General features: G+C 41.8%; 2 protein-coding genes across 2 annotated transcripts in view; one reads left to right on the top strand and one right to left on the bottom strand.

Moving 5' to 3' along the window:
• The window catches only part of commd7 (COMM domain containing 7), a 10,898-nt gene extending 5,579 nt beyond the window's left edge, over window positions 1-5,319 (bottom strand). The window contains exons 1-6 of the mRNA XM_079239327.1: window positions 5,180-5,319; window positions 3,647-3,700; window positions 3,407-3,509; window positions 1,495-1,551; window positions 1,325-1,362; window positions 94-184 (exon numbers count right to left, since the gene is read on the bottom strand). Of these exons, the coding sequence (XP_079095453.1) occupies window positions 94-184; window positions 1,325-1,362; window positions 1,495-1,551; window positions 3,407-3,509; window positions 3,647-3,700; window positions 5,180-5,266 (430 nt within the window). The 5' untranslated portion in view covers window positions 5,267-5,319. The remainder of the gene's footprint in view (window positions 1-93; window positions 185-1,324; window positions 1,363-1,494; window positions 1,552-3,406; window positions 3,510-3,646; window positions 3,701-5,179) is intronic.
• Window positions 5,320-13,301: 7,982 nt separating this feature from the next.
• dnmt3bb.1 (DNA (cytosine-5-)-methyltransferase 3 beta, duplicate b.1) lies at window positions 13,302-56,348 on the top strand. Its single transcript, XM_079239904.1, has 22 exons — window positions 13,302-13,405; window positions 28,390-28,498; window positions 30,730-30,880; window positions 32,262-32,347; window positions 32,427-32,558; window positions 35,236-35,379; window positions 43,629-43,787; window positions 43,879-43,986; window positions 44,875-45,016; window positions 45,108-45,230; window positions 45,325-45,369; window positions 45,461-45,540; window positions 46,632-46,744; window positions 46,849-47,032; window positions 48,882-48,966; window positions 49,041-49,186; window positions 51,267-51,357; window positions 51,788-51,936; window positions 53,944-54,029; window positions 54,112-54,181; window positions 54,436-54,554; window positions 55,970-56,348. Exons 1-22 carry the CDS (start codon window positions 13,398-13,400, stop codon window positions 56,109-56,111), a joined length of 2,472 nt encoding a protein of 823 aa, XP_079096030.1. The 5' UTR covers window positions 13,302-13,397; the 3' UTR covers window positions 56,112-56,348.
• Window positions 56,349-72,089: the final 15,741 nt, after the last annotated feature.

Raw genomic sequence — 72,089 nt, 5'->3', positions numbered from 1 at the left:
CCAAACAGACAACAGAGGACAACAGCTACACTAATGGACTGAAGATTCTTCCTCTAACGTTAACATATGATGTCTGGTTCTGGTTTGTCTCACCTCCAAACTTCCATTCCATGTCAACCAACTGGTTTACCATCAGAGTCCGTCCAAGAGCAAGTCTGGTCAGCCCCGGGTAGTGCTCCCCCCACTGCAGAACACAGATAAAAACCACGTCAAGTGTTTCCGAAAGTGTTATTCATCGCACAATAAAATGCTTTCCGAGCGAAGATGTTAAAATGCGCCAAAATTCTCCAAGTTACAGCCTCAAATGGGAGCAAACAGTCAAGTTTGGCCTCAAATGGGAGCAAACAGTCAAGTTTGGCCTCAAATGGGAGCAAAAAGTCAAGTTTGGCCTCAAATGGGAGCAAACAGTCAAGTTTGGCCTCAAATGGGAGCAAACAGTCAAGTTTGGCCTCAAATGGGAGCAAACAGTCAAGTTTGGCCTCAAATAGGAGCAAACAGTCAAGTTTGGCCTCAAATTGGAGCAAACAGTCAAGTTTGGCCTCAAATTGGAGCAAACAGTCAAGTTTGGCCTCAAATGGGAGCAAACAGTCAAGTTTGGCCTCAAATGGGAGCAAACAGTCAAGTTTGGCCTCAAATGGGAGCAAACAGTCAAGTTTGGCCTCAAATGGGAGCAAACAGTCAAGTTTGGCCTCAAATGGGAGCAAACAGTCAAGTTTGGCCTCAAATAGGAGCAAACAGTCAAGTTTGGCCTCAAATGGGAGCAAACAGTCAAGTTTGGCCTCAAATGGGAGCAAACAGTCAAGTTTGGCCTCAAATGGGAGCAAACAGTCAAGTTTGGCCTCAAATGGGAGCAAAAAGTCAAGTTTGACCTCAAATGGGAGCCAAATGTCAAGTTTGGCCTCAAATGGGAGCAAACAGTCAAGTTTGCCCTCAAATAGGAGCAAACAGTCAAGTTTGGCCTCAAATGGGAGCCAAATGTCAAGTTTGGCCTCAAATGGGAGCCAAATGTCAAGTTTGGCCTCAAATGGGAGCCAAATGTCAAGTTTGGCCTCAAATGGGAGCAAACAGTCAAGTTTAGCCTCAAATGGGAGCAAAAAGTCACAGTTGGCCTCAGATGGGCGCAAAATGTCACGTTTGGCCTCAAATGGGAGCAAACAGTCAAGTTTAGCCTCAAATGGGAGCAAACAGTCAAGTTTAGCCTCAAATGGGAGCAAACAGTTACATTTGGCCTCAAATGGGAGCAAACAACAAGCAAGAGCCTTTTCTAAGGCTTAGTGTTTTAACCAGAAATCCAGCATGTGAAAATGAATTTAAAAAAAGTTACCTGCTGTGAGAAGTGAGCTGCTTTGTCTTCATTTAATCCTGATCAATCAACAGATAAGACAGTTTCAGGTCATGAATGAGAACAGGAGCAGAAAAGCTGTGATCAGATGATGATAGGAGGACAACATTGATCAATGCCTGCTGCTGGTGATGGAGGATTCGGGCGCTTACCTAATGTCACCAGGTCTTCTAGGATCTGCTTGCTGCTCAGGTTTTTCTTCAGGGCTCCTGCAGAGGAAAACAGGCGAATCACTGTAACGCAGGAGGAAACTTACAGTAGATGTAAATAATGAAACCACAATAAATCATGTTTTTTTTCCCCCAGTTTTAATGCGACCGGTAAAAACCCGAGTCGTCCAGCTGAAATGATTTCCCTCCTCCTGACAAACTGGCTCCACATCGACCACACAGTGACGGCGTCTCGTTTATTTTCTTCTGGTGACGTCATCCGTTTGTCCACCTGGATGCATGTTTGGAGTCGCAAACTGTTGCCATCGTTCTAACAGACGGTTGGAGGAAAAGTGAATCTGCTGTTTGGAACAGGTCAGAGTTTCCGGCACCGTGACTGAAGCCCCACTTTCAGCCCCGAAGAAGCCTTAAAGTGGAACTATTCTGTGCATTTCAGGCTAATTTATTTTTATTTCTGAGACCAGAAGGGCTGGGATTGATCAGCCTGTGGGCAAAACGAGTGGACTGAGACTCTTCCGCATTAAGCCCCGCCTCCCGCCACTGCGCTACATCGGGAGCGCGCACCACACCTGCTTTCACCGTCATTGTAACGTCTCATAAACAGAAGGATTAGGCTCATATAAACTCAATAAAAAAACAAAATATAATGTCAACACATAGCATACAGCCCTACATGTTGGAACCTGAATCAGACCCTGAAAACGAAGTGGAAAACAGCAACCCACAGCAACGAATGCAGCAGGATGTCTCTCTTTGGTAAACTCACCAGCCATCGTTGGAAATAACTTTATCCCACGTTTTCCACCCACCTGATGTATTTGTACATGCCCTTGTTAACCAGTAGAAGGTAACCAATCACCGAACCTTATCCCCCGGGACGTCACAAAGATTTCCAAGTACAAAAAACTCTATAAAACGACACGTTTTTCGTTGCCATGGAAACCGAATGGAGAGAGTGCTGGAACTCAAACTCAAACATGCGTTTAGGTGATAAAAAACAGTGCCGTTCACATGTCTGATGAGGATTCAACACTGTAACACTGTAGAAGGCTCAGAAAACTCCAAATACCATCATAGGAACCCTTTAAGGATGAAAAATTAAACCCCAAAGCTCATCAGAGGCTCTAATTTCTGAAGGTGGTGCATGAAGCTGTTGGTGACCCTCTCCAGGACCTCCACCGAGGCGGCGCCTGTGTGCTCGGTTTGTTCTGCAGAGGCTGGTTGGACGCCAGTTCCCATGGCGAGGTCAGCAGACACATCCTGGACTGTACACGCTTGAACTGCCGCCATCAGGAGAGCGCGTCAGGTCCCCGACGTGCAGAACGCTACAGAAAGCTGAATGCAGCTTTTACCCACTGCCTGCCTGGACCCTGAACGCATCACTATAAACACCTCAGCAAATATCTACACGCGGACACCTGCACAATGAAAACAAATCCAAATGTTGCCTGACAGATTTTATGTTATTTTAGTTGATTAGATTTTACATTATTTATTCTGGAATAGATCTTCTGTGTGTATTCTGCTTTTTCAGACACAATCTCAGTGGCAGCTGCTGCACTTCCATCATCCAGCAAAGATTAAACCTTTCTGATAGTGATGTTTGCTCTCATGTTCACCTGCAATGATTGATGTATTTAATGAATCTGGATCCACATTTTTCTTTAGCGTCTGTGAGTTTAGGCATCTGTGTTTTGTTTTTATAACTTATTTCTGTCTTTGCGTGTCTGAAACTGCAGTGATAAATGAATCCGATGGAGAGAAAGTGGGGAAATTAACAACAGCGTTCCCACCAACTCATCCAAATCCATAAAACTGGTGAAAATGAGAATTTTGTCTTTGCTTAAATCTAAAAGAATAAAATGCTGAACGGTTGTGTGTCTCTTTCACCCACCCTGAGGCACCAGCAGGACGCTCTTCATCAGGTTTCTCAGTGGTCCGGCACTCATCCCATGTTCCCCTGCAAACTCGGTGAGCTGCTGCATGAATCTCTCAGACTAAACAAACAAACAAACAAACACACACACAAACACACACACACACAGACACACACACACACACACAGATAACAGAAGGCTGTTATCAAGGCCAGGTTTGGTAACATTAAAATGTTTTCACATGAGCTCACACTCACCTCTTTAGGCTCCAGGAGAAACTGGAACAGAATTTCAATCAGACGGGAAAATTGCTTAAGAAAAGAAGAAGATGCGTCATGTTTGGGTTTGAGGGAGGAAAAAGTTTCACCGGCCAGAACTGAAGTTCAACACATGAGTTATTAATATTCATTTATCTGGGGGATAAAGTCAGGATGTCTCAGGTTACAGCAGGATTCATAGTTTTCATCTCACTCTCTAATGATAAGAACTCTGTTAGTTTGATCTTCTTTCACTCAGACAGCAGCTGCTCCCACAGTTGGATTAAAAAATAACTTATAAAATGGCTCCAAAACCCAGAAAACCATGACTGTCAATTATCCCCATCTAAGCAGAAAAGAGCTAGTTTTACCTAGATACACTTTACACACATATACTTTCATTCATAGATAGATAGATAGATAGATAGATAGATATTTCTTTATTTCAGACAAAATAACACAATTTAATCAACAGGTTAAAAAGTAGCAATTATTATAGCATCCGAAAAGGAGCACGATGGAGCAACGCTTCTGTATTCCTGCCCCCCTTTACAATTAACTTTTCTTCCTTGCAGTTGTTTAAATAATCTCTTAAATAGTCAGGTTTCTTTTTTTAATGGAAAAGAAATAACTAAATGGAAATATATATATATATATATATATATATATATATATATATATATATAGACATATATATATATATATATATATATATATATATATGTATATATAGACATGTCCACTACATACATTCACTAATATTAGATGTTTAGATTTATGTACCTATTTATCCTATTGGTTTACATACATTTATTTATATTGTCTAATTAACATTTCTTTGACTTTTTTCTGAAAATGATTAATGTTTGGACATTGTTTGAGTTCTTCCTGAAGATTATTCCATAATTTTACACCATATACTGTAAGGCACATGCTTTTCATCGTTGTTCTTACACTTAAAACCTTCAGATTTAATTTCCTCTCAGATTATATCCCCCTTCACAATTCTTTAAACAATTACAGCTGGAGATCACTTCTGTTTTATGAACTAAATGAATCCCTTTTGCACCAGGGTCCATTTCTTTTAAATGACTGAATCTAATGCTAATAGTGCTGATAAAAAATTTAAAAATGAAGCTCAAAACTGTAAATATTAATTCTAGAGAATATTCTATCTAGATATTTACAAATGTAGGAGTCCAATAACTCAATGCATTCTGTGAAGACTCAGCTGCAGTTTTGCAGAAAACTCGATGTGGTTTTAATGGATCAGAAGCGATGAAGCAGCAGAAAATGATCACAAAACACGTCAATGAGCTGCTGGGTTTAGCGTTCCAGTTGGGAGAGAAGACATTAACCTCACAATACAACAAAGCGTTTAAAGCTGCAGTCCCTTTTTTTTTTTTTTAACACATTCAGACAGACAGACAGACATTCTGACAGACTGACTGACTGACTGAAGGTGGACATTCAGAATAACAGACAGTGTTTTGGTCAAGATGTCTTTTCAGAGCCTAAATGTCACGTTTTTACCTGGTCGTTAAATTTGTTCAGATTCTGAAAGTCGGTGCTGACAGAGTCCGGTAATCCGTCTTTAATGAAGTGAAGCTGCATTTTCATTCATTTATATTTTAAAGTTACTTTATGAAGCACAGCAAGTGGAGAAACACAGCAAAGCACAGCTGAGTCCACTTCCGGGTTCTTCTTCTGTTTTTATTGGCGGGCCGAATTCGCTGATGCGCATGCGTACCTGGAGTCATCTACGGTCCTCCGCTGCCTAGCAACTACATATGCCACGTTTATCCCATTCTTCCACAGAAAGACACAAAAATATTTTTAAAATTACAGAAAATTGTGCCTGTAATTTAAATTAGATTTATTTTCATTTTCCTTCGTGTCTAAATGACCAACATGAGGAGGAGGCGGTTTAGACGAGCTCTCCTCTGGCTGACAGCTCATCCTGTCAAGCTGACAACTTCAGTGGAAAATAGTCCTTGTTAGACACATATACAGCCGTCCTCATATGTATTCATACCGTCCCATTAAAGGAGAAAAACTGCTGCCTGGAAAATTAGCAGAAACTGACTAAAGTAATAATAAATAAAAGCTTCACAAAAAAAAAAAAAAAAAAATCATTCAATTCAATTCAACTTTAAATCACGGCAATGTCATCTCAAGACGCTTTACACACAGGAAAAAAAAAACATAATGAAAACCAATTCATAATAGCCTATATAAGGAAACCAACAGATTGGGTTGGAGGTTCCAACTCAATGTCCCATCCTGAGCAAGCACACTGGTGACAGTGGGAAGGAAAAAACTCCCTTTTAACAGGAAGGAAACCTCCGGCAGAACCCGGCTCAAGGACAGGCAGCCATCTGCTTCTGCTGTGTGGGGGGAAGAGGACAGAAAGACAACAGACAACAAGACATTATGACATTATTTTCTACTTCTGGTTCAACAAAAAGATTTTTTAAAAAGCAAACCAACATGATAAAATATGTTTCCACTACAGTCAGGTGTTTTCTGTTCCCACCAATCAGACTTCTGCACCTGTTGACAGGTATTTTGTCCCACTGTTCAACAGAAAAATGCTCTAATTTGTCCAGGACCCACTTGTTTTTTTTCATTAACTCAATTGACAGTGTCTTATATCACTGGATTATAATTTAGCACATTTTTAATTATTGTTCCTTATTTAGGTCCCCAGTTATCTGAGTGACTGTAATAAATTCAGCCTTTTCTTTATTTTGTGGTTATTGGACACAATGCTGCTGTCCTCCCAGCTTGTCTGCTGGGACAAATATGTGTGTATATACTTAAAAATAAATAAATAAATGGTGGTGTGGTACCTACACCGGCGCTCTGTTGCTCATTCTTTTCCATCAGACAAAGAATTCTGGGATAGGAGAGGGCGCTGAGGATACATCTCTTGTATCCTTTGTTTTAAACTAATCTGGAGCCAAACGAAGTGTGAACTGGGAGAGTGGACTGGAAGGAGTCTTTGAACTGGGACAGCACTTGGCGCACCACTATGACATATGCAGCCGCACTTGGAAATGTGCAGAATCTGAAATGAGAAACACCCGTATATAAAGAGAGAGGGTCAGGAGGAACAAGAGAAAGAAACAAACAAAGAAATTACATTTTGATGAAAATAAATCAACAAAAGGTCAAATAAAATTACTTTGATATAATCAAATAAAATGACAAAAGGGAAACGTTTAAAACCAAGAGGCCCAGAGTTGTAGGTTAGGGTTAAAGATCTTAGTTGTGCTAACTAATAATCCCAGATGTTAAGGATAGCATTACTGATTTTATGGCTCTAAGAGTTTTCTTTATTTTTTTCTCCTTTTTCATTTTAAAGCAGCTGCTGCTAGATATTGTCCTCTTCTAATCCTCTGATGTCTTTCCACATCGACTGATTCTAAATGCTTCTCTATTTAAGACACTTTTCCCCTCACATGAACAGAGAAACAGAGGAGCATTGGTGTATGTAAAGACCAGTATCATGTTTAAATGTTGTAAAAGTGGGGCTAGTAGGATCCAAAGAGCGGACAGAGAGAGGTTTATTGGTTCTCCACAGATCCCTGTGAATTCTTCCACCGGAACTTCAGAGACTAGTAGACTGGCGAGCAGCAGGAGGCAGGCAGGCAAGCAGGGGAGCAAGCGAACGGGCGGGCGGGCAGGCAGGCAAAAGTGGCAGACTGGCAGGTAGCGTCTATGAACTGGCAGGCTTTCACTGGCAGGAGGAAGACAGGACAGGTTACAAATCGAAGGTTTGCACAAGCAACGTAAGCAGAGGCCGAGAGCTGTTTTACCGCAGGGCAATCAACAATCTGGCGCTGGATAGCAGGCAGAGCTGGTCTTAAATAGGTTGATGTAGATTGCTGGAATGTGGATCAGGTGTGCCTCCAGTTCTCAGCTGAACACGCCCACCAGGGAACAGGAATCACCACATTAAATGTAAGAGACCAGATCTCGCTGCAGGACGGTCAACGATCTGAAGAGAAGGACCAAACCAAACCATGTCATGGACCCCAAAATCTGCTGTGTTTCCACCCTTGTGTTCCTTTTTCCTGTTTCCCTTGTGGATTTAGCTGTCTTCCCCTGGTACAGAAGGTGTATCACGTGATTAGTCGGTACAGCTGAAAGTAGAAACAAATTTTTAATATATCTTCATCTTTGTGCCATTTATCCGGGGTCGGGTCGTGGGGGCAGCAGCCTAAGCAGGGAAGCCCAGACTTCCCTCTCCCCAGCCACATTTCCCAACTCTGCGGGGGGGGGGATCCCGAGGCGAGATATAATCCCTCCAGCGTGTCCTGGGTCTTCCCCAGGGTCTCCTCCCAGAGGGACGTGCCTGGAACACCTCATCATCTGGTCAGGATGCCTCCTGAGGCATCCTGACCAGATGCCCGAGCCACCTCAACTGGTTCCTCTCGATGCGGAGGAGCAGCGGCTCTACTCTGTTCTCCTCCCGGATGACCGAGCTCCTCACCCAATCTCTAAGGGAGAGCCCGGAAACCCTGCGGAGGAAACTCATTTCAGCCGCCTGTATACGAGATCTCGTTCTTTCGGTCACGACCCACAGCTCATGACCATAGGTGAGGGTAGGAACGTAGATCGACTGGTAAATGGAGAGCTTCGCCTTCTGGCTCAGCTCCTTCTTCACCACGACAGACCGGCGCAGAGTCCGCATTACTGCAGATGCCGCACCGATCTGTCTGTCGATCTCGCTTTCCATCCTTCCCTCACTCGTGAACAAGACCCCGAGATATTTAAACTCCTCCACTTGAGGCAGGACCTCATTCCCGACCCGGAGAGGGCAATCCACCCTATTCCGGCAGAGGACCATGGTCTCAGATTTGGAGGTGCTGATTCACATCCCAGCCACTTCACACTCGGCCGCGAATCGCTCAAGCGAGAGCTGGAGATCACGACCAGATGAAGCCAACAGGACCACGTCATCTGCAAAAAGCAGGGACGCAATCCTGAGGCCACCAAGTTGGATCCCCTCATCACCTTGGCTGCGCCTAGAAATTCTGTCCATATAAGTTATGAACAGAATCGGTGATAAAGGGCAGCCATGGCGAAGTCCAACCCTCACCTGAAAAGAATCCGACTTACTACCCGCAATGCGGACCAAGCTCTGACACCTGTCGTACAGGGACCAGACAGCTCGCACAAGGGGGTCTGGTACCCCTTACTCCTGGAGTACCCCCCACAGGAGCCCCCGGGGGACACGGTTGAATGCCTTCTCCAGGTCCACAAAGCACATGTAGACTGGTTGGGCAAACTCCCATGCCCCCTCCAGGACCCCAAAGAGGGTAAAGAGCTGGTCCACTGTTCCGCGACCAGGACGAAAACCACACTGCTCCTCCTCAATCCGGGATTCGACTATCCGGCGGACCCTCCTCTCCAGGACCCCTGAATAGACCTTCCCAGGGAGGCTGAGGAGTGTGATACCCCTGTAATTGGAACACACCCTCTGGTCCCCCTTCTTAAAAAGGGGGATCACCACCCCAGTCTGCCAATCCAGCGGTACTGCCCCCGATGTCCACGCAATGCTGCAGAGGCGTCTCAGCCAGGACAGCCCCACAGCATCCAGAGCCTTAAGGAACTCTGGGCGGATCTCATCCACCCCCGGGGCCTTGCCGCCAAGGAGCTTTTTGACCACCTCAGCGACTTCAGCCCCAGAGATAGGAGGGTCCACCCCTGAGTCCACCAGCTCCGCTTCCTCATCGGAAGACATGTTGGTAGGATTGAGGAGGTCTTCGAAGTATTCCTTCCACCGACCCGCAACGTCCCAAGTTGAGGTCAGCAGCTCCCCACCTCCACTGTACACAGTGTTGATGGAGCACTGCTTCCCCCTCCTGAGCCGCCGGATGGTGGACCAGAATCTCCTCGAAGCCATCCGGAAGTCTTTTTCCATGGCCTCGCCAAACTCCTCCCATGCCCGAGTTTTTGCCTCGGCAACAGCCTAAGCCGCCCGCCACTTAGCCCGTCGGTACCCATCAGCTGCCTCCAGAGTCCCACAGGCCAAGAAGGCCTGATAGGACTCCATCTTCAGCTTGACGGCATTCCTCACTGCTGGTGTCCACCAACGAGTCCTGGGATTACCGCCACGACAGGCACCAACGACCTTACAGCCACAGCTCCGGCTAGCCGCCTCAGCAATAGAGGCACGGAACACAGCCCATTCGCACTCAGTGTCCCCCGCCTCACTCGGGACATGGTTGAAGCTCTGCTGAAGGTGGGAGTTGAAGCTCGCTCTGACAGGGGACTCAGCCAGACGTTCCCAGCAGACCCTCACAACACGTTTGGGCCTGCCAGCTCTGACCGGCTTCCTCCCCCACCATCTGAGCCAACTCACCACCAGGTGAAGTGATCAGTTGAAGCTCCGCCCCCCTCTTCACCATCATCAGTGTCCAAGGCATGTGGCCGCAGGTCCGACAATATGACTATAAAATTGATCATCGAACTACGGCCCAGGGAATCCTGATGCCAGGTGTACATATGGACACTCTTATGTTGGAACATGGTGTTCGTTATGGACAATCCATGACGAGCACAGAAGTCCAATAAAAAAACACCATTTGGGTTCAGAGGGGGGGGACCATGCCTCCCAAACACTCCCCTCCAGGTCTCACTGTCATTGTCCACGTGAGCATTGAAGTCCCCCAGCAGAACAATGGAGTCCCCAGAAGGAGCACCCTCCAGCACTCCCTCCAAGGACTCCAGAAAGGGTGTGTACTCTGAACTGCTGTTCGGCGCATAAGCACAGACAACAGTCAGGACCCGTCCCCCCACCCGGAGGCGGAGGGAAACTACCCTTTCATCCACCGGGGTAAACCCCAACGTGCAGGCACCAAGCTGGGGGCTGATGAGAATGCCCACACCTGCTCGGCACCTCCCACCATGAGCAACTCCAGAGTGGAAGAAAGTCCAGCCCCTTTCGAGGGTACTGGTTCCAGAGCCCAAGCCATGCGTCGAGGTGAGTCCAACTATATTATTTACAAAAATACCCTCCTCATTCATGAATAAAATATGCAATAAAAAAGCTTGTAAATAGGTGCCCACTACAGGGCCACTATGCATGAAAGGGTTAAAAACATAAAAAGTTCTACATTTAGACTTATTCAGCTTCTTATCAGACTAATTTAACAGTGTAGTACCATTACACTTTTCCTCTGTGAAATATGTTTTTCCGAGCATTTCTAGAAATAATCTTTAAAAACTCAAAATACTGACCAGCCGTACACTTAGTTTGCAGCATCTGACCTTAAGTAGTACTACTGTAGTAAATGACTGTTAGTAGTACTACTGTAGTAAATGACTGTTAGTAGTACTACTGTAGTAAATGACTGTTAGTAGTACTACTGTAGTAAATGACTGTTAAGTAGTACTACTGTAGTAAATGACTGTTAGTAGTATTACTGTAGTAAATGACTGTTAAGTAGTACTACTGTAGTAAATGACTGTTAGTAGTATTACTGTAGTAAATGTCTTTTAAGTAGTACTGCTGTCATCACTCAGCTCTGCTCCAGTTTGTAACATTACAGCCATAGTTTTTTCTCCTCCTTTCCTTCTCATCCAAACCACGTCCACTTCAATGTAAACCACAGTCTATGGTCTAAACCGGCCTTAACAATACATTTCCTTTTATTTTATTTTTTTATGAAAATCAACAAGTATAATGTGGTGAAGTCGTAGGAAGGTATACTGATTGCTGAAACTGCGTACCGCTGCATACCGGCCCACTTAAAGCACTGATTATCACATAATTTCTGCTCTTTGGTTTCAGGGAGGAAGAGTTATGAAATGACTAAAGAGATACTGGCACATAGAGCTGGTGAGAGACAGGCTCATAGACATATATGCTTATATCTATATTATGTCTACTCAGGCTAAAGTTAATGCAGCTGATGGATAACTGCACCAGTGTAGTATCAGTAATCTTAGCGGAGCTGCTGGGTGACGTAGCTACATGTATAGAGATGTTTGTAACTGTAAAAGCAGCATCACAGGGAGTATAGAAGTTTAGAGGTAGGTATACTCCATATACCCCCATGTACCTTGGATAACACCACTGGACGTCTCCCAGTGCATCATGGGACACTTCAAATCAGCCTCGGCCTAAAGCAGCAGGACTGAAGGAATGGATCAGGGTCCTAACGCTAGACTTAACCTTAAGATTTAAGCCTGATCCTAAAGGTAAAGAGTGTGTCTGCTACCTGAGACCATACTGGGAGCTGGATCAACAGACAGCGTCCGATAACTGCTGGTTCTGCCTCCCGTCCTGCTTTTAGAACCTCTGGGAACCAGCAGAAAACCTGCAGCCTGAGATTGAAGATCTCTGCAGAGAAACTCTGGAACTGCATGGAAGATTCCAGAAACTACCCAGTTCAGGCTGAAATCCACACATGCAGGTTAAAGCTCCATCATATGTGAAGAGGATCCAGAAACACGCCGTCTTCTCTGGACCAAAGCTCATTTAAAATGTTCTGAGTGGAAACCTGGATGAAGACGTGGAATAGTTTGTGGACAGCATGGACGGTGTGTCCTGCAGACTAAAGAGGAGAGGGAGCATCCAGCTTGTTATCAGCCTGCATCTCTGATGGGATGGGGTTGCATTAGTGCCGATGGCGTGGGCAGCTTCCACATCTGGGAAGCTCCATCAATGCTGAAACATCTGCTCCCATCCAGACAACGTCTCTTTCAGGGAAGACCTTCCACCATGCTGGACCACATCCTGATGGTGGAACAGGAGAACTGGTCCAGCAGGACCATGCTGAACCACATCCTGATGGTGGAACAGGAGAACTGGTCCAGCAGGACCATGCTGAACCACATCCTGATGGTGGAACAGGAGAACTGGTCCAGCAGGACCATGCTGAACCACATCCTGATGGTGGAACAGGAGAACTGGTCCAGGAGGACCATGCTGAACCACATCCTGATGGTGGAACAGGAGAACTGGTCCAGACCTTCCACCAGTACAAAACATCTGGAGCATCATGTAGAGCAGCTGGAAAACTGCATCAGGACCAGAATGGGAAAAACTCCAGCTGCTCTCCTCACCTCCCAGATGTTTCCAGACAGATGTTAGAGGAGATGCTGAACATCCTGGAACTACTTTTTCTAGACGTGTTTCTGCATCGGATTCACATTCAGCTCTTCTTGTCTCTTATATTGGGAATAAAATATGTGTTTTTTTACTTTTCTTCACATTTTCCACACCGTTGTAACTTTCTGGAGTTGATTTTGTAAAGTTTTTGGAGGAAAAGTTCCTCTGAAGCTCCTCTGTTATTTGATATTTGATGAATTTCACCTCGAGGAAAAGCGAAAGCGGTTTTCATGAATTATGAAGCAAAGTTGAGTAACTCCAGAGGAAGGTGCGCGCCGCTGTGTGTGTGTGTGTGTGTGTGTGTGTGTGTGTGTGTGTGTGTGTGAAATGAAGTAGGCTATAGTTCCCCTTCACACTTGAAGAGGCAGAAAGTGGGAGTGGACTAGTTGACGTTTAAACAGACTTGATCCCTGGGAGCCATCATTCTGCTCCAGGTCCGGGTCCGACACAGCGACGTCTCCTTCCCTGGGGTCGTGCGTGCGGCGTGACACGCGCAGTGGGCTCCTGCAGCATGCTTCCACAGTAAACCAGTCCTTTCCCAGCACCAGACCAGATTACCACTCAGGGAGCTTCAAGAGGTTTTCCGAGCAGAGCAGCACGTGCACGTTTCCCCGCTGCGCGCGAATGGTTACGTAAGTACAGCACCGGGAACGCACCGTGCGTTTTCTCCGGTTTATCGTCACAGCAACACGAACCAACACTTTGTTCCCATAGAAGGGTATCTGTCCGCGAGCCTGTGCGCGTGTCCTCCTTATTTCTGAGCTGTGTTTCCATTTTGCCCACGTGCACGTGGAAAGTCGCCAGACTTTGCTCCATGTGCGCCTTGCTGGTGGAAGTGGCTCTGAACGTGTTCAGCTGTTTAAATCCAACCCTGCAGATAGAAACACATGTAAGGAGAGGAAACGCTGCCTTTATGTAGGATTTTATTTATTTGTTTTTGTTTATTTGTTTGTTTTGGCTCATTTTCCGGCAGTGACGTTCACACCTCCTCCTCAGGTTCTTTTCATTTGTTGCTTCTGAGGTGACTCTAAAGCTGTTAAAGTCCTGTGAACCAACACCTTTCCAACCGGTAGAGAGAGTGGAAGGCGTGTTGTGCAACTGCACGTGCAGGCTGTGTGTGTGCGTAACGTGCACGTGTGTGCGTGGACTCCGTGGAAGTTGTTTAGCAGGAAATTAAATGTGGTGTTCCTGCGGAGTTGGGATTTTCTGTGTAATGAAAGAAGACACTTTCCTGGTTTTAGACAAATAAAACATTTAATGGCTGAACTGGTTGGATTTTCTCCAACTCCTTCCTATTGATTATTATCTGGTGTTAATAGATAAGCAGAGGCAGATTTGTCTTGTGATAGTATGTTATTTCATGAGTCTGTGCCAAGAATTAAACGGAGAAATGCTTGGAAAGTGGGAGGAGAGAGATGGATGTTGACGGAGTTCTGCAGGTGATGCATGAGAAGAGTTTCACCAGTTGCACAAGCAAACAGACCAGGCAGAAAATGCTGCTTTCAGGTCCAACTTTCACCCTTTTCCTTCATTAACGTCCCGTATTCTGACCCAGCAAGCTGTTGCAAACATTCCTCAGAGGTTTTGCTCCACATGAAACATCCCACAGTTGCTGCACATCATGAGAATTCAGAGTGAATCTTTAGGAACATCAAACTTCCATTATGACTCACATGACTGCAGCGTGATTAGAAAGTTATTATTGAAGCATCTTATTTTCCATCTGTAACAACGTCACACCACCCTGGACTGGTCTCCAGTCCATCACAGCGCCAGCAGAGAGATAAACAAGTTTGCTTCTGGGAGAAGTTACTGTCCAGTTGGTCTTTGGACTGATGGAGGAACATGGAGAACATGGAGACATGCTTACAGGGAAAACATGCAAACTTCATACAGAGGTTGGGGTTCAAACCATCGACACGGTGCTAACCGTCACACCACCGGGCTTTATACCTGTCCATGTAAAAACAACCTACCAGCAAACAGTAAACAGCCAGTAATAAGCTAGTTATTACATTTCTGAAATATTTTATACCAGGCTAATTATGTCATTACTGATGCAGTTATTAGGAAGTTATTTGTCTCTGTCACATTTAAAATGGTCAAAATGAACACATTATGGATTTCTACAAGAATGGATCCATGTTTTCATGTTTTTCCACTTAATTCTGATCCTACCGTGTGGATGTGGAGCTGAAATGGAGACTCATCACTTGTCTGTGTGAATTGTAGCCTCAGTGTCCTGTTCTTACTGACAGGAGGGAACCCGCTGTGGTCTTCTGCTGCTCCGGGGCGCCATCGGGACATTTGGGTCCTATGAAAGACAACGGCATAGACCCCACCACTTGATCAAAAGTTTTAGATTTTTGTTTTTGCTTCATTTGCTTCAAGCTAATAAAAAAAATCTTTTCATGTGAATAATAAAGATGTAGGTTTGTGTTTAACCCTTTATGGGGCAAGTGACTATTTTTGATCACTTTGTTTCCTTTCATATTCAGCATGAAACTATTTTTTTGTTTTTAATGTAACAACAGAATGGAGGTCTTGGTTCATACCAGAAGGACAATTTTAGGTTAAAATTTCTAATTTGAAGGTATTTCTTTGAGTGCCCTATAAAGGGTTAAATCACAGTGCATACATCTAACTAGGTTATTTTAATATAAGTGGTTTATAAGTTTATATTACTGCTATATTTTACTACAACCTTTTAAAAAAGTATTTATTATTTTTAATAAAGGTTTAATTATTTTCTTATATAGTTTGTACATCTCTTTGGGCCCCTATCAAGTCGTGGGGCCCTTATAATCTTCCTAACTTTCCCCCTGTCAGTCCAGACCTTACCTATGTGACTAAATGTGTGGAGTTTCTGCTCTTAGCTTGGATGTTTATGTTAAGCAGTTAAAGACGGGAGTTGAATAAAGATTGTTTTCTATGCCATTAAACAGTAACATATATTTTTATCATCACAGTAAAATAATAAAACCTGCTTCAACTGAACAAACTTTTATGACATTTCAATATAGATGACTTCTTCCCGTTGGACGGTGTGGCGCGGTCCGGCTCTTTGCTGTTCTGGTTCCCATTGCAGACTGGATCCCCTCAAAGCATTTTTGATCAGTAATTCATTATCAAAGCTTGCGTGAAACCACGGCAACAGACAACTGAGGAGACACACAACTGCACCGTGTGTGTGTGTTGTTTAGATTTTATGAAGCGAGTGTTGAAAATGGAAAAACTTAGATGCCAAACAGGTATTTCTTGTAAGAAAGGTCCATCAGTCAGAAAGAAATGTGGAAGTTCTGCAGACAAAGCCTGCTGATGTGGACTGATGGGAAGCAAGCAGGACTTACAGGATGGGAACAGATTCAAATCAAAGTTAGGATAAGTGAAATCATTTTGGAGTAAATCTTTCTCATCATTTACATTATTTGGATGCAGCTGATGCTTTTTTCCCTCCAGAGCCTGTAATGGACTGAAGGAGGTTGAGAAAGAATGTTATATCTTCTCTCATGACGGGGCGTCGCAGAGATAAGAAAAAAAAGGACATTTATACTTGCAGTTAATTATATTCATGCAAATAATTGGGTTTGTGTGCACAGATGAAATATCTGTGGCTGATGTTGGAAACATGACTAAGTGAACTTTTAGCATCACCAGACAACGTGTTGGGATTCCTAAACGTTCCATGTTGTCCATTTTTACCCAACAGTTTCATGTGAGAGTCAGCTGTTTCACAGATTCAGCCTTGATCCATCATTTCAGCCATTCCAGAGCTGCTTCCAGCGAGTTCTACTGAGGACGGGAAGTTTCTGTGTCTGAACCTTTAAAAGTTCACCAGCGCTGCCTGTTCACGCCCCTCTTAGAAGGCGGGCTCAGCTGGCCAGGTGGGCGAGTCGGTGGCGATAACCGGCGGGAGTTTTTATTTCCCTTCTTGAGGTCATAAAGTGAAAAATGTCAGACTCACCTGTTTGGGCAAACACTCTCTAAAAATGTAGCAAATGAGAGAATTTTCTCATTTTTGAGCCTCAAACACAGGAAATAAGGACACGTATGACTGGTAGAAAACCTTTAGAAAGTGATTTTTACAATATGGGATTTTACCAGCCAATCAGAATTCCCACTAATCACATAAATAACCCAGATTATATAACTAAACACATTTAATCATAAGATTCTTTAAATTGTTTATATTAAATGTGACTCTATTGGCATGTGCAATGTGTGCTAATCCAGATGACAAAGATGACAAATATAATATCTGTATAGGAGCCGATATGTTTACCTGTGTTACTCATTGTTGCTGTTAGAGGGCGCTATATTGTTACCAGAGACCGTATATGAAAGATGGACGAAGCCTCCGGCGGTTAAAAGTAAAGCCGATGCGGAAGTGCATAAAACTGCAGTTCCCCCTTCATCCACTAGGGGCTGCAAAACAGAGCAAGTCCCCATCGACTCCCATGTTAAAAAGACCAACTTCACAGCAGAAATAAACATGTTTACAGCAGAAATAAACATGTTTACAGCCTGGTACAAAAATCCATTTTAGGTTTATAGGTCAGGTTTACCTTCATGACAATGGTGGGAGGAGTGAATTTTTTTCTAACTCGCCCGTTTAAAAGTAATTTAATCTCAAAGTTCGGCATATTTAGGGGCGTGTCCTTTTGATTGACAGGTACCCGATCTCCTGCTTCAAGTCAGAAGAACGTAGAACAACCGCGGTTTTTAGCCGGTTAACAACATGACTTAGCTTTAGCCCGCTTACCTCCGTTAGCTGGTTAGCTCCCGTTATCTCCAGGTTAGCTCGGTTAGCTCTTAGCTACAGAAAGCTCGGGAGTTCGCTCGATGTCAATCATCCACCATGATGCTCACAGCCCCACCTCTTTGCCTATTTTAGTATTTTCTGGACGAGACGACACGCATGACCCTGCCAAAATGGTGATGGTAGGAACCGCCCACCGAGCTTCAATTCATCTCTTCAGAAACCTACGGGTGACGTCACGGAGGCTCTGTCCATGTTTTTATATACAGTCTATGAGAACAGCAAACGACTTTGTGTTTTTATTTTTCTTGTTTTTTGTGTTGGTACGCCAACTCTGCATGACAGACGACACATTTCACCTGTTTGATACTTTGTTTAGCGTTAAATATCCCAAAACTTTGGAAATAGGTTCCGCCGCCGTCAGTTTCTTCTTCGCTGCACAAAATGACAATACTGCCCCCAGCACTTCATGTGGTGCTTTGCGTCATTTGCTTGGTGTTTAGAGTTCTTATACTGTCTGAAAAGCCGTGGTTGGTAAATGGCGTTAAGTGGCCTGGCGCAGCGTTTTATTAGCAAAGCCGTTACAGCGTTTATAACGCAACACGTCGACTATGAAATCTTGCATCAATGAATTTTTATTGTCGACTTTGTCGACAAATCGTTGCAGCCTTAGCGTACACGTACCTTTGTGTAGCATAAAGAATTATATTTAAATTTAGTGTAGAGAATTACTCTTTCTACAAAGCTCCTCTTAGCAAAGCACGTGTCGTCAGCACGATGTGGCAGCCAGACCACCATTCTGCTTGCTACGATGCTGGACGGGACTAATTTAAAAGAATAAAAATAAAAACCAAAAACTGATGACGATGACAAACTCATCTGCGTTTCGGTAAGAAGAGGAGAACTAATATGCTGTACAAAGAGTTTGTTGTCAAGCTGCTTCAGTGTAACGTCAATGCTTCATGAAATATTATTGATATTTTTCAGTTTTCCATTTAGTTTGAGCAGAAACGTAAATTTTGGGCCCCATCAGAGAGTCCACTAGATGAGGTCGGAACTGCAGGGCTTGATCTGAACTGGAAGGGCCATAATGTACATGACAAACGAGGAATGCAGCCCCCACAGAAAGACCCCGGGGAGTTGACCTCCCCTTCACACACACACACACACACACACACACACTTCAGGGATTGAACAATCCCCTCTTGCAATGCAGCCCCTAATCTCTAGCCACCATACACAACTTTGATGTGAAGCCCCCCCCTCCTCTGTCCTCCATGCCCCCTTTTCCGAGGCCCCTCACTCTGTCCTCCTTCCTTCATCAGCACCTCTAATGCAGGCTTACTTCCCTTTTCTCTGCTTCTGAAGCTGCAAACACACTTGTGGAAAGACAGATACCAACATACCGACTCCCCTCTGCTTGTGGTCTTTGTGCTGCAGAGGAGCAGTTTGTTATTTCTGTCATTCGTCATATCGGCGCGGTTCATCTGACTCTATCACTGTCCAGTGAGTTCAAAGTTGTGTTCATGGGAGGCCTTTTGTGGTTTTAATCCATCTGACGGTCTCTGACATGAAAAGCTTTGCTTTTTCTGAGCTGGTAGCTCTGGAACCGATGCAATGCGGCGCAGCGATTGCAGGAAAAGTTAAGGACGCTTCAGCAACTCAACGTAGTGAAACAGCATTCAGCATTTGTGGCAACCTGAAAAAAAAATGAGCAGGTGGGGAGTTTGGACCACCCAGATTAAAGATGAATGGGAATTTTCAATGGAGGTGGGATGCAGCGGTGGAGCCGGGGGTGTGCAGGCGGCTCTCAATGGGTTGGCACAGAATCTAAAGTCTTATTGCTGGTTTCTCTGCAGGCCGAAAGGCTGTTGGGGATTTAGTGAACTGTATGTAACGATACAACGCTGCACTGTTTATCAGTGTTTAGTTGAACAAATGAGAAGATACGGTTTCTGATGCGAGAATCAATGTTTTTTTTTTACTATTTATTCACACATTTTAACTGGTTTTACTGGATGATAAGTTTAATTATAGACCTGTTTACGTGTCTTTGGATGGCCTGGAGTTCTGGTTCTGTAATTAAGCCCAATCAGCTCTGAAGTCTTGGAAGAGGTCCCTGCACAAAGCCACAGAACCCCCTTTTCCAGTTTGTGGAGTGACTTTGAGTCGCTTTCACAGCTGCTGCCTCAGCAGATGATTTCAAAATAAGGCGCACGATTATGTTTTATGTTACGCGACTTCTGATGCAGGTTTCACGCTTGCAGCATCCACGGTTTTACATTTCCCGTCGTCTATCTGGTGTGACAGGCATTTAAACGTCATGTGACGCTACACTCACCTGTAAAGTCGGGCAACTTTTCCATGAACGATTGAAGCGTTGAGACAAAAAAAACACGGACAACCGAAACTTCTGTAGGGACATTCTCTATATAAGCGTTTACCCTTTATGGGCCAAGTGACTATTTTTTTTATCACTTCATTCATAATTAGCATGAAACTATATTTTCTTTTAGTAATGTAACAACAGAATGGAGGTCTTGGAACATACCGGAAGGACAATTTTAAGTTAAAATTTCTTATTTCAAGGTATTTCATTGAGCGGCCTATAATTGGTTAATAACAGTATCAGCAGATGTTACTTTTTATGAACATATAGTATCAGTCCAATGAATAAAACTGAGTCAATATTAACAGCTGATGATTATTTCAGGCTGTATTGCATTAAGTTGGGGGTCGGGGGGGGTGACATGTGACAGCGATAGTGGTGCAGCAAGGCATTGTGGGGGTTTAATGGAAGTGTAGAAGGAATGTTAGCAATCTGGTCATTTTTCACGGAGCGGAAAGAAGATTCTTATGAAGCAGTTTGCAATATTTGCCAAGTCGAAAAATGCTATAAGGATGCTGCGTCACATCATCATCATATGTCATCTAGAAAAACCACCATCCACTGGTTCACAAGCAACGATGGGAAGCTAATGTTGCTAACTTTCATTTCACACAGATTTTGATCGTATTTTAAAAAAAAAAAATCACTATTTGTACGAAAGACTCCATTATTGGCCACAGCCGGTATTCTGAAATATCCTAATGGGGTGTAAAAAGAAGGTTTTACGGAGTGAAGCTGCTCTAATTATTCTGAAAGTTCAGATCTTATGTGAAATGTTGAAATGATAAAATGTTATATTAAAACATACAAATAATATTGGATCCATTTTAAGTCGTAATGAGACTCAGAAACTCCCCCAACGACGTTACATTCAGCCTTTTTAGCTCCGAGATGGACGTGAAGTTCTCCGCATAACACCGGCGTTTCCGTCTTCATCTCCCTGAGAGAATAAAAGAAAAACAGGATTTCTGTTTGATGAAGCAACATGTTTCCCATGTTTACGCAGGTAAACGTGGATGCTACAATTGTTAGTTTATAAATCAGTTTTAAAGGTGTTGTGTTGTCAGAGCTGGAAAAAAATGTGATTCTAATGTTTGTTTCCATTCAGTCTTAACGTATCCGCCTCCTCCTGTCCAGATAAAATGCATCAGACTGATGTTGCTTTTAGAAAGATCGGATATTCATCTGATTTAGTGCCACAAAGGACAGTGGCCTGGGTCAGATATGAAAAAAAAAATCAGATTTTTGCTTGTCAGATGTCATAAAAAAGCTCAGAAACTGGTCATAAATCGACTCAAAAATCAGATTCGAGTCAGTTTTGCCTGCAGTGTGAACAAATTGTTCCAACTTTGCAAATGCTTTCCAAGTAAAATTCTGCTGAATAAATTTATTATTCAGCAGAATTTTAGTTGTTTTTTTGTTTTTTTTAACTTTTTACTTCTGTCTGGTGATGTTAGTTTCAGAGAGGCAACATTGTGTGTTTGCATTTAGGTTATAGGACCATTGACAGGTTAACTACACTCACCACATTCTTCTGTGCAGAATCAGTTCCAGAAGTCCCCGGCACACAGCCAGCCTTCGTTACCGGCTTGTTCAGCTACTGTGAGTCAGTTGTGCAGATGACTCATTGGCAACATATTGTTGTAAACTTTGAACACTCAGGTTAATTGATCACGTCTCACGTGTAAACCGCTTTGGATAGAAGTGTCTGACAAATGACTCTAGAATAAAACCACCGGGCGGCCGGTGCCCGGCGGGGCCGGACCTTGCTGGCCTGGGCCTGCTTTGGCCTGTTCCCACTCGGCGGTCTCTGGCTAGGGCCCTTCTTCGCCACCTCCTGGGCGGATGCATGGCTGGCTCCAAAGTGGGGTGGTTGGGGTCTGTGCTTTGGGGGTGGCTGCCGGCTGCCCAGGTCTCTGGGTTCTCTTGGCTTCTTCTTTCTGTCTTTCTGATTTACCTTGCTAGTTTCTGGTGCTCCTGACAGTCAAAGGTTTTGTTCCCCGCAGGAATGTAGAGTTGGCTTGTGTGGGTATATATATATATATGTATATATATATATATATATATATATGTATATATATATATATATATATATATATATATATATATATATATATATATATATATATATATATATATATATATATATATGTGTGTGTGTGTGTGTGTGTGTGTGTGTATATATATATAGATATAGATATAGATATATATATATAGATATATGTAGATATAGATAGATATATGTAGATATAGATAGATAGATATAGATATATATGTGTATACGCGTATGCATTAATCTCTTTCTCTTGTTTTCTCTTCTTTTCTGTTCTCTTTCTGTCTCTCTTCTGTCCTCTCTGGTCTGGTTCAGCAGCATAAACTCTTTAATACGAACAATTATCCAAAACAAATAGAAAAATAAAATAAGAATCCAGAAATACAAGGGGATCGTCATATAAATATATATAAAATATATATATATAAAAGCTCCCCTTGGCAAAATAAATGTGATCAGCAGAACACAGAATCCAGGACATCAGTCTGTTTGCTTAAATGCTGGACAAGACAATTAAAAAAAAAAAAAAAAAAAAAGAATACAACTAAAGTTTCATCAAGAAGTAGAGTCTGCTTGTAAACGACCACCATGTTGCATGTTGCAGTTGGTCATAAGACAGGTTTAGTTCGTGGGCTCGGTGGACACGTAGGGGAAACCATGGCAACTGGTTAGGATGAAGAAGGGACTCTTAGCCAGGGCATTTAATGAAAAAGAAAAAAGAAAACAAAAATTGATAAACAACAATGTTCTATAGTTACTTGTGTAGAATAAAAAGAGCTGAGAGGAGCCCAGTGCATCATGGGATGTCCCCCAGCAGCCTCAGTATGTCACGGTAGAACTAAATGGATGGGTAAGGGTTACAGAGCCAGACCTAAATATAAGATTTGAAGCGTGATATGAAAGATAGAGGGAGTCCGTGCTCCCTGAAGTCAAACATGTCGCCGGGGGTCTGACAGCTGAGGGGCACGGGCCCCCCTGATTAGAAAATTTCATTTTAGCCCCTGAAAGAGAGAAACGCTGTTTCCTGGGATATTTACTGTGTGGCAGAAGTTAAACAAATAGTTAACTGACCTAACCACAAACTGTGAACATTAACTTCATCTGTGCCACGTTTTAAGGTCAACAATAAACTCTGAGTGCAGACTGAATGAAAAAAAACTAGACACAGCTGAATTCTAAAGTAACTCTGACTTTTTGAGTTGAATCTCACTATTTCATATGTCATCTAAAAAAAACATGATTCAGAGGTTCACTGTCAATCGCAGGCAGCTAATGTTGCTAGCATTTGGTACAGAATATGATCAACATTTGCCATAACGACAGTAATAATAGCAAATATCAGCATCGGCTAAAATTTTCCTATCAGTGCATCCCTAGCCAAGCCCCACAGCTGCTCTGTGGGATTGAGATCTGGAGACGGTGGAACCCAATCGGAGTGCAGAAAACCGGTAGCTGTGAACATCCAGTCAGATAAAAATGTGCAACAAGTCCGATGATCTGATCCGCTTGATCGGAGAGAATTTTCAGTCCGACAGAGAGGGAGGGGCTTTACCGTAACCATTAGGGGTGGGAAAATCAAATTGAAAAATCGGAAATCGGGATTTTTTTCTTCACAATTTTAAAATTGATTTTTTTTTTTTTGGTTAAAAAATCAATTTTTTTAAAAAAATAAATAAAATTAATCCACTATAAAAATGTTGTAATTTTCATTGTTTTTATTGATCTTTTTACTTGTCTTCTTGGGCATTATAGCAGCAGAATGATGATCTGGCTACTGGGTTGTTTTTTCCTAAGTGAATTCAAGAAAAATTACGAGCAAAAAGAAGTTTTAAAAATGTTTTTCAGTTTTTAATCTACAAAAATCATCAATATTGAAGAATTTTGAGTATCGCAATTTAATTCGAGCACCCAAAAGATCGGAATCGAATCGGGACAAAAGCATATCGTCACAGCCCTGGTAACCATGTATGAGTCCGTTACCATTGTTTCTGTGTTGCGTGTTCTTTCGTTTGGTGAGGTGTTGAGTTTCAGGGAGGACTTGGGAACGTTTCCAAAGTTGATGTTGGAAACTGAAAGGATTTTTCGCAATGGTGATGGTGAAAAAAATATTTGTCCTCTATCGGAGTCCACGTTACGTTCATATTAAGTACTTCCATCATGTAGTTTTACATAGTTTCCATTAGGCCTGTGACGATACGCTTTTGTCCTGATTCAATTCAATTCCGATTTTTTTTGGGTGGCAATTCCATTTAAATTGCGATTGTCACAATTCTTTGATATTGCTGATTTTTGTAGATTAAAAACAAGATAAATGTATAAAACTTGTTAATTTTGCTCGTCATTTTTCCTGATTTCAGCTATGAAAAAAACAACACAGCAGCCAGACCATCATTCTGCTGCTATAATTCCCAAGAAGACAAATAAAAAGATCACTAAAAACAATAAAATTCCAAAGTTTTAAAATAAATTATTTTTATTTGTGTGAACAAAAAAAAACAAAAAATGTGGAGCTGAAATGGAGACTCATCAGACCAGGTAGTTTTTATAAGGGATGCGTATTGGCAGGAATCTGGTGATGCGATAAATATCATAATACAGATGTAATGATACGATGTACTGTGATATTAGAGGCAAGACGATATATTGTGATTTTTATTTACTAGAATTTAAAGACCCACTACAGAACTTTACCATTTTCCCACCAGCGCCCCCTGTTGAGGGCTAATCCATCATCCATCCTGCATCCTACCTGTTAGCTCTCTCCAGCCAGCAGCAGACCATCTTACCATGACTCATTTTGTCTCTTCTAGTCTTCAGTTTCTTTGTTGAATCAGCGAAGTTCAAAACAGCCAGTTCCTAATCATACCATGAGGCAAAACGTAAGGTAAAAGTTGTATCGTGTCGGTTTCTCAGCTCCTGGACGCTGCTGGGAAGCAGCTGCTCTAGAAATACACATAATAGATGTCACTGTGTCATCGAACAAGTTGGGACGCAGAATTTTAGGATCAGAAAGTTACATAATGTGTCTTTATTGTTAAGAAATAACTATCAGAACATCGCGAATGCTCAAAGCTTCACGTAAACTTACTGAATGAGAACTGAGAGATACATGAATATAAAAAATTGCTTTTTGTTTACAAGACAATAGATTAAAATCTTCTTGTCAGTAAAAAGCTCAAATAGTTGTCATATTTATCCAAACAAAGCATGTTTTGCTTCATCTTTATAAATGAGAATTTTAAGTACTTAGGATTTCAGTCAACATTAATAAATAACAAGTAAATAAACTACAACTACTAATGCCATAAAAATCAAGACAGTGTTTTTAAATATCAATATTTTGTGTGATGACATTATATGGAGATATTTTCGTATATTATTTTCTTACAAGTTCTGGTGAGTCTGTGTGAATTGTAGCCTCAGTTTCCATTTCTTCCTGCCAGAAGGGAACCCGCTGTGGTCTTCTGCTGCTGGAGACCATCTGCTGCCTTTCTGTGTGTGTTACCTCTGACTTCAGCAGATATTCTGGTCCGAACTACTGCTTGTTGGATGTTTTCTCCTCTTCAGACCTTTTCTGGAAACACTAGAGATGGTTTTGTGTGAAAATCCCAGTAAACATGCCACATGCTGTGGTGCTCGGTTTGAACCCCAGCGAGGCTGATTCTTATCTTCATTTAGAAGTGTGTGTGTGTGTGTGTGTGTGTGTGTGTGTGCACGTGAATGTGGAGCTGTTCATCCCTACTAATTTGCCATTTTCCTGCTTTGCTGAAATCAACAGGTGTGTTTTTCCTCCTCTGGGAACACATCAGTAACCGTTTCAACAGTTTGCAGCGTTCTGTTCAGACTCGTTTGGTCAAACGGGTGACCAGTCACCTCCTTGAAACTTAAGCCAAAACAAACACATACTTGCATGCTCACACACATCTTGTTAGGATTGCTTGGGGTGGTTTCGGTTAACGTGATGCGGTCACTACCCCCTAACTTAACCATCACCGCTGAATGCCAAACCCTAACATAACCAGAACCTGACACTAATCCAGAATAAAACAATAAATGACTTTCCCACGTTTACAGGAAGTTCTCTGAAGTTGGTCTCACCGAGATGTTTATCTTCACTGTGCAGAAAAAGCATGCGTGTACGCTTCCAGACAATAATTCCTGATGTGCACCATCATAAGGGCTCAGAAGAATGCTCCGTCACAAAATTGCATTCATTAAACGTGTACAAACACATTCGCTGCGTTGCTCTGAAACACACACACACACCCTGAGAGCGCTGTGTATCTGTTTACCTGAGGTCTGCACAGGCATGTCAGATCTGCTCTCATGTGCTCACAGAGAACACAGGAGAGCTGTTCCACCATCGCTTCTGCTCACCTGAAAGTCCCAGTACAGCTGAACGAGAGGCAACTGGGACGCTCTCGCCACCACACGGGGTTTGTGTTTACACTCTGTGTTAAATCCAACCTACATGTTAGTTTCATGCAAAACGTCAATGAAACTCATGTTTTACTGATGGAAAATAGGAGTTTTAGGAGAGGAATGTCGTCCCGTTCTGGTCCTGATGCAGGATTCCAGCTGCTTCCATGATGCTCCAGATGTTTGGTACTGGTGGAAGGTCTGGACTGCAGCAGACCAGTTCTCCTGTTCCACCATCAGGATGTGGTCCAGCGTGGTCCTGCTGGACCAGTTCTCCTGTTCCACCATCAGGATGTGGTCCAGCGTGGTCCTGCTGGACCAGTTCTCCTGTTCCACCATCAGGATGTGGTCCAGCGTGGTCCTGCTGGACCAGTTCTCCTGTTCCACCATCAGGATGTGGTCCAGCGTGGTCCTGCTGGACCAGTTCTCCTGTTCCACCATCAGGATGTGGTCCAGCGTGGTCCTGCTGGACCAGTTCTCCTGTTCCACCATCAGGATGTGGTCCAGCGTGGTCCTGCTGGACCAGTTCTCCTGTTCCACCATCAGGATGTGGTCCAGCGTGGTCCTGCTGGACCAGTTCTCCTGTTCCACCATCAGGATGTGGTCCAGCGTGGTCCTGCTGGACCAGTTCTCCTGTTCCACCATCAGGATGTGGTCCAGCGTGGTCCTGCTGGACCAGTTCTCCTGTTCCACCATCAGGATGTGGTCCAGCGTGGTCCTGCTGGACCAGTTCTCCTGTTCCACCATCAGGATGTGGTCCAGCATGGTGGAAGGTCTTCCCTGAAAGAGACGTGGTCTGGATGGGAGCAGATGTTTCAGCATTGATGGAGCTTCCCAGATCGGAAGCTGCCCACGCCATCGGCACTAATGCAACCCCATCCCATCAGAGATGCAGGCTGATAACAAGCTGGATGCTCCCTCTCCTCTTTAGTCTGCAGGACACACCGTCCATGCTGTCCACAAACTATTCCACATCTTCATCCAGGTTTCCACTCAGAACATTTTAAATGAGCTTTGGTCCAGAGAAGACGGCGTGTTTCTGGATCCTCTTCACATGTGATGTCAGAGATTTCTGGAAGTCTTCCTGCATCCATGAAGTGATTTTCAGTAGAGAATCATGTCTGTTATCATCGTAGAGCTGACTGAGGACCCCAAGGTCACGGCGTCCAGTGTGGACCTTTAGCCTTTCCCCTACACACAGAGATTCCTCCTTATTCTGTAAAAATGTTGATGGTATACACAGTAACTGGTGGGAACTTCTGTATTCAGAATTTTATCTAACGTAACGTTTTCCTTAAAATTATTCAACAATTCTCTGACCAAAATTTTCAGGTCTTCGCTGAACTTTTTCCTTTTTTTTCACAACATCACTTTTAGATCTTGTTCATCTAAATAACAAACAGTTATTTAGCCCTGAGTAGTCTTCGTTTGGCCTCCACTTGTCCACTTTCCGTCCACCGTGCTGAAATAGGCCTGGTTTGCTGCTAACAGCTCTTTATGAATCAACTTGTCGTTTCTAAAATCCTATTTTCTCTCTGTCAAACTGTCTTCAGAGGTTAAACTAAACACATGGGAAGAAATGAAGAGTCTTTGCTGGAAACGTAAAACCTCAAAATCAAATTCAGAATCGGTTATTTTAAAGTTGTCAGATATATGTCGACTGAACATGTTCATGTCTGAAGTAAGGAGGCTTTTTTCTACTGGAAAAGGTTTATAAATCAGAGTTATTGAGACTGAAGAAAGACAAAATGATGGGGGACAAAGGCTGGACAGGAAACGAGAGGAAAAAGTGGGAAATGCTTGAGAAACAACTATTGATCATTACAAATCCTTTGGCAGCTGGGAGGCGAAACCAGAAAAGAGGAAATGGAAACGGTTTAGTTGCTTCCAGTAAACGTTTTTGTCTCGTCAGCAGATTAACAAATAATATAGAAATATTTCCTGACTCTGTTTTGTCTAAATCCCTTTTTTTTCTTCTGGTTTGTGTCTCGTCCAGGTTTGCAAAGGGCTCAGGACAGATACCAGACCAGCCGACTGCAACAGGGATGCCTTCTAACAAATACTCTGCCGCTGTCATGGAGGAGAGCAACAACATGGCCGCTACAGTACGTTCACGCACATGTGCACGCAGAAACGGCGAAATAAAAGCACCAGAAGAAGAAGCTGAGAACAGCCATAGACCGTATATGAAAGATGGACGGAGCCTTCTGCGGTTAAAAGTAAAGCCGATGCGGAAGTGCATAAAACTGCAGTTCCCCCTTCATCCACTAGGGGCTGCAAAACAGAACAAATCTCCATAGACTCCCATGTTAAAAAGACCAACTTCACAGCAGAAATAAACATGTTTACAGCAGAAATAAACATGTTTACAGCCTGGTTCAAAAATCCATTTTAGGTTTAATAGGTGAGGTTTACCTTCATGACAACTGTGGGGGGAGTGAACTTTTTTCTAACTTGCCGTTTAAAAGTAATTTAATCTCAAAGTTCAGCACATTTAGGGGCGTGTCCTTTTGATTGACAGGTACCGATCTCCTGCTTCAAGTCAGAAGAATGTAGAACAAGCGGACAAGCGAACAGTTTTTAGCCGGTTAACAACGTGGCTTAACTTTAGCCCACTTAGCTCCGTTAGCTGGTTAGCTCCTGTTATCTCCGGGTTAGCTCGGTTAGCTCTTAGCTACAGAAAACTCGGAGTTCCCTCGATGTCAATCATCCACCATGACGCTCACAGCCCCCCTCTCAGCTCCACCTCTTTGCCCATATTTGTATGTTCCGGGCAAGACGACACGCATGCCCCTGCCAAGATGGTGATGGTAGGAACCGCCCACCGAGCTTCAACACCGAGACCAGCAGCTGGTTTCTCAAACATTGTAATCCAGCGACTCGTTAAAAACATAGTTAAAAGTTGAAAAAACATTCGAAAAAATGCCGAAAAAACTTGCCTGCAGATGAACCGGTAACGTGTTTGCACACATCCCCTGCAAAGATCTGCCTGTTCAGATGAAACAGTGAGAGCATAGTTCTTAAGAAAAGTAAATCTGTTGTTTTTTTAGTTAATTAGTTTTCATTGGAAAATGCACACACACACACACACACACACACCGCCACTCCCCAATCCTCCCTGCAAGACAGCTGTGCTTTTAACAGAACGTACATATTAGCAGATGCCTACACAGGAGTGCCAGCGTGTTATATGGCTCTAATTGGGAATTTAAGCTGGTGTGTGTGTGTCATGATGATGTGTGTGAGTGTGTGTTTATGAGACTCACACAAACAGCTGCTTCCACACAAATAAGAAACGCCGGATAGAAACAGGAATGAAGGCTGCCCAGAGAGGAGCGAAGGAGTCGGAGGAAGGAAGGAGGCGATAAAGAGTCATTCATGGCAGGATGAGGAGGATTAGAGAAACACACTAATATCTTCACAAGCTCAGATAAAGGATTCACTGCTTGCATTTAGAGGAAAAACACACACACACTCTCTGCCAACGTCTATACACACTTCAACTTTTTGTCTCAGACTCACTGAATAATCCTCCCATCGTCCGTTACCACCTCTTCCTCTTTTTCACTGTTATGTATGACGTTCTGTATAACTGTCTGAAAGGAACATTTCCTCCTTCCACCCCTCCATCTGCTCGTCTTCCCTCTCTCTCACTTTCCCCGTCTCCTATTCTTACTTTTCCTTGTTTGCCAGCTTTTAAAAAGATGTGCTATCCCACAACTTCCAACAACAAAACAACCTTTTGGTCAAAATAAGACACGGAGGCACAGCAGTGGCTTCTCTTTTTAACATCATTTTATGCTTCCTTTCTTTTTAAAAGCTTATTGTTACAGCAGACAGGAAATATCCTGAACTCAGACTACAAGCTCGACTGTGGGCCTCACTGCCCCCCTGCATGTTCAAGCACATCACTTTACCTTTAAAAGAAAAGTTAAACAGATTTTTTCTGTTTTAATTTCCCAAACCAAAATGAAAAATCAGATATTAAACTTTCTATGGTTGGACAGCAGCTTCCTCAATTAATGAGCGCTCAGTTGTAAACTGTTTCTCTGGAACAGCGGGATAAATTGTGCTGATAAGAGTTTATCATAGAGCAATCTGAACTTCTTCCTGTATTGTTGGGTAAATACAGGTTTTTCATTTGGACTTATTCTTCACTAAGCTAACGAATCACATGAGCCTGTATTTGTGTCATTGGAAACACCTTCCTCAGACCACTTTGCAGCTTAATTTGGTAACTCCAGATCATTTTAAACAAAGCCGACATGCGGAGTTCCCCAAGGCTCCATTCTGGGCCCGTTTACTCACAGTGATTGTTTACTCGCTCTGTCTGCAGGCAGCGGTGAACGGAGACACAAGTGTACCTGAGGACCTGTCAGAAAGCGGCAGCACCGTAGTAATGACCAATGACAACAGCCCTCTGGCGGCGGCTGAACCACCGTCCCCCTTCAGCCCCAAACAGAACGGAGACGCGGCGTCGCCTCAAGGTAGAACTGGTCAATAATGTTTAAAGTTCTTCACATTTTTTATTTATCAAGACGGTAAAAAGAATTTTCAACAAACATTGAAAAGTGATTTTTTAAAAATTATTTTATTTATTAGATTTATTGATTTGGCCCTTAAAAATCAATTCAGTAAACTCATCTCAACGCACTTTTACAGACATTATTACCCGAATAAAACCACAGCAGTTTATAGTAGCTGAGTTCATAAAAACTAACTCATTAAATAAATTACAGAGTTAAAGAAACCAAATGATTGTGTCAAATCTTGACTTTAATTTAATTCTTCTTTCTGAACTTCTGCAGAGAAAGAAAAGGAGAAATTAGAACAACGGTCTGATTTTTATACATGGCGAGTATGTAGCACAGCGAGGAGCCCAGTGCATCATGGGATGTCCCCCTGCAGCCTTGGCTTACCGCAGCATTACTGTAGAAATGGCTGAAGGTCACCAAGATTTGAGAAAAATCTGAATCAAATCTGAATTTTGGATCAGATGGAGACTTTTCAGAACAATAATAGATAATGATCCAGAATAACTCTTCAGTTTGTCACAGTGGTGGACGAATTAAACTGGAAAACTGTCCAGAGTAGCTCCATCTGGACAGAGTCTTCCTCAGACCTTCAGGTCCAAGAAAACAACCTCAGTCTGGCTGAATTTAAGAAAAAAATCCAAAGTAATCCAGGTCCTTCAGTCTTGAAGACATCTTTGTAATCTGATCAAGTGATTAGTTTCGTCTTGGAAAAGTAAAGCAAGCTAATAATATTACCTAATGGAAGCATGTAAATAGGTGAAAAGCCTCGGTTCAGGTACGCAGAGAAACTCCAGGACATTCTGAGAGACTCAACCCATGAAAAAAATAACCAGATAAGTCTAGTTTTTTATATGAGTTCTTTATTTGTCCCTTTAAAAAAATGTAAAATGAAAAAGTAACAACATTTTGTAAGAATTTTTACCATTTATGACCATATGATATGTAAAATGGTTATAATCTGCTGCTGTCTGGTGTCCATGAAGGGGCAGAAGACAAACATCTGATTGTTTTCTACAGGATTTTCAGCAAACTTTGTAGCATAAAGTGAACGCTTGGTTCTTATGGGTTAATGGAATGTTTTTGTTTTTCTTACCTGCTTCATATTCGTTTGTTTTTGTGCTCACTTTGTTTCTACAGCTCAACCATTACTGACAAGGATTTTTATCTTTTCTTGTCTCTGATATTATCTCTTAACAGATTTATTTAACTTGCCCATTTCAGCTCCTAGTCATCGGTCCATTTCATGCTCCAATGGAGATAAACAGAAAAAAAAACCCTGCTACCTTTATCTCTTCATGCCCCTCTCAATGTTCCTGCTCCTTTCTTTTCTCAGACTGTAAACAGTTTTTAAGGGGAAGCCGGAAGAGGAGCATGAAGCGCACCGAAGAGGAGGAACGTAGCTGGGACTCCTATGGCAAGGTACGACGCGAGATGTTAATAAACTAACCAGAAAAGGGATTCAACTCCTTGAGGATGATTGTGTGTCTGTTGCTTCCAGGACAAACCTTCAGGTCAGTTCGGACTGAGAGAGAGACCGCGACCCAGAACCATCTACCAGGCCGGTCTGACGCTGCAGGGACACACCAAACCTCGCAGACAGAATCGCAAACAGGAGCAAAGTCTGACACCAGTAAACGTAAAGTTCACACAAACACCATGAGAATAAACAGAAATGTTGCTTCTAGTCGCGAGTCTTCTGTGGAACAAACTTCCTTCTTGTAAAACATCTCGTCAATAAGAATAATTTCCCACTCTGAAGCAGAACGGCGGCACCAGAAGGAAAAACAGATGAGGGCATTGAGGACATCGGATAAAAGAAAACCCAACTGTTCCTCATCCTTTCTTTTACTTTCACTGGGAATTTTTATAATCCCAGTGTGTTTACTTACGTTCAGCTCCACCTGGTCAACTGCTTGTTAACCCACTCGTCCAACCAATCACATGGCAGCAACTCAATGCATGTGGTCGTATAGACGTCGTCAAGACAACTGGCTGAAGTTCAAACAGATGACTGTAAATTATCTATTGATACTCGGTTTAAGCATTGGATAAATAAGGTTATAACCAGGTATTGACGGGTAAAATGAAAAGTTTCCAGAATCCGAAGAAAGAATGTGATTTGTGGGGTTTTTACCAGTTTAGTTTCCAAGTTTCCAGGTTAGAGGTTTCTTTGAGAAAGAAGTTAAAGCAGATCTCACCCAGGAAGTGAACGATGTAACAGCAGTGTTGCATAAGGTGTGTAAAGATAAAACCAGGAGAGGGATTCAGGCTGTAGCAAAGAACAGAGGATATAAGAGTAAATCCCTCTAACTGAGGAGGACTGGTTTACTACTGGTCATGTTTAGAAAACCACAAACTCCATGATGTAGAAGGAATTCAGCTGGAAAAACAATGCAGCGTACTCATGAAGTTACTTGTAAAACTCCACTTTGGTCCCCTTAGTACCAACATGACATGGTTTAACCTCCACAGCCTACCTGAGTCTTGCTGCTGACCATGTCCATCCCTTTCTGAGCACAGTGTAGCATCTTCTGATGGAAACTTCTAGCAGGATGATGCACCATGTCACAAAGCTCACATCATCTCCACCATGACGATGAGTTCACTGTCCTCCAACGGCCTCCACAGTCACCAGATCGACATCCAGCAGAGCAGCTTTGGGACGTGGTGGAACGGGAGATTCTCATCATGATGTGATGGAACCATAGACTGTATATATAGGTGGACGGAGCCTCCGTGACCTCACCCGTAGGTTTCTGAAGAGCTAAATTGAAGCTCGGTGGGCGGTTCCTACCATCGCCATCTTGGCAGGGTCATGCGCGTCGTCTCGCCCGGAAAATACAAATATGGGCAAAGAGCTGGAGCTGAGAGGGCGGCCGTGAGCATCATGGTGGATGATTGACATCGAGCGAACTCTGAGCTTTCTGTATTTCAGAGCTAACCGAGCTAACCCGGAGATAACGGGAGCTAACAAGCTAACGGAGGTAAGCGGGCTAAAGCTAAGTCATGTTGTTAACCGACTAAAAACCGCGGTTGTTCTACGTTCTTCTTACTTGAAGCGGGAGATTGGGTACCTGTCAATCAAAAGGACATGCCCCTAAATATGCCGAACTTCGAGATTAAATTACTTTTAAACAGCGAGTTAGAAAAAAATTCACTCCCCCCACAGTTGTCATGAAGGTAAACCTGACCTATTAAACCTAAAATGGAGTTTTGAACCAGGCTGTAAAGATGTTTATTTCTGCTGTGAATTTGGTCTTTTTAACATGGGAGTCTATGGGGATTTGCTCTGTTTTGCAGCCCCTAGTGGATGAAGGGGGAACTGCAGTTTTATGCACTTCCACATAGGCTTCACTTTTAACCGCCGGAAGTTGCCGCATGGGTGGAACGGGAGATGGTGATATGCATCAACTGTGTGATGCTTCATGTCAATATGCAGTAAATTCTCTAAAGAATGTTTCCAACACCTTGTTGGATCTATGACACCAAATATTAAGGCAGTTCTAGAGGGAAAAGGGGGTCAGTAGGGGTACTAGACAGGTTGACCTGATGAAGTGGATATTAAGTTTATAATCAAGAATAGAAAAATAATAAAGAAATGTAGTTTCATCAACTCTTTGTATCCACTTTACTGCAAATGAATTCTCCCTGCTAGAAATCCACCTGCATGCAGGAGGAACAAACTGATCTGAAAAAGACACTCGGGTTTTTATTTTTCTTTCAGCCTGTAAGAATGACAGATATTAATATCAGTGCCATACATACCCAGTGATAAACCAGTGGAAATCCACATCAAGTTTCCAACAAGCAGCCAACTTTTACAGATTAACTGGCTGGAAAGTCTCTGCAGGACAAAATGAAAACTCACTTTTGTAGAAATATCCCTCATTTCTGTTAAACTTTAGAGCTGCAGTGTGTGTGTGTGTGTGTGTGTGTAAACTGATATGTTCAGATCATCTCCCTGACGTTTAGCTACTTTTGCAGCCAAGCAGAATGAGGATCATCTTTCACGCCCTTCTTCTCAAACATGTACAAACTAGATTACAATAGAATGAAGAAATCTTTGTTCTAAAGGCAAAAACTTCTTGGATGGTTTTATAAGATGTATCTTTTCAGACTAATCCCTTTAAACCTGATTTTCTTTGGAATTTTGATCATCAGAAACTTTTGAACTTCACACCCACACTGCAAACTTCCTCCTCTAATGGACCCCAACAGGTCCTTTCATCAAGACATGTCCAATGCAGCAGGTTTGTCCTGACATGAAGCTTTCTGTAAAGTCACAGCAATCCATCTTCTGTTCTCAGTGTGTTCGTGGTCCCAGCGGAGCTCCACAGGAGTCCTGCGGTCCTCCAGAGACCCCATCCCTGGATTTGATGGAGCAAGACTCCAAAGACTCAGCCCAAAGCACGAGCACCACCTCCAGCTCTGAAACCCAACCAGAGTACAGTGTAAGTCCAGCAAAGACACTGCTCCTGTTTCCATTAAACACTTCCAGAAATTACTTTCAAATTGTAGAACTGGGGTGCCCAAAGTCGGGCCCGTGGGCCAAAATTGGCCCTCCAGCACTTTGCTTTTGGCCCTCTAGTCGTTGTCTATATAGAGCTTGAAGAAAAGAAAATACTTTCAATGAACTTCAATAAGAACTTCAATAAGACCAGACTCAGAGGAACCCTGACGGACTCACACCACCGTGACATCCTCACGTTGTCAGTGATCCAGGTGCAACCCAACATGGAGGGACTGGTACTGTCCGAAGATTAACTTCATGTGTCCCACTAAGTATCAGCAACTTGCCTTGTTCCACATGTCCTGTTTGTTGTTGACATGTTGCACTTTGTTGCCGTTTAGTTGCTATAATTATTGTTTCTTGCCCTTTTAACTGTGGCTTTATTGTTGTATTGCTATATTGATTATTTATGTAACATTTTATTTGCCCAGATCTGAAAGAATAAACTGCATTCGTTATTGGACAATAATTAAAATAACTCCAAGCCTTGAGCTGCAGCGTTTGGCCCCCGGCTCACTGGAGCATTTCCAGTTTGGCTCTTGGAGGCCAAAAGTTTGGGCACCCCTGTTGTAGAATATATTCTTTTACAAATTTGACTTTTTTTGGACACACCTTCCCATTAAATCCAATGAAAAAGTGTCCAAACTTTGGACTGGTACTGTGTATATATGAATGTATAAAAGTGTCGTCAAGCCTCTGTAAGTGGGTCCATAAGAGCAGGATGAACAAACAGAATGGAGTCAGGCAGCTGTGTTGATGCAGGAAAGGGAAAATATTTGAAAAAGGGGAAGTAAAGGTTTGGCAGTGGTATTAAGAGGAGGGCAGAACTCCACAGAACCCTCTCCACCTGGCTTTGTGTTGGTGCAGGTGTTGGAAAACACAAGCTGGCTGATTGTGTAACATCAGTAGTTTTATTCAAGTCCTGATGGCTGCACAGCTTAGACATTGTGTGTGTGTGTGTGTGTGGACAGACTTATGCAGATCTGCATACATCTCTGCATGACTGTTTATCTCTGTCCACACAAGCTTCACTGTGCATGTGCTGCAGCGTCTCATCCTGCAAGTGGCTCATGAGCCTGCTGGAAGTGATGACGAGCAGCAGAGGAGGATTTTATTTATTTGTTCATTTCATTTCATGTTCAGTTCAACTTTACATTGTTATACATGAACAAAAAGGCACAGATAGAAGATTAAATCTTGTATAATCTGCCACATAAAACACCTTTCAAATAATAAGTTGAGTTGACTTCACTAAGTTAAATGAACCCCATCCTAACCAGGTCACCACACACTACTTCAACAAAAAAAAAAAAAAACATCTTGTGTATCTGTAAATAGATTCTATAAACTTACAATTGTGTATACAGTCACATAATTCCATCCTTATACATTTATTTGAATATAAAAACACTCTTTGTTTAAGGAGTTCCATAACTTAGCTCCATAAACAGACACACACCTCTGCTTATGTGTCGTTCGAGCAAACGGTACGAAAATCTCTCCGTCTGTGAGAAACTTTCTGTGGACTGGAAGTGAAAAGTTTTTGAACAGCATCTGTTTAGCTTTCCACATGACAAGTTCACATTTTAAATCAACCAGATCCTTAAATTTAAGTTGTCTGGTTGTGAAAAAAAGTCATTTGTGTGCTCTTTATACCCCTTTTTGTTGATAATCCTCATGGGGGTTTTTTCTGCTACAAAACCAAGGGTTTAGTGGGAGTACAGTATGTTACTCCACACCTCTGCACAATAACTGAAGTATGGGAGAATCATAGCAAAGTACAACATACGCAATAAGCTGGAAACCAACAGATTTACTTTAAAATACCAATACGTTTACCAACTTTCTGTTTTACATACTTAATATGAGCTTTTTTTTTCATCCAAAACAACAACCAGGAGTTTGACTTCATTAACTCTTTCTATACAAGCTCCATCAATAGTCACACTAGCATTCTTCCTCAGATTACCAAACACCATATGATTAGTCTTGTCCCAATTTCTTACATCAATTCTTCTCCTATTCTATTATCTTATTAATACATTATATCCACGATCTGTCAGAGCCATCAAGTTCAAGTTGAAGTTTATTTATAAAGCACATTTCTACAGCAGCAGCTGCCCAAAGTGCTGAACAATAAAACAACCAACAACACCCCACAAATTAAAATTAAACACTGCACATTAAAAAATAAATAAAATCTGGACACAAAATAAAAATCTAAAAGTAAAAATTAAAATACACGAGAAAAAGCTCATGTATGACCAAATGCCGGCGCAAAGAAGTTGGTTTTAAGGACAGACTTAAAATCAGAGACAGATTGAGCAGCTCTGATGTGAAGGGGAAGGTTGGTCCATAGCTTAGAAGCAGCAACAGAAAAGGCTCCACCACCCCTGGATTTTAATCTGGTCAATGGGACCTGAAGTGATAGTTGAGAAGAGGAGCTAAGAGTCCTGGCTGCATGTTGATGTAACAACTCTGCTCGATACGATCAAGTGTTGTGTCACTTGATTGTGACAGGATTGATGTGGAACAGAGGAGGAAAAGCATCACCAGCAGCTATTTATTGGTTCCTTATCAGACTGGAATGAAGCATCTTGTTACAGTTTAGGAAGTGAGAACCCTAAACTCAGCCAAGAAGGAAATTTAAACAGATTTATTGAATTAATGGAGTTGAAGGTGGTCTCACTTAGTCTGATCTTCAGGAAGTCTGGAACACAAATAACAGAGGTGAACCAGATGATACTGGAGAGGCCAAGACATGAATGTTTACCAGGAGATGGGAAATAAGCAGCCTCAGAGTGGTCCTCCAGAGCAGGGAAAACCACCTACACAATCCAGAATCTCAAGGTCCAAAAACAGTCCAGGGTCCACACCAAAAGACACAAGCAAGCAGGAAAAAATCCAAGGAGCGAGCAAGCGGGAGGGTCAGAGTCAGAGAGGGTTCACCAACAGGTGATCAGTTCATACCAGTTAGGGCGTAGCGAAGACGGTGGTCTGGCAGGGTCAAACCAGGTTTTCTCTCAGAGTCAGGTACATGAACAAGGACTGACGATCTCGCCCTGAGCAGATCTAGAGCTGGTGTTTAAGTAGAGGGCAGAACCGGTGAGGAATATCAGCAATCAGGCAGGGAAGAGTGCAGCTTGTTCAGGGCAGAGCAGATACCAGGAGACATCTGGAGCAGTCAGAAACCAGGACACTTCTGGTGCAGTCAGAAACCAGGACACATCTGGTGCAGTCAGAAACCAGGACACATCTGGAAAAGTCAGAAACCAGGACACATCTGGTGCAGTCAGAAACCAGGACACATCTGGAGCAGTCAGAAACCAGGACACATCTGGAGCAGTCAGAAACCAGGACACATCTGGAGCAGACAGAAACCAGGACACATCTGGAGCAGTCAGAAACCAGGACACATCTGGTGCAGTCAGAAACCAGGACACATCTGGAGCAGTCAGAAACCAGGACACATCTGGAGCAGACAGAAACCAGGACACATCTGGAGCAGTCAGAAACCAGGACACATCTGGAGCAGTCAGAAACCAGGACACATCTGGAAAAGTCAGAAACCAGGACACATCTGGAAAAGTCAGAAACCAGGACACATCTGGAAAAGTCAGAAACCAGGACACATCTGGAGCAGTCAGAAACCAGGACACATCTGGAGCAGACAGAAACCAGGACACATCTGGAGCAGTCAGAAACCAGGACACATCTGGAGCAGACAGAAACCAGGACACATCTGGAGCAGTCAGAAACCAGGACACATCTGGAGCAGTCAGAAACCAGGACACATCTGGAAAAGTCAGAAACCAGGACACATCTGGAAAAGTCAGAAACCAGGACACATCTGGAAAAGTCAGAAACCAGGACACTTCTGGAGCAGTCAGAAACCAGGACACATCTGGAGCAGTCAGAAACCGGACACATCTGGAGCAGTCAGAAACCAGGACACATCTGGAGCAGTCAGAAACCGGACACATCTGGAGCAGTCAGAAACCAGGACACATCTGGAGCAGTCAGAAACCATGACACATCTGGAGCAGTCAGATACCAGGACACATCTGGAGCAGTCAGAAACCAGGACACTTCTGGAGCAGTCAGAAACCAGGACACTTCTGGAGCAGACAGAAACCAGGACACATCTGGAGCAGTCAGAAACCAGGACACATCTGGAGAAGTCAGAAACCAGGACACATCTGGAGCAGTCAGAAACCAGGACACATCTGGAGCAGTCAGAAACCAGGACACATCTGGAGCAGTTACAAACCAGGACACTTCTGGTGCAGTCAGAAACCAGGACACATCTGGAGCAGTCAGAAACCAGGACACATCTGGAGCAGACAGAAACCAGGACACATCTGGAGCAGTCAGAAACCAGGACACATCTGGAGCAGACAGAAACCATGACACATCTGGAGCAGTCAAAAACCATGACACATCTGGAGCAGTCAAAAACCATGACACATCTGGAGCAGTCAGAAACCAGGACACATCTGGAGCAGTCAAAAACCATGACACATCTGGAGCAGTCAGAAACCAGGACACATCTGGAGCAGTCAGAAACCAGGACACATCTGGAGCATGGAGAAACCAGGACACATCTGGAGCAGTTAGAAACCATGACACATCTGGAGCAGTCAGAAACCAGGACACATCTGGAGCAGTCAAAAACCATGACACATCTGGAGCAGTCAGAAACCAGGACACATCTGGTGCAGTCAGAAACCAGGACACATCTGGCAAAGTCAGAAACCAGGACACATCTGGAGCAGGAAGAAACCAGGACACATCTGGAGCAGTCAGAAACCAGGACACATCTGGTGCAGTCAGAAACCAGGACACATCTGGAGCAGGAAGAAACCAGGACACATCTGGAGCAGTCAGAAACCAGGACACATCTGGAGCAGTCAGAAACCAGGACACATCTGGAGCAGTCAGAAACCATGACACATCTGGAGCAGGAAGAAACCAGGACACATCTGGAGCAGTCAAAAACCATGACACATCTGGAGCAGTCAGAAACCAGGACACATCTGGAGCAGTCAAAAACCATGACACATCTGGAGCAGTCAGAAACCATGACACATCTGGAGCAGTCAGAAACCATGACACATCTGGAGCAGTCAAAAACCATGACACATCTGGAGCAGTCAGATACCAGGACACATCTGGAGCAGTCAGAAACCAGGACACATCTGGAGAAGTCAAAAACCAGGACACATCTGGAGAAGTCAGAAACCAGGACACATCTGGAGAAGTCAAAAACCAGGACACATCTGGAGCAGTCAGAAACCAGGACACATCTGGAGCAGTCAGAAACCAGGACACATCTGGTGCAGTCAGAAACCAGGACACATCTGGAGCAGTCAGAAACCAGGACACATCTGGAGCAGTCAGAAACCAGGACACATCTGGAGCAGTCAGAAACCAGGACACATCTGGAGCAGTCAAAAACCAGGACACATCTGGAGCAGTCAGAAACCAGGACACATCTGGAGAAGTCAGAAACCAGGACACATCTGGAGCAGTCAGAAACCAGGACACATCTGGAGCAGTCAGAAACCAGGACACATCTGGAGCAGTCAGAAACCAGGACACATCTGGAGCAGTCAGAAACCAGGACACATCTGGAGCATTCAGAAACCAGGACACATCTGGTGCAGTCAGAAACCAGGACACATCTGGAGCAGTCAGAAACCATGACACATCTGGAGCAGTCAGAAACCAGGACACATCTGGAGCAGTCAGAAACCATGACACATCTGGAGCAGTCAGAAACCAGGACACATCTGGAGCAGTCAGAAACCAGGACACATCTGGAGCAGTCAGAAACCATGACACATCTGGAGCATGGAGAAACCAGGACACATCTGGAGCAGTTAGAAACCATGACACATCTGGAGCAGTCAGAAACCATGACACATCTGGAGCAGTCAAAAACCAGGACACATCTGGAGCAGTCAGAAACCAGGACACATCTGGAGCAGTCAGAAACCAGGACACATCTGGAGCAGTCAGATACCAGGACACATCTGGAGCAGTCAGAAACCAGGACACATCTGGAGCAGTCAGAAACCAGGACACATCTGGAGCAGTCAGATACCAGGACACATCTGGAGCAGTCAGAAACCAGGACACATCTGGAGCAGTCAGAAACCAGGACACATCTGGAGCAGTCAGAAACCAGGACACATCTGGAGCAGTCAGAAACCATGACACATCTGGAGAAGTCGAAAACCATGACACATCTGGAGCAGTCAGAAACCAGGACACATCTGGAGCAGTCAGAAACCAGGACACATCTGGAGCAGTCAGAAACCAGGACACATCTGGAGCATGGAGAAACCAGGACACATCTGGAGCAGTCAGAAACCAGGAGACATCTGGAGCAGTCAGAAACCATGACACATCTGGAGCAGTCAGAAACCAGGACACATCTGGAGCAGTCAGAAACCATGACACATCTGGAGCAGTCAGAAACCAGGACACATCTGGAGCAGTCAGATACCAGGACACATCTGGAGAAGTCAGAAACCAGGACACATCTGGAGCAGTCAGAAACCAGGACACATCTGGAGCAGTCAGAAACCAGGACACATCTGGAGAAGTCAGATACCAGGACACATCTGGAGCAGTCAGATACCAGGACACATCTGGAGCAGTCAGAAACCAGGACACATCTGGAGCAGTCAGAAACCAGGACACATCTGGAGCAGTCAGATACCAGGACACATCTGGAGCAGTCAGAAACCAGGACACATCTGGAGCAGTCAGAAACCAGGACAAATCTGGAGCAGTCAGAAACCAGGACACATCTGGAGCAGTCAGAAACCAGGACACATCTGGAGCAGTCAGAAACCAGGACACATCTGGAGCATTCAGAAACCAGGACACATCTGGTGCAGTCAGAAACCAGGACACATCTGGAGCAGTCAGAAACCAGGACACATCTGGAGCAGTCAGAAACCAGGACACATCTGGAGCAGTCAGAAACCAGGACACATCTGGAGCAGTCAGAAACCAGGACACATCTGGAGCAGTCAGAAACCAGGACACATCTGGAGAAGTCAGAAACCAGGACACATCTGGAGCAGTCAAAAACCAGGACACATCTGGAGCAGTCAGAAACCAGGACACATCTGGAGCAGTCAGAAACCAGGACACATCTGGAGAAGTCAGAAACCAGGACACATCTGGAGCAGTCAAAAACCAGGACACATCTGGAGCAGTCAGAAACCAGGACACACCTGGAGCAGTCAGAAACCATGACACATCTGGAGCAGTTAGAAAACATGACACATCTGGAGCAGTCAGAAACCAGGACAAATCTGGAGCAGTCAGAAACCAGGACACATCTGGAGCAGTCAGAAACCAGGACACATCTGGAGAAGTCAGAAACCAGGACACATCTGGAGCAGTCAGATACCAGGACACATCTGGAGCAGTCAGAAACCAGGACACATCTGGAGCAGTCAGAAACCAGGACAAATCTGGAGCAGTCAGAAACCAGAACACATCTGGAGAAGTCAGAAACCAGGACACATCTGGAGCAGTCAGATACCAGGACACATCTGGAGCAGTTAGAAACCAGGACACATCTGGAGAAGTCAGAAACCAGGACACATCTGGAGCAGTCAGATACCAGGACACATCTGGAGCAGTCAGATACCAGGACACATCTGGAGCAGTTAGAAACCAGGACACATCTGGAGCAGTCAGAAACCAGGACACATTTGGAGCAGTCAGAAACCAGGACACATCTGGAGCAGTCAGAAACCAGGACACATCTGGAGCATGGAGAAACCAGGACACATCTGGAGCAGTTAGAAACCATGACACATCTGGAGCAGTCAGAAACCAGGACACATCTGGAGCAGTCAGAAACCAGGACACATCTGGAGCAGTCAGAAACCAGGACACATCTGGAGCAGTCAGAAACCAGGACACATCTGGAGCAGTCAGAAACCAGGACACATCTGGAGCAGTCAGAAACCAGGACACATCTGGAGCAGTCAGAAACCAGGACACATCTGGAGCAGTTAGAAAACATGACACATCTGGAGCAGTCAAAGTCTTTATTTTGTGTTTAATCTGAAAAATGACTTCAGGCTCAGAGAAAGTTGCTCTGTTTTGGTGTTTTAACATATTATTTTTCATTTAACACCTTTCTTGTGCTCTTCCTTCCAGGACAACAAAGGTTTTGGGATCGGGGAACTGGTTTGGGGTAAAATCAAGGGCTTCTCCTGGTGGCCTGGCATCGTAGTAACATGGCGAGCCACGGGCAAGCGGCAGGCGAGCCATGGCATGAGATGGCTGCAGTGGTTTGGAGATGGCAAGTTCTCTGAGGTGAAGAGGAAAGGAAACATTATGATGAAGGGGAGTCAGAAAACAAGCCTTTTGTAGTTCATCTTCCACTTTGTTTTGTTTCTGAAACCAGGTTTCAGCAGACAAACTGGACTCCATCACCGCCTTCCCAAAGTTCTTCAGCCAGACTTCGTACACAAAGCTCGCTTCGTACCGCAGGGCGATCTTCCAAGCAGTCGAGGTAACTTTCAGACCACAAACACCTTCCCCTTCTTTCCTTTGCAGGAGTTCTGAATGTTCAATTTCACTGTTTTTAGTTGGAAGACGTAAACCTGAAACATTGCAGCTCATGACGGATGCAAAATACCCAGTTTGAGTTTGTCATAATATTATAAATGAGGGATTTTTGCAAACAAATAAATAAATCTAAAGCAGGTATTATGATATGCTTTCATTTCAGCAGTGTTATAAGGTGAGAATTAACAGGATTTAACATTCTGTGTCACGCTAATGTCAAAAGGATCCAGATCACGGGTGTCATACTAATTAAAGTACAGTGGCTGGCTATTTGTAGCGCAGTTTAAATAATAACCTATAAATAATGAAAACTCCACATTTTTCACCTTGTTTTAGTCCAAAGAAGGGCTTTATCAAGATGTTTACATTTAAAGAACTTTCCTTTTACCAAACATGCTACAAACTACCTGGAAAATAAGTTTCCACTATATTTAGCTGCACTTGATCATTTATACTTACAACCTATAGATCACAATGGATCTATAAAAGGTTAGTCAGGGAGGTCTGCCCCGTTCCACGAGTTCCACGATTAAAATCTATAAAAATTGCGATTTAATAAATCCTAAATTGCGATTTAATAAATCTCAATTTAGGTGTTAAATTCCCCCCACAAATTTAAACATTTAAAGAAACTTAATTTGGGAACTTTAGGAATTGCAGTCCCTTTTACAAACTAATTCACTTTCTAAATATTTTCCACAAACTAGTTTGGACCAGTTTCGGTCCCCGGACCATATATTTGATACCTCTGATCTAGAATCTTCTTCTAGTTCTGTTTTTACTAAGTGCTTACTGCGCCCCACATTGGAAAACATCTCTGTTGCTGTCTCAGATGGCCAGTGTCCGAGCAGATAAGACCTTTCCTCCATGCGAGTCTGACAATCCAGAGGACCAGATCAAACCCATGTTGGACTGGGCTCACGGTGGCTTCCTGCCCAAAGGAGAGGAGGGTCTCAAACCTCCACACAGTGCCAGTGAGCAAAGCAGGAGCCATAACCTCACATGATAATTACAGATAATAATGAAGGTAAAAAAAAAAGTATTTATCTGCCTTTCTCATTGCAGGCAGTAACCCTCTGGACCACCAGGTCCTCAGTGTGTCCCTGCTGGAGTATGTTCCCTGTGCAAAGCGGCCCAAAGCCAGCCTCTGCAAGACCAAGGTCGCCCCTGAAGAGTCCTATAGCAGAGGTAGGGGTCAAAGGTCATGGTCTCTGCAGGGTTAGAAGATACTGAAAATGTTAACTATGTTTGATTCTGTTCTGTATTTCTTCTTTTCTGTCAGAACAAATGGTGAATGAAGTTCGGATGATGAAAAGAAGTATAGAAGGTAAACACCCTCTTCCATGTGTTCAGTCTAGTTATCAGTTCATTTCTGGTTTTTAATCATAATTTGTGTCTAATTCTGTTTGTGTGTTCAGACTTTTGTCTGTCTTGTGGAAAGATGAAAGCAGCAACCTTTCACCCGCTCTTTGAAGGAGGCTTGTGCCAAACATGCAAGGTAAGGTCCATCCACTGTCTTAACATCCTAACATTCAGTTGGTCTAAACAAAATGTATTAATATCAGAATGCGGAACAAAATAGATCTACATCATCAGGGCCAACATTAACATCACTGCACACCACACTGTGGCTGCATTCATGTTGCAATAGCCTATATTCACACTGAAGCCTGCTAGCTGGGATAGCTAGCTAGCTAGCTAGATAGCTAGCTAGCTAGATAGATAGCTAGATAGCTAGATAGATAGATAGATAGATAGATAGATAGATAGATAGATAGATAGATAGATAGACCTTGACGTGCACTTCACTAATGAAAATCATATGATTATACCATGTGTAATTATTGATTTATTGCAAAGGCAAATAATTATTAATAAAACTTATCAGAAGAAGTGCTTTACATGAAGTGAAATTATTAAAAATTATCTATAAATCAAATATAACTTTTTAAAATTTCAGACCAAAAATGAATGTGATTATTGAAATGGTTTTGCACATAACTTTGCCTCAAACGCACAGAAATGAAAACATTTGGCATGTTTTTGATGAACATAGTGGTATCTTGATATTCAGAAAGTTTTTAATCGGATATTTTCCTCCTAAATATCAAAGTATTGACTTTACAGTGACAATACACCCATCGCTGATATCAACAAGCTGTTTGATTATTCATTTACCATCCATACTGGCTGTGTCCCCTAACTGGTTGACTAAGACTGTCAAAGAAATTTTATACATATTTTTTTCTGATGCTTTTTTATAATTATGTAAATTTTTGGGTACTTCTGTACTAAAGCCTAAGATGTTAATATAGCACCAATTATAAACAACTGTTTTTCTATAAAATGGTCCAACGTGTCATTTTTAACATCTGTTATGTTGTTTATATTCTCCTGAGAATAGAATATGGGTTTATGATATTAGTAAATCATTGCATTCTGTTTTTACTTTACATTTTACACAATGTCTTGATTTATTTGGGAATGAAGTTTGAAGATGATGCATCAAAGGAAATTTATCTCCACAGATTAATATATTTTGAATCACAACACTGAGTATTTGCATTCATAAATGTTTTCTGTGTTCAGGACGTGTACCTGGAGATGTCTTATATGTATGATGACGATGGTTACCAGTCTTACTGCACTGTTTGCTGCGGAGGTCGAGAAGTTCTGCTCTGTGGAAACGCCAACTGCTGCAGGTGTGACACAAACACTCATAAACTTACAGACGATACAATACCGTAGCTCCTCTTCCTGCTAACAGCATCCCTCCACTCACCTCCTCTTACCTGTGCTGTTCCAGGTGTTTCTGTGTGGATTGTCTGGACATCTTAGTGGACCCTGGAGCATCTAACAACGCTCGGTATCTGGACCCATGGCGATGTTACATGTGCCAGCCTCCACTACAGTATGGCGTCCTCAAACGACGGCACGACTGGAGCCTGAAGCTGCAGGAGTTATTCACTAATGACAACGGACAGGAGTTTGTGAGTAGCTTTAATTCTTACACGTTAGTTTCAAATAAACTTTCTTGTTCTCATATCAGGGGCAGAGGATCAGAAATTAAATTTTCCTTTATGATCTTTTTCAAGTCTGACTGAAAAGACGCTTTTGGGTCCACAAGACTTTGACAGGGCGTCCATATATTCTGTTATGTTCCACAGTCATTTACCAGATGCGTTCATCTAAAGCGACTTCAATATGAGAGCATAAACAGTAGAGGACATCATAGATAGGTGCCAGTGGACTGCAGCGAGTCTAGCTACTGAGTGAGGACCAAGCCTCTTCTGAGGTTCCTGGAGGGCCATGCGCAGCACCGCTGTTCATTGGGAAAAAAAAAGGAAAAAACCTGCTTTTATGTCAGTCTTCATTAACACCAGAAAAAATCTCTAGAGAGGTCTGAAAACCATAGACAGTATATAAAAGATGGACGGAGTCCAACGTCACCCATAGGTTTATAGAGAGCTGAATTGGCGCTAATTGGGTAGTTCCCACTGTCGGTATCTTGGCAACATCCAAGCTGTTGCTGTTGCTCCCAGAAAATACAAAAACGGGCAAAGCGGTAGAGCCCGGGGGTGGATGATTGACGTCTATTAAACTTCTGCCTGCCTGTAGCTAAAAGCTAACCGAGCTAATTTGGTGCTAAAAGGAGCTAACCAACTAATGGAGGTAGGCAAGCTAAAGCTAAATCACGCTGTTAGTCGGTAAAAATAAAAAAGTGGTTGTGCCACGCTGCAGAGGGATATCGGGTCAATCAAAAGGACACTCTGCTTATTATGCAGAATTTTGAGATGAAATTGGTGACAAACGAATGAGTTATAAAAAAAATTTCACTCCCCCCACCGTTGTCATGAAGGTAAACCAGACCTATTAAACCTAAAATAGATTTTCATACCAGGCTGTAAACATGTTTATTTCTGCTTTGAAGTTGGTCTTTTTAACATGGGAGTCTATGGGGATTAGTTCTGTTTTGGATCCCCTAGTGGATGAAGGGGGAACTGCAGTTTTTGGCTCTTCCACTTATGCTACACTTTTAACCGCCGGAGGTTGCCGCTTGGTGAAAACTCACTAAAGATAGCAAAAAAGATGCTAAGTTGGCAACACTGCAGGAGGGGTTTCTATTGATAGATGTGGGGATGGATCCTCAGGATTCTCCTGTGGGGGAGATGAGAGGGGGATGGAGGTGTACAAAGGTGGGAGGTGGAAGACGGGGAGAGGAGGGGGACTGTGAACTAAACCTGCTAAAAAAGCAGGTTTAACTGGTCCCTCCTCTCATAGTGCTATTGTCTTACACCTCCCTGGGGTAATTGTCCTGGAGCTTAGGCACGTCCTTACTCTCCCTCAGTTTCTTCTCCAGGTTGTGTTAAACCCTGTAGCAACCCATAATGTAGTAATTTTAAACATTTTAAATGTAATAATGCCAGTAGGCTAATAAGTATAATATAAGTTATTATGCAGTTGGTTTGTTATAAGCCTATCATGAAATAACTGCTGCTGATAATGTTATAATACACAATTACCACGCAAGACTACTTTTCTCAGATTTACAATATGTAACAGTTTTTTGTTCCAAGGCTCCTTGTCTGGAAAGCAGGGTGGATTACGTACGGAACTGGATGAATTGAAACTAAATAAGAAGTTTTTTATTGTGGTTACAAACTCCACCTTCCTATCCGACTCGTGTGGGATTAATAATGCAACATCCTCCTCATCTGCTTTGTGTGACCTGATTTGAAGTTGAAGTAAAAAAAAAACATGGAGAAGCTTTTTATGCAACATGAGCCTGAAATATTGATTTTTTTTCCCCCCCTTATTTACTTTTGGTCTACCTTTCAGGAAAAACCAAAGATTTACCCAGCAGTCCCTGCAGAGCAGAGACGACCAATCAGAGTCCTTTCTCTGTTTGATGGCATAGCTACTGGTGAGCATGAATGAATGAACAAATGAATGATTGCTGTTGTTTTGACTCTGCTAACTGATGGGATTTGGATGCAGGCTACCTGGTTCTGAGGGATCTGGGCTTTAAAGTGGACCAGTATGTGGCATCAGAGGTGTGTGAGGACTCGATCTCTGTGGGTGTTGTCAGACATGAAGGAAAAATCCAGTATGTCCACGACGTCCGGAACATTACAAAGAAAAATGTAAGGAAAACTTTTCTTTGATTTTTTTTCTGTTTAGTTACATTTGATCTAAAGACATTTGATATTAAAATATTCACATTTAATACTTTTACAGTTGGAAAATGTTTTACTCAGTCATGTGAGGTTAGCTGTTAGACCATAGACAGTAAATGAAGATGGGCAGAGCCTCCGTGACATTACTCATATGTTTCTGAAGAGCTGAAGTTAATTTTAGTGGGACGGTAACATGCGTCATCATACACGATGACAGAAAATACAAAATTGGAGATGAGAAGGGCCAGTAAACTCTGACCTGCCTGTAGCAAAGAGCTAAGTGACCTAACGCAAGCTAACCAGCTAACAGAGGTAAGAGCATAGGCTGTATATAAATGATGGGTGGAGCCTCCGTGACATCACCCAAAGGTTTCTGAAGAGCTGAATTGAAGCTCGGTGGGCGGTTCCTACCATCACCATCTTGACAGGGGCATGCGCGTCGTCTCGCCCGGAAAATACAAATATGGGCAAAGAGGTGGAGCTAAGAGCGGGACTGTGAGCGTCATGGTGGATGATTGACGTCAAGCAAACTCTGAGCTTTCTGTAGCTAAGAGCTAACTGAGCTAACCCAGAGATAACAGGTGCTAACCAGCTAACAGAGGTAAGCGGGCTAAAGCCAAGTCACGTTGTTAACTGGCTAAACACTGTGGTTGTTCTACGTTCTCCTTAAATGAAGCGGGAGATCAGATACATGTTAATCAAAAGGACATGCCGAATGTTGAGATTAAATTATTTTTAAACGGGCGAGTTAGAAAAAAATTCCTTCCCCCCACAGTTGTCATGAAGGTAAACCTGACCTATTAAACCGAAAATGGATTTTTGTACCAGGCTGTAAACATGTTTATTTGTGCTGTAAACATGTTTATTTCTGCTGTGAAATTGGTCTTTTTAACATGGGAGTCTATGGGGATTTGCTCTGTTTTGCTGCCCCTGGTGGATGAAGGGGGAACTGCAGTTTTATGCATTTCCTCACTTTTAACCACCGGAGGCTGCCGAGTGGGTAAGAGGGCTAGAGCTAGGGTCTGCTGGTAGCCACTGAGCTACACATTGCCTGATTGCCACTGGATATCGGATGCCTGTCAATCAAAAGGACACGCCCCTAATAATGCTGAATTTTAAGTCTAAGTTTCATGAGTTATATAAAAGAAATTAACCCCCCCCCACGCCCCACAACTGTCATGAGAGTAAAGTTGTTAAACCTAAAGTAGTATTTTGTTACCAGGATGTAAACATGTTTATTTCTGCTGGTAAATTGGACTTTTTAACATGGGAATCTATGGGAATTGACTCCTGTTTGGAGCCCCCAGTGGATGAGGGGGGAACTGCAAATTTTGGCACTTCCACATCGACTTCACTTCTACTCTGCTTGGTTTCCAACCCCCAGTTTGAGTACAACTGTGTTTGGGTAGGAGCTTCTATATCAAACCTCTGGGATGTCATGGCCAGTTTCCCAGTCCCAGCTGATCATAAAAACCATTAAGCTACCACCACCAGGCTTCAGTATGAGGCTTTTGTAATATACATTTTCTGTAATATATATATTGCTTTTTTGTTTTGTTTCTCCTTATATTCTTGAATTCACTTTGAGGTTTTATGTAAAGCCCTTTTGAGTTGTATGTATAAGTGTATATGTATTTGTGTTTTTTTCTGTATGTGTATGTATTCCCTTTAGAAAACACCTCCTCCACATTTCCTGTCATGTCTTTCTCCATTGCTGCTGTTTCCTTGTTTCCTGTCGTTGCTGTTATTCCTTCCTGTTACGTCTTAAAATAACTTTAGCTATGTGTTACAAAGGTCATGAATGCTAACGTTTAGATAAAGCTGAAATGGTTGGAACCATGAATCCAGAGATAAAATTATTTGCAAATTTTTCTTAACATCATCCAAAAGTCACAGATCCATTCCTTTTAATCGACATATTTGATTTGCTTTCTCAGATTTTTTATGATCTTGTTTTAATTACTTTCAAGGTTTTAATGACTTTTTGGGGAAAAAAACTTACAAGTTTCTGCACTTTCACACAAAGTGGAACTTCTTTCTCGTTCAGATTCAGGAGTGGGGACCATTCGACCTGGTGATCGGCGGAAGTCCCTGCAATGACCTGTCAATTGTGAATCCAGCAAGAAAAGGCCTGTATGGTTGGTACCTGATAAACCATTTCACATATAAATTACGCCTTTTAAGTTTGACTCAATGCTGCAAAATTAGCATGTTAGTGTCACAGTGCATTGATGCATAAACAACATTATTACTCATGCCATCTTTAAGAGTCCATGTTTGCATTATCTGGGCCAGAGAAGCTGTTACGGCATTGAATCAAATCTTTAAAATCCACTTTATCCTCCTCATTTAAGAAGTTTCTGATATTTTTCAGGCTATAAGTTTAGAATTTTATCATTGTGGTAAAACATGTAATTTTGGTGCCAAGGGGCCCAAAGTAGGACAAACTAAAATTACAGCAGTAGCAGCCTGGAAACTTGTTTTATTCCTTCATCGTGCCATTGGTAACATCTGTGTTAACGGCAACGTGACAGCAGATGGATTTAATTGGACCCTTTCTTGCTTCAGAAGGGACAGGGCGACTGTTTTTCGAGTTTTACCGCCTGCTGAGCGAGGCAAAGCCTAAAGAAGGGGAGGACCGGCCATTTTTCTGGATGTTTGAGAACGTTGTAGCCATGGGTGTCAACGACAAAAGGGACATCTCACGATTCCTGGAGGTTGGTCTTAAAAAGGTTTTATAGTATAATATATATTCAGCAAAACATAATTTATTTTGTTTTGAACATATACCTTTATATATATGAAAGACACACAAAAGTGAAGTTACAAGTTGTCACATGGATAATATCGGTGGGCAGAATAAGAGTTAATTTTCATGTAACAAGTTAAATTTTCTTGAAATTAACTTTTTTTTCCACTATAAAGCATGGTTTGACTGCTTATTATGAGCTTTGTCGTCTCAAGATCAGGTATCAAGGTAAGCTTGAGAAAATGCAGTTCGCACCTGATTTAGTGGGTGATTGTCACAAAACAATGTTAGACAAGTTTAACAGAGGCCCTCTTTGTTTCATTCAGTTATTAAACTAACAATTACAAAACAATTATTTTTTAAATCTCTAGATAACAATGCTAAATGAATAGTAAACTACGGCTACTTTCGGCTTCCGTAGTTGTAGGAATCATCGCAGCTTCTTCTCTTTTTCTTTTTTCTTTTTACTGATTTTGGAGGAGGAACAGTGACCTCTGGTGGCAGTTTGCAGCTGCTGCAGTTACTGCAGCAGCTGCATTGAGGCCAAAAAAGTCCTAAATATTTGCAAGGAGACTTACTTTTATATCAACATCTTCAAAAGAAGATTTAAGGTTATACACAATCTCTTATTATGTGGCTTTTGTTTATTTATTGATACAAATCAAAGCAAATATTAAAATATGAAGCTGTTTATCATTGTTTTTCCCCCCAAAATAGGAAATAAATATTTATTTATATATTTTATTTATATATATATATATATATATATATATATATATATATATATATATATATATATATATATATATATATATATATATTATATAAAGAAATAAATATTATTTATAATAATGTAAATAATAATAAATTCTTAATAAAGTATTTTTCATTTCATTCATTTCTTTTCATTTCATTTTATTTATAACATCCATAATGATAAGAGATGACATCAGCAGACTAAAAGGGAACAGGATAACATATATGGATTATCAACAAATTTGTATAGACTGTTGATGATAAATTTGGATTAGGACAACGATGGATGTCATTTACCACTTTTCTTTTTCAAGACATTCCTTAGGAAAACTCCAACAGGTTCATGAACAATTCATGACATTTAATTTATGTAAGTTTTACCTACAAACTATGTTTTTGTTTTTTAGTTTGTTTAAAAAAAAAACAGGCGTATCGCCCTGTAGTGAGCAGGTTAACTATGTGACGTCGGTGTGAACACACACCAAACCACAGGAGGGTGTGAGGAATCGTACCAAGTCCCCTGGACATGTCTGGTTTCTGAAGAGAGCAGTCCCCTCAGAGCCCCAGCATGCATCGAGCACTGTATATTTATCCCAGAAACAATCCATTATTACTCACATTAGGCTGATGTTTGGGTCAAAGGTTACACAGCTTCCCTTTACATTTGGACTGGATGTAAAACTCAGATCATTAGAGCTCCAGTAGGTAACGTTGCTCAGAGACATGTTCCTCTGGGTGAAGTGGTTCCTCGTCCTGATAGTAGTCTATACATTCTGTAATCATGAACAATAAGAAATATAGTTAGACCCCTCAGTTTACTGTAAATCTGTAAAAACTCTGACCAATCCAAACGTTCCGACCCAAATGAAATTGCTCATTTTTTAATATTTCGTAGCTTCTTCTCCCGGCTCCCCTCCTCCCCCTCCAGCAGTGCATACCTGGTAGCCACACCCTGCATATAAAACAACGTGTTAGGATGAAAATACAAAGTAGTGAAGAAGAAACTCGGAAGGCAAACATGGCTGAGAAAATGCAGAAAGGATTTCCCGACCCGGCTCGGTTTATTTGCCTCCTCCTGCTAAACAGCCGAGAAAGAGAAAATCGCTGGTGGAGGAGTAAAACCGGAGAGGGAGGAGCCAAGACGGGGCGCCACTTCCACATCCTGCTACCAGGTGACCTTTCCTTGATGCTTGTTATAACCTCTGTTTGCTTCATGCAGTGTAACCCTGTGATGATTGACGCCATCGAGGTCTCTGCTGCTCACCGCGCCCGGTATTTCTGGGGTAACCTGCCAGGAATGAACAGGTAGCCAAACATCAGGAAAACACTTGACTTGTATGTTTTAACAAAACAGCAGAGACTGATGGTTGTACTGTGGAACTTCCAGGCCTCTGTGTGCGTCTGGGATGGACAAGCTGGAGCTGCAGGACTGTCTGGAGCACGGCAGAGTCGCCAAGGTCAGTTATCTGCAGATTAAATCAGAATCAGGCGTACTTTATTGAACCCAGACGAGGAAATTGCAAAGTTACAGTAGAATTAAAATAATAAGAGTGAGATGAAATTAAACTATATGGTGCAAAATAATATTTTCAAATAGATTCCAAATAAAGATCCAGGTAAAAAGGAATACATGAAAATGTGAAAACATGGTATTAGATTTTTACCTTGCTTGCAAAATAATTGAAAGTGGACCTTGCATGTTTTCTGACAGTTTGGAAAGGTGCGAACCATCACCACACGCTCCAACTCCATCAAACAGGGGAAAGACCAGCACTTTCCAGTCCTGATGAACGGAAAGGAGGACATACTGTGGTGCACCGAGCTGGAAAGGTGGGCAGGAAACATTAACGACACTTCTGAGTGTCAAGTTTCTCATTCAGCCATGATGTTTAACATGTAGCGTCCTTCCAACATCTGTCTGTAAACATCTGGAAAGTAGGAGGCCAGTAGCTGGAGTTTTAGGGGAGGAAAACGTCCCATTCTGGTCTGATGTGGGATTCTGGCCGCTCCAGATGTTTGTACTGGTGGAAGGTCTGGACTGCAGCAGACCAGTTCTACTGTTTCACCATCAGGATGTGGTTCAGCATGGTCCTGCTGGACCAGTTCTCTTGTTCCACCATCAGGATGTGGTCCAGCATGGTCCTGCTGGACCAGTTCTCTTGTTCCACCATCAGGATGTGGTCCAGCATGGTCCTGCTGGACCAGTTCTCCTGTTCCACCATCAGGATGTGGTTCAGCATGGCCCTACTGGACCAGTTCTCCTGTTCCACCATCAGGATGTGGTCCAGCGTGGTCCTGCTGGACCAGTTCTCCTGTTCCACCATCAGGATGTGGTCCTGCTGGACCAGTTCTCCTGTTCCACCATCAGGATGTGGTTCAGTATGGTCCTGCTGGACCAGTTCTCCTGTTCCACCATCAGGATGTGGTTCAGCATGGCCCTGCTGGACCAGTTCTCCTGTTCCACCATCAGGATGTGGTTCAGTATGGTCCTGCTGGACCAGTTCTCCTGTTCCACCATCAGGATGTGGTTCAGCATGGCCCTGCTGGACCAGTTCTCCTGTTCCACCATCAGGATGTGGTCCAGCATGGTCCTGCTGGACCAGTTCTCCTGTTCCACCATCAGGATGTGGTTCAGCATGGCCCTACTGGACCAGTTCTCCTGTTCCACCATCAGGATGTGGTCCAGCGTGGTCCTGCTGGACCAGTTCTCCTGTTCCACCATCAGGATGTGGTTCAGCATGGCCCTACTGGACCAGTTCTCCTGTTCCACCATCAGGATGTGGTCCAGCATGGTCCTGCTGGACCAGTTCTCCTGTTCCACCATCAGGATGTGGTCCAGCATGGTGGAAGGTCTTCCCTGAAAGAGACGTTGTCTGGATAGGAGCAGATGTTTCAGCATTGATGGAGCTTCCCAGATGTGGAAGCTGCCCACGCCATCGGCACTAATGCAACCCCATCCCATCAGAGATGCAGGCTGATAACAAGCTGGATGCTCCCTCTCCTCTTTAGTCTGCAGGACACGCCGTCCATGCTGTCCACAAACTATTCCACGTCTTCATCCAGGTTTCCACTCAGAACATTTTAAATGAGCTTTGGTCCAGAGAAGACGGCGTGTTTCTGGATCCTCTTCACATATGATGGAGCTTTAACCTGCATTAGTTGATCTGATATGAAGTTGTTCTTCTACTGGGAGTAAAATATGTGTTGATGATATTTATAATCATTCTGCCTTGTTTGTTTTGCAGAATCTTTGGGTTTCCTGTACACTACACGGATGTGTCCAACATGGGTCGTGGAGCCAGACAGAGACTCCTGGGCCGGTCCTGGAGCGTCCCCGTCATCCGCCACCTGTTTGCACCACTCAAAGACTATTTTGCCTGTGAATAGACGTCACTCATCACCAACAAGCAGGTTGCTCTCTGGAATTTATCGCAGCACTGGAAAGAAGAAAAAGAACAAAAAAAACACAACATTCTTTCTGCCGTGTTTGTTCAGGATCTGGAGGGTTTTTCTCTGCTGTCAGCTGCTCTGGCGAACTGCAGGTAGCTTCACTTCAAGTCAAAGTAGCAGGAAGCAGCTGCTGTTGGGTTTTTGTAAAGATCTCCAGGTTTAGATCCACATAATACACCCTAAATGTCCTTTAATGAAAAAATGGAACAGATATGTTGCTGAAACCACTTTTTTTTTTACCAAAACGCCACAAACATTTCCTGCAGTCACATCAAACTGCGTTTAGTCTCACCTGAAGGTCTGATTTATCCCTCAGGTGAGGGTTTTTGCCGTTAACTGGGTGGTGAACGCATCATTCGGAGCTCAATATGAGCTGCTTGTATCTCAACACTGTTTAAACTTTGATGGGATATTTTAGAAGAATTTTGTCGTAAAAAATCATCTTCATGGTGAATTTTAAGCTTTTTAAGCAGCTGTTTACTGAACAGAAGAACTATTTGGTGTCTGTTATTGGTGTTTTTTGGGATCAGACCTGCAGAAATCTGCAGAAAGTGGAGTAAATCAGCCACCAGCGATGCTGAAACACACAGACATTGTTTTGGTTTGAGGAACAGCTGGTAGATTTCTGAGGCTAGTTGGTGAATGATGACTTTATGTGATGCTTCCTGCAGGGCAGATAGGGACTATTCACTTCATGCAACTCCAATGCAAAAAAGAAAATATCACCATCGTATCCAAAGTTTCTCTTCCTTCCATTGCTGGAAAGCAGTTCTTGAAGAAAGCCTTAGTTTCCTCACTGCCTGCTGATTTGTCCGCACCGAGAGTAAACGGACTCCAGTCGCGGTCAGTGGAATTAAAACAACAACATGCTTCAGTCATTCAGATAAAAAAATTCAACCCACATGTGTAAACTGTGTTCCTGATCAGCAGCCCTGCTCCAACAGATTCCAGACCAGATGCTAACGCTGCATCACGTTTTGCCTGTTAGAGTGAAGAAACGATTGATTCTGTTTCCACTTCCATACGTTCCATTCCTGCTTCTGCAGGACATCCAGAGTCTTCTCCCACTTCAACCCTGAGGAGATGCGTTTCCCTCCAGATATAACGGCGGCGTACTACAGACCTCCAGCGGGAGCTTCTTACCTCAGTCCAGCCAAAGTCAGCCCACATGCCGCTGCTTCGACCTTGTGTTGGACAGAAAAACCAACAAGTTGTTTTCAGCATCTTTTTATTTTGTTTAAGTTTAGATCAAAGTGTTTCTGTTGGTGCACGTTGAGCTGCAGTTCAGATTGGTTTAAAACACCGTTTATGGACCAAAACACGAACCTGAGTCATTTCAACGTTTTTCTTTAAGAAACAAAGAAAAACTTTGTTTGAAAAGGAAAACTTGCTTTATTTGTCCTGCTGTGACGACGCGGTCCGAACTTTGGGACAAGCTGCTGAACGTTCGACTACTTTTGATTCTAAATAAATCAATGAAAATATAAAGAGGAGGAATGTGATGAAAATGGGATGTGGACCAAATCTGTGATAAATGTCACATTTCAGATGCAAAGAAGCAAAAATAACTTTAAAAGTTAATTTTACCCCCTCAGTAAGGTACATTTCCTCTCCTCAGTGATGAAGCTTTTTTTTTTCTTTTGTTCTAAAGGAGTCTGAATGCAGACGCGTGAAACCTGCAGATTTCACTCGTTCCCAAACTTGAATCTTTTTGACGTACCTGCTGAAGCATTTTTATGTTCGCTGGACATTTTATAGAAGTTGTGATTTTCCTTTTTCCTTTGTTGCTGTAAAACATTTTGTTTGTGAGATCAGATGGAAGAAAACGGGCATTATCTCCGACTGAGGGAGTTTTTCAGTCTGAGCAGGATTTCTTCTGATTCAGCTTCATCCGTATCACGTATCTTCTGCTTTTATTGTTTGTTTGCAGTGTGCGCAGTACTGTACCGATTATTAAAGGTTTACAAGTTTAGTTTAAAAAAAGGATTACATGACTTTAAAATAAAAACCACTAAATATACACGTTTTCATGTAACAAAAAAGGAAGAAAAAAACTTTGTTAAAAATGCCTTTTCATGTCTTTTTATTTTTTTATTCCTAAATTTTAACCATTTTATATCCTCAAAAAGAAAAAAAACTTTAACTGCTGATAGTTTTTTTTTTTTCAGAAAACTAAACCTTATTTTTTAATGTATCTGCTTTTAGAACATGTTATATTGAGTTATAGTTTGTATTAACACAGTATAAAGCTTGCTGTAAGTTTATAATTATTAAACATTATAAACCGTATTATTCTGTAGGTTTTGTTTGTTTTTATTATAACCATTATAAAACCTCTTGGGTGTGTTTTTGCTAGGCTTATAGCGTGTTTTAAAAAAGGTTTTTATATTCTTTTTACCTTTTCAGAGTCAGTTTAGAGGTTTTTTTTTTTACTGTACTTACTTTTGATGGTCATTTTGTTTGTTGATCTCAACTTAAAAACAGATTCTGATATTTTTACACTCATTTGAACCATTACCGCAAAACTTTTGTATACTTCTTGTAGTAACATAAATATATTTTACTTAATAAAATGCAGCTTTGATGCAAGAAAACGCAGCCATGTTTGATTCTTTGAAGTTTGCATTTCACTTTGCAGTCCTGCTCATCCCAAACCACGAGTTAACTTTTTAATGAAGCCCAAACCAACAGAACAGGTTACCTCGATTAAAATTAATTAGCAGTTATCTTAATATCGCCTATATTTAGTCCTCATATCCATCCATTTTCTGAACCAGGAAGGTGGAGCCTATCCCACCTGGATAGGTTGCACAGCACAGACAACAACTAACACTGATTTAGAGTAACCAGCTATCATTACCAAGCATGGGAGGAAGCCCGAATAAACAGTACTGTTCAAATTAAACCCATCCCCATGTGCAACAAAACCAAAAGCTTTCCTTGCAAATATTTTCAAATTAAAAGCGCAAATATTGGTTGTGATAATGGCACACAGTTTAACTGTATGTGATCATTTACTGAATATTTTTAAACATGAGAAAAAATTAAATTGATGTTAAACAGGTAATATTGATTACTGGTTCTTAATGTTGGTTTCCAGTAACAGCCCCAGTTTATTATGAGTCTCCACGTTGGTTAAACAACAGCATAATACAGCACTGACCCAGTGCCGATTCTGTTTTGATGATATTAAACACTATAGTTTAGGGGTCTCCACCATCCTGCAGGGTTTAGTGTTTTCCTGCCACAACACATGTAATTCATTGATTAATTCTCCAACTCAATCTGTTGGTTTCCTTATCTAGGCTATTATGAATTGGCTTTCTTTTTTTTCTTTTTTTTTTCCTGTCTGTAAAGCGTCTTGAGATGGCATTGCCGTGATTTGACTCTATATAAATAAAGTTGAATTGAATTGAAATTCAGATAAAAGGTTCTTTGGCAACTTGTCGTCATCTTCTGTACCTGCCTGTTAATGAGCCATTGATTTGGATCAGGTGTGTTGCAGCAGGGAAACACTGAAACCTGCAGGATGGTAGTTCAGGAGGACCTGAGTTAGAGACCCCTGCGGTAGATGGTGGGGTTTGTCACAGATAAGCTAAATAACAGAAAAATTCGGGGGTTAGTCATTCATCTGAATGTGCAGCATCTCATCTTGTTGATGGTGAGTGGACGTTTGAAATGCAGATGGTCTCCAACAGCAGAAGACCGCACTGGGCTCCCTCCTGTCAGTAAGAACAGGAAAGTCTCCATTTCAGCTCCACATTCACATGGTAGGATCAGAATCTGCTAGAAACATCATGACAACATGGATCCATCCTGCCGTCAGGATCAACGCTTCAGGCTGCTTCTTGTCCCACTTTGGGCCCCATGGTTCATACACCACAGCCTACCTGAGTGTTGTGAGACATTATCATGTCAGAACGGAGCAAAATCTCTGAGAATATGACACTAAGAGATAAGGCAGTTCTGAAGGAAAAATGAAGTGGCAGCTGAGTGTATGCTTAATGTGGTTTATGAACCAGAGAAACTGCCAACCCCACATACAACAGAACAGTCCGATCTGCACAGGCCACACCCTGAAAAGCAGAATAATCCACCGCCTCTATTGAAGTGCAAGAAAGCGGAGCATCCCAGAAATCCTGCGTTCATGCCACAACGAGTCAGAACTGTGCAACGTAAGCCAGGTGGTTGCAACGTTGTGGCTGAAAACAATGAGGTCCTGACAGCCGGCGTAATGCAGGCGTGCTGGAAATCTCTAACAGCCATGTGTTATATCAAGAAACAAGGGATGAGCTTGAGCTTGTTAATGCGTCATGAGGTTTAAAGACTCATCTGCTGCAACACGTGTGTGAAATCTCCCAGAGTGAGTAAAACTGTTAACACAATGAAGCAGGGCCTTGGGGAGATTTTATTAAAGCTGTATTTTTATCTACAACTTTCTGATCCCGAAATATCCGACTGCTAAAGCACATATTCATGTCTTGAAGGGACACGGTGTAACTTTGGAGCCAAACATGGATGATTTCTGGGGTCTTGATGCATGTCAGGGGAGGCTGCCCTCTTCAGATAGCAGACTTTGAAAGTTCAAGATTCAAAGCTTTTATTGTCATACGCACAAACTGTACAATGAAAGTCTTACTTTGCTGCTCACACTGGATGCCAAGAGTGTCAAGAAACAAGGCATAAAATCAAAATATAAAATAGATTAAATAAAGAGAAGTATGCAAAATACAACAGAAATTAAAAATCTTAAAAAAAAAAAAAATATTATGTTAAGTATAGTTTATATTGTATGTACATATTTGCAGGACCGGATCCATCTCTTGTGGGATCACGTGACCTGGAGCGCTTTGCTTTACGGCTGCTCCTGTATAAACCGAGGGCTCTGCTTCGTGCTGTTTCCTCTTCCAGCGAATGTTTTTCATGGCTGAACGAGGGGGAAAACGGTGTCTGAGGAGGCCAGAACAAGAAAGAATTCGCTCCAGAGGAAAGGAACCACAACTTCACGTATTATTGTGAAGAAGATGCATGTAGGCGACGTGTTTCAGGTTTAAGAAGAGTACAATGAAAGGAAACTGATCAAAAACGCGATCAAAATTAAATGTATCAGCTCTGCAGTTTGAGATGTTTGGAGTTTCTTTCATTTTGTATGAGGGGGGGAGTTAAACTCCCTCAAATACTTCCATCTCTTCAGACCATGCTAAGACGGAGTTTTGGCTTTTAATGTCCGTTTGTAGACGGTTTCAATAAATTTCAAGGTGGTCTTCCATGTTGATGGCACAATGGTTATGTCCATCACATCTGACATAACTGCATTAAAATGCATGCTGGAGTTATGGAGGGTCATTTCCTTGTCTCCTCTGCTGGCCAGAAGACAGATACAATACCTCCATCACACAACCTACTGATGTAAGACATGATGCAGAACTTTAGACTGGAAAAGGTCTGAAGCTGCATTCATCAAAGTTCCTCGGATCATTCCTGAGAATGCTGTTAAGAGCTGACTGACGAGTACAAAGCAGACTTCCCTCTCCCCAGCCACATTTTCCAACTCTGCGGGGGGGGATCCCGAGGCGTTCCCAGGCCAGCCCAGAGATATAATCCCTCCAGCGTGTCCTGGGTCTTCCCCGGGGTCTCCTCCCAGATGGACGTGCCTGGAACACCTCACCAGGGAGGTCCAGGAGGCATCCTGACCAGATGCCCGAGCCACCTCAACTGGTTCCTCTCGATGCAGAGGAGCAGCGGCTCTACTCTGATCTCCTCCCGGATGACCGAGCCCCTCACCCTTTCTCTAAGGGAGAGCCCGGCCACCCTGCGGAGGAAACTCATTTCAGCCGCCTGTATACGAGATCTCGTTCTTTCGGTCACGACCCACAGCTCATGACCATAGGTGAGGGTAGGAACGTAGATCAACTGGTAAATCGAGAGCTTCGCCTTCTGGCTCAGCTCCTTCTTCACCACGACAGACCGGCGCAGAGCCCGCATTACTGCAGACGCTGCACCGATCCGTCTGTCGATCTCACGCTCCATCCTTCCCTCACTCGTGAACAAGACCCCGAGATATTTAAACTCCTCCACTTGAGGCAGGACCCGACCCGGAGAGGGCAATCCACCCTATTCCGGCAGAATAGGGTGCAAAATGTAGGACTGAATATTTCTCGTCAGAGGGGCGTTATGACAGTACGAAATGCCATACACTATTTTAGATTACATCGTTCCAGTGAACTGACCAATGGCTGAACAGAATCGCTGTGAGAGCATATTTGGACAAAGTTATGTAAAATATATGGTAATTTATATTAAAAACAAAAATAGGTCAAATTTTGCATGTGGTTACTCATGATGGCACTCCTTGTTAAAGCCGTAACAGATAATACCTGGTCTGTCCTGAGTATACCGTTTGATCAGCTGCTCGTGTCATGTTATGATATTTTGTCATGTTATGTTTCTTCTTAGTTTTGGTTTGTAGTTTTCCTTGTTTAGTTCTCTCATGTCTACGTTCCTGTTCATTAGTTCACCTGGCTTGATTTTCTGATTTGTTTCACCTGTGTCTTCTTCTGTGTATTTATACCCCTTGGTTTGCATTGTCAGTTGCTGGTTCATTTTGTGAGTTCTTCCCTCACTTTTGTTCATGGAATTAAAATCATGTATAATTTCTGTATCCTGGCTTCCCGTCTCCTGCATTTGGGTCCTCATCTCCACACCAACAGTGACAACTCGTCATCAAAGCCAAAACGTCTCTCTGGCCTCAGTGCAGCTCTCCAACAGGACGCCACTGGAGGTCTCTTACATATCTGGAGGAGAACGTTTTTATTAAGTTTGATGGTAAATTTCATAAAATCAGCATTTATGACAAAAGGTACGAATTCAGAAAACCTGTTTACCTCTGCTCTTTACTTTTCATATTACTGATGCAAAGCTTCACTCCACTAACATCTGTTTACCCCTAAAACCTGCAGGGAGTCATAAATCCAGACAGTTATAGAAGTACTTACCAGCATTCACTGTTGATTCAATCAAATTGTATTTATATAGCACTTTTCACATGTTCATTCATTTGTTTTCTGTGCTGCTTAGTCCAGAGGTACACAAATCTAGTCCTGAAGATCTACCATCCTTCAACTTCTGAGAAAAGTTGCTTCTAAAGGGGTTAGAAGGCTTGAATTTGTAGAGCCTGATTTCTCCAGCACACCTGAATCAGATGAACGTCTCTTTACCAGGCTTCTGCAGAGCTGGATGACATGTGGATGAGGGAATTCTGACATTTGATTCAGTTGTGTTGGAAAAGGGATTAATCTAAAAGTTGTTGATAGTGATGGATAGATGAGGCCTCGTGAAACGTTTACTGATACTGCTTCGGTACAGTGTTGCTCCATACTGACACCTGCTGGTTTTTGATCATCATTGCAGAAAACACATTCTCAAATGACAGATTCAATGAATTAAGAAAGACATTATGGTATTGTATATTGCAATATATCTTAATCCAAGTTTAAAATATACAGTCAAATAATGTGAAAGTGCATCATAATGTGAAAATCAAAGTAAAAGTGACATTATACATGGTCTTGTTTTTGAGGCAGGGATGTTTTTTTTACCCCCTTTATTTATACATTTTTATTCAAGATAAGTTTTTCCAACGTCTTAGCATTTTCTTTCACTCGTTCCTCCTCCTATTTTTTGACACACATTTGTTTGACAGGCTAAAAATTTTACAAATCAAATATTAAAGCAAAATGTCAACTGTGTTTCTACAGATTTTCTTCTAAACCTTTCTGGTTGGCTAAACATATATTGGCTCAAGGACCTGAAGCAGTTCCCTAAACCACTCACTCAACAATGCTGAATGGTTGGCAGTCCTTGATGATAAAGTTCACAACTGTTTGGTCCAACGCCTGCTTTCTGGAAGATTGTTAGTCAAAAATTAGATTTAAAAAAAAAACGTATTCATCAACAATAAAGCAACCATGTGGAAATTGGAACGTGTCTGCTAATCTGTGTTTGTTCAGGTTTATTTGTGACCTTTTTTTCATGCCTTGCTCCGTAATGCATTACCATTGAAGAGGTGTTTTTATTTATGAATGACAGTTGTGTCACACAAATGCAACATCTAATCTGCAGAAAATAAATATTAAGAGTCGCTTTGATGAAATAACTGAGAATAACAGGATGGAAAAAGAACAAATACCTTATTTGGAGATATAAAATCAAAATGGCCCCATTCAGCAGACCTTTCTCTTTCTTTCTTTCTCCATGTCACATGGCTTGAGTTGTGCTTCAATGTGATTCTTTAGCTAGATAGCGTCCCGTTGTCAGATCTGATTCCCTTTCAACAAAGTTTGGCGCCCTGTCACAGGAGAAATGTCAGCTCTATTGGTCACGTGGTGTTTTCCTAGAGTAATAAGCGCACGGCCATACATGAGCTCGCACCTTAGACTAGTTACCATAGGCTAATTAAAGAAGTACAACTAAGTTACTCGTCAAGGAGAAAGCTGCGACCATTGACTGAATACAAAAAATCCGTGACGTCACCTGTAGGTTCTGAAGAGCTGAATGGAAGCTTACTGGGCGGTTCTCATCATTACCATTTTGGAAGCGTCGCACGTATCGTTGTCCCGGAAAATACACACTTGAAGAAAAAAATTTGGCTAAAGATGCTAAAGAAAAAAAAAAAAAAAAAAAAGCAGAGCCTGTGAGCGTCGATGTGGATGATTGACATCTATCAAACTCTGACCTGCCTATAGCTAGAAGCTAAGCGAGCTAACCCAGAGCTAACGAGAGCTAACCAGCTAACGAAATAATCACTCATGAAATAGATGGTGATTGTCACTGGATAGCATGTGTTCTAAAAATGAATAGTGCTTTCTTAATTCTGGTAAATCTTTATGGTTACAACAATGAACAGAAAAATAGAGGACTGTTATATGAGTTATCAATCATTATTACGCAGCTACAAACTAAATTTATGATGGAACAAACAGTGGTCGGAGGCGACTTTAATCTGACACGAGATACTCACAGGTTCACTATAACTAAACTATTGAAAGTTTCTTAACCAAAAACTACTTAACTGATATCTGGAGGACCCTAAACCGAAACACAATACCGTTTAGTTGGTTTAAACCTAATGGGCAAGCTAAATCTCGTATTGATTATTGGCTAAGATCTAATCTATTAGAAAGCTTTGTCATAGAATAAAAGATCGCTGGTAGCCTCTTAAGCAATCATTGTATAATAAAAATAATTCTTTCAAGTCATAACAAAAGAAAACCTAAAGATTATTGGAAATTTAACTCCACCTTATTGTTCAACAAGGACTTCTGTAGGGAAATTATTAATCTTATTTCAAAAACTAAAAACAATGACAACTTAGGTTCACCAACACAAAAAATGTGAGTTTTAAAAATTTTTTTTTTTTTTTTTTTTTTTTTTTGTCTTGTCCAGCATTTAGGCAGCAGAATGATGGTCTGGATGTTCTGCTGAGCAAATTTTCTCTGCCAAGGGAAGCTTTATAGATATAATGATCCCCTTGACTTTCTGATTTTTTATTTTATTTCTATGTTTATTTTGTATTGTTGTTTGAATTGTAGAGTTTGTACTGCTGGACCAGAGAGGACAGACAAAAGACAGAAAGAGAAAGGAGAAGAAACACCTCATAAGAAAAGGGAAAGAGATAAAGGGAGAGAAAAGGGAGAGAAAAAAACAACAACTAAAAAATAACCCAAAAACAAAAAGAAAGAAAACAACCTACAGATGTATACATACACACATACAGGCACACACATACATATACACACACATACACACGCATACATACACTTACATATACACACACGTATACACACATAATATATATATATACACAAATATATACATATGTACACATATACATATACACATACATACATTTACACACACACCTCTATGCACACACATACACACACATACATACGTACAAACATATACGCACTTGCCAGTATTAACACATATACATACACATACAAGCCAACTTTAGATCATAGTAACTAAACTATGAATCTAAAAAGTTAAATATAAATGAGAAACAAACAGAAATGAGAAAACCAGCTGCTGTTAGTGAATAAAACTGCGTGACGACTCGGTGACTGTGTCACATGCAGAACATGCAGAGTGGAACACGTTCCACTCTGCATGAGTTTTAAAAATTTCCATTGGGAAGTACTCAACCTTCAGTAACCCTATCCTTTAGTAAAAAAAAAAAAATGAAAGAAGAAAATAATAAAAAGGAATCTGAACTAGATAAAACCTTACCCTCTTGTTACAATAAAGAAAACTGGAATGAGGATGACAAAGAACTTATCAAGGAAATACAATCACAGTTGGACGAGCTATTCAACAATCTATGTCCAGACTAATTTATCCGGTTTTCTCTTTAGCTATTCCTAAAAAAAAACCCATAAAGACAATAAACTAAACTTCCATTTTATATGGAGAAAAAAACAGCATTACATCAGAAAAAGTGACCGACTAAAAGACTTTGATGAAGGTGGAATAAAAGCTCTCGATTTCAAAGTAATGAAAGGTATTTTAAAAATTAAATGGCTCCAATCCTTGTTAAGAAATGATGAAATATGGTTTAATCAACCTTGATTTAGTCTTTAACAAGCTGGGTGGTACAGAGTTTCTACTGAAATGCGACTTTGAAATATCCAAACTTCCTGTAAATCTTTCTGCATTTCACCAGCAAGTCCTGCTTTACTGGAAGATTTTATTTAAACACAACTTCAGTCCTCACAACGTGCCTTTATGGAACAATAGAGTGCTCACAAACGGAAGAAAATCTATGTATATGGATGAATGGAAAAAGAAAGACATCTGGTCAATCGTACATCTGATGAACAACAGAGGAGAAATATTAAATCTGCAGGAATTCAACAAGAAATATTATTTAAATTGCTCTTGGAACTTGTATAAAACAATAATTAGAAACATCCCGATCGCACTTATTCAGTTAGTTAAAAACAATATAGACAACATACCAACACCCACATTAAAAGGTTTGTCATTGAATGGTTTAAATATTTTGTATAAAAAATGTGGCAACATTATTTTAAGACGGTAAATGGCAACTTAATGTTTCCAGACCCAAATAAAAAGATCCTTTTTCCTCCAAAATCAGAGCAAATCAGATATAAAAACAATCAGAACTAAATTCCTTAAATTGCAAATCCCCCGTAAATATAAAGACATTCAGTTCAAAACTACGAAGGAAATATGTGCTTCTAATGAATTCATCAGATCCAAATTTAAATTTTAAAAAGATAATTGTTATTTATGTAACAAAAACAAAACAACAGAACACTAGTTTTAAAATATTTAAAATTTAAATAATAATATTTAAAATTTAAATAATAATATTTAAAATTTAAAATAAACCAATGCAATTTTAGTTAATAATATAATATCATCATTTTTGCCAAATTTTACATACATAAGCGCCGGTTCACAAAATCCCTGAAAATAAACTCAAATCTAATTTACAAAAGGTTCAAACTGATTAAAAATACCCAAGCAGCAAAGATTTATTCTCTTTTTGATAAAAATGACTTAAGTTAAGCCCCTACCCACGTCAATTATTTCTATGGGTCCCGGAGAAAATATCTCAAGAAGAAGAGTGAGATACAAAGATTTGATGTCATGTTCTATTAAATGTGAATTAGTTATTTACTTTGTATCCTTTATATGCATCTACAGTTGTGCTCATATTTATTCATCCCCTTTCATTAAAGAAGGGGAAAAAACAGCTGCCTGTAAAATAAGCTGAAATTGACTAAAGTAATAATACATTTTAAAAAATTATGAAAATCATTACATTATTTTCTAATTCTGGTTCAATAGAAATATTTTTTCTAAAAAGCAAACATATAAAATAATTTATTACATATTACATCAGTCATAAAGTAATATTTAGTTGAACAATCCTTTAATGTTTCCGGTTCAGTCAGGTGTTTTCTGTTCCTCTCAGTCAGACTTCTGCACCTGTTGACAGGTATTTTGTCCCACTGTTCAACAGAAAAGTCTCTCATTTGTCCAGGACACATGTGTTTGTTTGTTTTTTTTTCTTTCTTCAACTCAATTAAATGAAAAAACAGTGTCTTTTTTAAGTCTCCAGTTATTTGAGTGACTGTTGTAAATTCAGCCTTTTCTGAACACACACACACACACATACACAACACAAGGATATTATATAATTTATTTTATTTAATATATTTTTAAATGCATAAGTTGTTTACAACTATTTACAACTTGCATTAAAATGCGTTTGGGTCATCAGGCAGCGCTTGACCACATGAAAGACCAAGTGTCATTTAAAACCTGACTTTTCTGACCGTTGATGATGCAAAATTATTACTTACAGCATCATATGATATCTGTTGTGCAATTGTATGATTAATGCTGATGATAGCAAGTGCAGAGAGACACTCTTGTGACATATTGGACATATTTGGCCAGTGGGAGCTGCTCTAAAATATTTCAGAAGTGCCTCTGAATTTACAATTAAGATACAATATGTAAATGTTAGATCATACTTCACATGCATCAGTTACCCAAACAAAATAAACCATAATAATACACAAATTATTGTTTGTTAACATCCTTTTATTAACTAAGCATAACACACTAAAAAATTATTCAAACAGCGTCATTATCTTACAAAATATCATGTCAATGTATTCTGACATCACATGTATGTCATATAAGTTATTTAAGTTTGCATAGAACCATGTATAGCATTAAAAATTCCAGTCAGGACAAACTATTGTTTACCATGTTCCCAAACTAACATGTGAACACAAACTAATATATTCTGTAGCTAAGTAGCAACATGTTAGCAAAAGGACACATTACATGTATAATAACGTCACTCATAGGGACCTGCATACCTTTATGTTTAGAGCATTTCTCTTCTTTCCTTCTCTTTCTGAAATGGGCGCCTCGTGGTTTCTTTGGTCTTTTAACCATTAAACCAGACCTTTGACTCAACAAAACAACATCACCTTTCCATCTGTCAAACACCCAGAGCAAAGACTGATGTCACGTGATGTGAACAAATTCACCTTGATGAAGGCAGATCCGTGTTTTTTCTTTCTTTTTCCCCCTTTAAAAAAACAAAAAAACAAAAAACAAACAAACAACATTTTCACGCAATAAATGTAACATTTTACACACGTGTTAGTGTGTGTGGAGGGGATGATAATAAGAGTTCAGTCTACCCTCGCTCAGATCCTGACTTTTCCTCTGTGAGTGAGACGAACCTGTACAGCCTACATGACTCTCAGCAGCAAGTTAACATGTTAGTAGCGCCTCCAGCGCTTATTAACCTGACGTGCAAATGCGCGGCATTAGTCTGGAGAACTTTTAACTTATTTATTTATGTTTAAGGCGCTGTGCGCCCTTAAACATGGTCCATGGAGTCTCCTTTAGATTTTACTCGGAAGTTGGAACTGGACATGATGTCATAACCGAGTTGGAGACGTAGATGGAGGCCATGCTGGTACAAAGTCAAAGAAGTCTGTGCAGTGCTAACTTGGAAAAATCCTCCATCTATTGGAGACTTTAAAAAAAAAGAAAACATTTTCATAGAAAGCTTGAAATGTTGACTATCATGACCACATGAATCTTGAATCAATGCTAACAGCTGACAGTGAGTGGTTTGAGAATGAAGCTTTGGAAGCTGAACCACCATAAAACATTTTTATGGACAAATTCTTTTACAGGTCAAACTATCCAGGGTCAAATGACCCAAAGTAAGTCGTAGCCCAAATAAAAGTATTATACCATGTTCCCTAGTGGTGCTTCAGTGGTATTTCTTTCATACACTCTCAAAAACAATAATATACTATCCTTTTCATACATAGTTTTAACCATCATTTAGCTAAGATGAGCTGAAAGGGGTTAAATTTAAGTTTCGGTTCACAGATTTATGAATAGTAAGAACTGTAGACATTTAAATTAGGTATTAAAGGCAGTGCATCGCACCAAGAAGCATGTCGTTATTTCAGCAGACTCCATTGGTCAATTGGCGTTCTCTTCACTACGTGATGTAAATTTTTAAGGGGGTTTAAAAGTAAAAATGTATATTAATGTGTTTTTGTATCAAACGAGTTAAATCTTGGCGTAGAGTGAGCTTTTAACTCAGGCATTATCGCTTACTTTCACTCATTCCAACTTTCGCTAACGGTTAGCTGCCTAAAATGGCGTCAGCTACAGTCACGACAGTAGTTCATCTAGTTGCAACTTTAATGAAAGATTTCGATGTTAACAATCACGACTGCCCTTGTATGTTGTATTTTGATAACTTCACGTTATCTTTCTTGTATTTCTATACATTTAATACAGTGAATTTTCGCCAGTCCTCCACATTTGGACATGTTGAACAGGAGGAGCGAACGGCGGCCGCTGTGGGCGGAGAGAGCGGGTTGTGGTGGTGGTGGGGGGTTAGGGTTAGCCTGGAATTTCTAACTGGAACTTTAAAAACCACCAGGAAAGGGTCGGCTTGGGTGAGTTCACAACGTCGTCTTAACCCAATTTTACACAAGTTTTCCCAAAGAAGAAGTCAACATTAACTTGTAAATGCAGTTATGCGAGCGAGGCCCAGATCCAAACGGTCGCGTGCGTTCCGTTTATAACGTTCGCTTACGTTGTAGTTCGCGTTACGTTCCGCCGATTGTCACATGTTATTGTTTAGGGTTTTTTTTTCACATTAAGTTTAACATATTTAAACAGTACTGCTACGTAGAAGTATAAATCAAGTTAGCTAGCTTCCACTTTGACTTTAAATTGATTTCTACGTTGTGTTAGAAATGATAATGCTATTGTTCCTGGTAACTACAAAGTTATTTGTCAGTTGTTTATATAAATTTAAATAAATACATATAGTTGTGCAGTTCAGACAAAATGCGTGAAAATTCCGTGAATGTTTTGATCTCTATCAGTTATCGGCATGGTTAGGGTTGGGGTATTGTTTCCACTTAACAACACCATCACGATGATTCCATCTTTGCTTCTTTTTTTGACCATTGTTGTAAAGTTTCTTCATTTCTTCTCATTGGCTAAAAACTCGCCCGCTGTAACCTGATTGGTGAGAAGTATCGTCTTCTCTTATTGGACTACAAGTTGTTGCGTTCAGGTCTATCCAGTATAAAACGGTGTCACTAAAGGGAGTTCGCTCATTTAATTGAGGATGATCAGATAATGCTAGTTGTTTTTCATGGTTTTGTTATTATTATTTGACTCATTGTCAAATAATTACATGCAAGAGGAAAATGGTAGCCATCACAAATAAATTACCAAATCTATGAGTTCCTATACGTTGGTCTGACTTATGATTCTGAATTTAACTATCATATATGAATGCATCATTCTCCCGGGAAACTCGAGGTTGAGCCTCTTTGGTTCTACACGATAATAACAGCATAAAGTTCCACATAATATGAAGTAATCTGACTATTTAGTGGACTTCTAATCGTCTGAAATACTTTTTCAAATCCACAGAAGGAAAAGTACTTAAAGTAGATGGGAGAAAGATTGAGTTATTTTTTGTATTCTGTAATTAAGTATGTTGTTTTTACTGGTTCAAGAACATGATGTTCATGTCTGGTAAAAGGAACAGCATTTATTTAACTGTATACGCATATTTATGTAGTGTTTTTTTATTTTTTTTATTTTTTTATTTGGGACTTTAACGGAATGTAACCTTTAGCCTTCATCTAAGGCTGGGGAGGGTGCCAGAATACCCAGTTTAATCCATCCGGTGTTTGCTGGGAACCTTTTGTTAGGGTTCCAGTTTTACCAATCCAGCCCTAAAAAGTTTAGCTTAAATTATACCTCATTGTAAAGAGGCCCTATCAGGCTTTCAACCACGTATGATACAGC

Source organism: Telmatherina bonti, assembly GCF_933228915.1.
Source record: "Telmatherina bonti genome assembly, chromosome: 4".
Classification (NCBI taxonomy): Eukaryota; Metazoa; Chordata; class Actinopteri; order Atheriniformes; family Telmatherinidae; genus Telmatherina; species Telmatherina bonti.
The sequence above is the reverse complement of the archived record's forward strand: the minus strand, read 5'-3'. Positions and strand labels throughout refer to the sequence as shown.

Excerpts from the sequence above, each read along its gene's own strand:
- dnmt3bb.1 (XM_079239904.1), top strand. Across the intron at positions 30,881-32,261 it reads AGACGCGGCGTCGCCTCAAG|ACTGTAAACAGTTTTTAAGG; the intron begins GTAGAACTGGTC and ends TTCTTTTCTCAG. Across the intron at positions 46,745-46,848 it reads GGAAACGCCAACTGCTGCAG|GTGTTTCTGTGTGGATTGTC; the intron begins GTGTGACACAAA and ends GTGCTGTTCCAG.